Source organism: Cupressus sempervirens, chromosome 1 (genome assembly GCF_028749045.1).
Source record: "Cupressus sempervirens isolate cs-2001-9-10 chromosome 1, ASM2874904v1, whole genome shotgun sequence".
Lineage (NCBI taxonomy): Eukaryota > Viridiplantae > Streptophyta > Pinopsida > Cupressales > Cupressaceae > Cupressus > Cupressus sempervirens.
In genome coordinates, this window is record NC_143118.1 from 125,498,286 (window position 1) to 125,570,374 (window position 72,089).

The window sequence follows — 72,089 nt, forward strand, 5'->3', positions numbered from 1 at the left end:
TTACTCAAATTAAATCTGTGAACTCCCTTTAATTTGGAAATCTCCCTTTATGACTGAACTTCACCTTTAATCCTAACCGCTGATTGAAATTGATCTCAACCATTGATGAGTTATAGGAAAGTCTATTTAAGTGACCCTCATCTCTTCATTTTGAAAGGTTGAATGAGAATTTGCATCGAATTGTTGCTGGAATGCATACTCACATTTTCTCATATTCACATACGCATAGATCAAGTTTGATCAAAAGTGGACCAGATTTAACCTCAGTTGACTTGAGTTGACTAGTCTTGAAAGGAATTTTGAAATAATTAAACAAAATTATTTAATTAAATGGAGTACTTACTTCTAATTAATTAAAGAAATTTAACTCAATTTAACCATGGTTAAATCTGGTCAACTTTTGGTCAAACTTGATCTTTACGTATGTGAATATGAGAAAATATGAGTATGAATTCCACCAACAATTCGATGCAAATTCTCATTCAACCTTTCAAAATGAAGAGATGAGGGTCTCTTCAATAGAATTTCTTCGAATTCATCAACGGTTGAGATCGATTTCAATGAACGATCTAGATTAAAGGTGAAGTTCATTCATAAAGGGAGGTTTCCAAATTAAAGGGAGTTAACATATTTAATTTGAGTAAAATAAGGAGTTAACTGATTCAATTTGAGTAGAAAAAGGAGTTAACTGATTTAACTCACTTTTGATCAATAGTGAACTAAAAATTTCTCTTTTTCGACTGAAGAGATATTTTGTTGAGATATTTAATTTAATAAAATGAGATATGGTCACATAATTACTTTTTCTATTTAATTAAGTAATCTTTAATTAATTAGAGACATTTTTCTTATTTAATTAAATAACTTCATTTAATTAATTAGGAATGGCTTCTCATTTAATTAAATAACTTTGTTTAACTAATTAGAAGTAAGTACTCCATTTAATTAAATAATCTCATCTAATTATTTCAAAATTCTTGTCGAAACTAGTCAACTCAAGTTAACCGTGGTTAGATCTAGTCAAATTTTGGTCAAACTTGATCTTTGCGTATGTGAATATGAGCAAATGTGAGTATGAATTCTAACAACAATTCGATGCAAATTCTCATTCAACCTTTCAAAATGAAGAGATGAGGGTCCCTTAAATAGACTTTCCTTTAATTCATCAACGGTTGAGATCGATTTCAATTAGCGATCAGGATTAAAGGTGAAGTTTAGTCATAAAGGGAGATTTTCAAATTAAAAAGAGTTAACAGATTTAATTTGAGTAAAATAAGGAGTTAACTGATTCAATTTGAGTAGAAAAAGGAGTTAACTGATTTAACTCATTTTTTATCAAGTGAACTGGAAATTTTCCTTTTTGAACTGAAGAGAGATTTTTTTGAGATATTTAATTTAATAAAATGAGGTTTGCTCTCATAATTACTTTTTCTATTTAATTAAGTAATCTTTAATTAATTAGAGACACTTTTCTTATTTAATTAAATAACTTAATTTAATTAATTAGAAATGGCTTCTTAGTTAATTAAATAACTTTGTTTAATTAATTAGAAGTAAGTACTCCATTTAATTAAATAATTTTGTTTAATTATTTAAAAATTCATTTTTGAAACTAGTAAACTCAATTCAACCATGGTTAAATCTGGTCAACTTTTACTCAAACTTGATCTTTGCGTATGTGAATATGAGCAAATGTGAGTATGAATTCCAACAACAATTCAATGCAAATTCTCATTCAACCTTTCAAAATGAAGAGATGAGGGTCTCTGAAATAGACTTTTCCGAAATTCATCAACGGTTGAGATCTATTTCAATCAGCGGTCAGGATTAAAGGTGAAGTTCAGTCATAAATGGAGATTTCCAAATTAAAATGAGTTAACAGATTTAATTTGAGTAAAATAAGCAGTTAACTGATTCAATTTCAGTAGAAAAAGGAGTTAACTGATTTAACTCATTTTTGATCAATAGTGAACTGGAAATTTCCCTTTTTGAACTGAAGAGAAATTTTTTTGAGATATTTAATTTAATAAAATGAGATATGCTCTCATAATTATTTTTTCTATTTAATTAAGTAATCTTTAATTAATTAGAGACACTTTTCATATTTAATTAAATAACTTCATTTAATTAATTAAGAATGGCTTCTCATTTAATTAAATAACTTTGTTTAATTAATTAGAAGTAAGTACTCCATTTAATTAAATAATTTCGTTTAATTATTTCAAAATTCTTTTCGAAACTAGTCAACTCAAGTCAACCGTGGTTAAATCTGATCAATTTTTGGTCAAACTTGATCTTTGCGTATGTGAATATGAACAAATGTGAGTATGAATTCCAACAACAATTCGATGCAAATTCAAATTCAACCTTTCAAAATGAAGAGATGAGGGTCTCTTAAATAGAGTTTCCTTGAATTCATCAACGGTTGAGATCGATTTCAATCAACGGCCAGGATTAAAGGTGAAGTTCAATCATAAAGGGATATTTCCAAATTAAAGGGAGTTAACAGTTTTAATGTGAGTAAAATAAAGAGTTAACTGATTCAATTTGAGTAGAAAAAAGAGTTAACTCATTTAACTCATTTTTGATCAATTGTGAACAGGAAATTTCCCTTTTTGAACTGAAGAGTGATTTTGTTCAGATATTTAATTTAATAAAATGAGATATGCTCTCATAATTACCTTTTCTCTATTTAATTAAGTAATATTTAATTAATTAGAGACACTTTTCTTATTTAATTAAATAACTTCATTTAATTAATTAGGAATTACTTCTCATTTAATTAAATAACTTTGTTTAATTAATTAGAAGTAAGTACTCCATTTAATTAAGTAATTTCGTTTAATTATTTTAAGTTTTTTTTTGAAACTAGTCAACTCAAGTCAACCGTGATTAAATCTGGTTAAATTTTGGTCAAACTTGTTCTTTTCATATGTGAATACAAGCAAATGTGAGTATGAATTCTAGCAACAATTCGATGCAAATTCTCATTCAACTTTTCAAAATGAAGAGATGAGGGTCTCTTAAATAGACTTTCTTGTAAATCATCAGCGGTTTAGATTGATTTCAATCAGCGGTCAGGTTTAAAGGTGAAGTTTAGTCATGAAATGGAGATTTCAAAATTAAAGGGAGTTAACATATTTAATTGGAGTAAAATAAGGAGTTAAGTAATTCAATTTGAGTAGAAAAAAGAGTTAACTGATTTAACTTAATTTTTATCAATAGTGAACTGGAAATTTACTTTTTTGAACTGAAGAGAGATTTTATTGAGATATTTAATTTAATAAAATGATATATGCTCTCATAATTACTTTTTCTATTTAATTAAGTAATCTTTAATTAACTAAAGACACTTTTCTTATTTATTTAAATAACTTCATTTAATTAATTAGGAATGGCTTCTCATTTAATTAAATAACTTTGTTTAATTAATTAGAAGGAAGTACTCCATTTAATTCAATAATTTTGTTTAATTATTTCAAAATTCTTTTCGAAAGTAGTTAGCTCAAGTCAACATTCGATGCAAATTCTCATTCAACCTTTCAAAATGAAGAGATGAGGGTCTCTTAAATAGACTTTCCTAGAATTCATCAATGGTTGAGATCGATTTCAATCAACGGTCAGGATTAAAGGTGAAGTTCAGTCATAAAGAGAAATTTTCAAATTAAAGGGAGTTAACTTATTTAATTTGAGTAAAATAAGGAGTTAATTGATTCAATTTCAGTAGAAAAAGGAGTTAACTGATTTAACTCATTTTTGATCAATAGTGAACTGTAAATTTCCCTTTTTGAACTGAAGAGAGATTTTGTTGAGATATTTAATTTAATAAAATGAGATATGCTCTCATAATTACTTTTTCTACTTAATTAAATAATCTTTAATTAATTAGAGACACTTTTCTTATTTAATTAAATAACTTCATTTAATTAATTAGGAATGGCTTCTCATTTAATTAAATAAATTTTATTAATTAATTAGAAGTTAGTACTCCATTTAATTAAATAATTTCCTTTAATTATTTCAAAATTATTTTTAAAACTAGTCAACTCAAGTCAACCATTGTTAAATCTAGTCAACTTTTGGTCAAACTTGATCTTTGCACATGTGAATATGAGCAAATGTGAGTTTGAATTCCAAAAACAATTCGATGCAAATTCTCATTCAACCTTTCAAAATGAAGTTATGAGGGTCTCTTAAATAGACTTTCTTGAAATTCATCAACGATTCAGATCGATTTCCATCAACGGTCAAGATTAAAGGTGAAGTTCAGTCTTAAAGAGAGATTTCCAAATTAAATGGAGTTAAAAGATTTAATTTGAGTAAAATAAGGAGTTAACTGATTCAATTTGAGTAGAAAAAGGAGTTAACTAATTTAACTCATTTTTTATCAATACTAAACTAGAAATTTTCCTTTTTGAACTGAAGAGAGATTTTGTTGAGATATTTAATTTAACAAAATGAGATATGCTCTCATAATTACTTTTTCTATTTAATTAAATAATCTTTAATTAATTAGAGACACTTGTCTTATTTAATTAAATAACTTTATTTAATTAATTAGGAATGGCTTCTTATTTAATTAAATAAGTTTGTTTGATTAATTAGAAGTAAGTACTCCATTTAATTAAATAACTTTATTTAATTATTTCAAAATTATTTTTGAAACTAGTCAACTCTAGTCAACCGTGGTTAAATTTGGTCAACTTTTGGTCAAACTTGATCTTTACGTATGTGAATATGAGCAAATGTGAGTATGAATTCCAACAACAATTCGATGTAAATTCTCATTCAACCTTTCAAAATGAAGAGATGAGGGTCTCTTAAATAGACTTTCTTGGAATTCATCAACGGTTGAGATCGATTTAAATCAACGGTCAAGATTAAAGGTGAAGTTCAGTCAAAAAGCGAGATTTCCAAATTAAAGGGTGTTAACAGATTTAATTTGAGTAAAATAAGGAGTTAACTGATTCAATTCGAGTAGAAAAAGGAGTTAACTGATTTAACTCATTTTTGATTAATAATGAACTGGAAATTTCCCTTTTTGAACTAAAGAGAGATTTTGTTGAGATATTTAATTTAATAAAATGGGATATGCCCTCATAATTACTTTTTCTATTTAATTAAATAATCTTTCATTAATTAGAGACACTTTTCTTATTTAATTAAACAATTTCGTTTAATTATTTCAAAAAAATTTTGAAACTAGTCAACTCAAGTCAATCGTAGTTAAATCTAATCAACTTTTGGTCAAACTTGATCTTTGCGTATCTGAATATGAGAAAATGTGAGTATGAATCCCAGAAACAATTCGATGTAAATTCTCATTCAACCTTTCAAAATGAAGAGATGAGGGTCTCTTAAATAGACTTTCCTTGAATTCATTAACGGTTGAGATCGATTTCAATCAGCGATCAGGATTAAAGGTGAAGTTCAGTCATAAAGGGAGATTTCCAAATTAAATGGAGTTAACAGATTTAATTTGAGTAAAATAAGGAGTTAACTGATTCAATTTGAGTGGAAAAAAGAGTTAACAGATTTAACTCATTTTTTATGAATAGTGAACTGGAAATTTCCCTTTTTGAACTGAAGAGAGATTTTTTTGAGATATTTAATTTAATAAAATTAGATATGCTCTCATAATTATTTTTTCTATTTAATTAAGTAATCTTTAATTAATTAGAGACACTTTTCATATTTAATTAAATAACTTCATTTAATTAATTAAGAATGGCTTCTCATTTAATTAAATAACTTTATTTAATTAATTAGAAGTAAGTACTCCATTTAATTAAATAATTTCGTTTAATTATTTCAAAATTCTTTTCAAAAGTAGTAAACTCAGGTCAACCGTGGTTAAATCTGGTCAACTTTTGGTCACACTTGATCTTTGCGTATGTGAATATGAACAAATGTGAGTATGAATTTTAGCAACAATTCGATGGAAATTCTCACTCAACCTTTCAAAATGAAGAGATGAGAGTCTCCTAAATAGACTTTCCTAAAATTCATCAATGGTTGTGATCGATTTCAATTTACGGTCAGGATTAAAAGTGAAGTTCAGTCATAAAGGGAGATTTCTAAATTAAAGGGAGTTAACTGATTTAATTTGAGTAACATAAGGAGTTAACTGATATAATTTGAGCTGAAAAAAGAGTTAACTGATTTAACTCATTTTTTATCAATAGTGAACTGGAAATTTCCCTTTTTGAACTGAAAAGAGATTTTGTTGAGATATTTAATTTAATAAAATGAGATATGCGCTCATAATTACTTTTGCTATTTAATTAAATAATCTTTAATTAATTAGAGACACTTTTCTTATTTAATTAAATAACTTCATTGAATTAATTAGGAATGGCTTCTCATTTAATTAAATAACTTTGTTTCATTAATTAGAAGTAAGTACTCTATTTAATTAAATAATTTCGTTTAATTATTTTAAAATTTCTTTTGAAACTAGTCAACTCAAGTCATCAGTGGTTAAATCTGGTGAACTTTTGGTCAAACTTGATCTTTGCATATGTGAATATGAGCAAATGTGATTATGAATTTCAGCAACAGTTCGATCCAAATTTTCATTCAACCTTTCAAAATGAAGAGATGAGGGTCTCTTAAATATACTTTCTTTGAATTCATCAACGGTTGAGATCGATTTGAATTAGTGGTTAGGATTAAATGTAAAATTCAGTCATAAAGGAAGATTTCCAAATTAAAGAGAGTTAACAGATTTAATTTGAGTAAAATAAGGAGTTAACTGATCCAATTTGAGTAAAAAAAGGAGTTAACTGATTTAACTCATTTTTGATCAATAGTGAACTGGATATTTCCCTTTTTGAACTTAAGAGAGATTTTGTTGAGATATTTAATTTAATAAAACGAGATATGCTCTCATAATTAATTTTTCTATTTAATTAAATAATCTTTAATTAATTAGAGACACTTTTCTTATTTAATTAAATAACTTCATTTAATTAATTAGGAATGGCTTCTCATTTAATGGAATAACTTTATTTAATTAATTAGAAGTAAGTACTCCATTTAATTAAATAATTTCGTTTAATTATTTCAAAAAAAATTTTGAAACTAGTCAACTCAAATCAACCATGGTTAAATCTGGTCAACTTTTGGTCAAACTTGATCTTTGCGTATGTGATTATGAGCAAATGTGAGTATGAATTCCAGCAACAATTCGATGCAAATTCTCATTCAACCTTTCAACGTGAAGAGATGAGGGTCTCTTAAATAGACTTTCCTAGAATTCATCAATGGTTGAGATCAATTTCAATCAACGGTCAGGATTAAAGGTGAAGTTCAGTCATAAAGGCAGATTTCCAAATTAAATGGAGTTAACATATTTAATTTCAGTAAAATAAGGAGTTACCTGATTCAATTTGAGTAGGAAAAGGAGTTAACTGATTTAACTCATTTTTGATCAATAGTGAACTGCAAATTTTCCTTTTTGAACTGAAGAGATATTTTGTTGAGATATTTAAAATAATAAAATGAGATATGCTCTCATAATTACTTATTCTATTTAATTAAATAATCTTTAATTAATTAGAAATTTTTTTCTTATTTAATTAAATAACTTCATTTAATTAATTAGGAATGGCTTCTCATTTAATTAAATAACTTTGTTTAATTAATTAAAAGTAAGTACTTAATTTAATTAAATAATTTTGTTTAATTATTTCAAAATTCTTTTCCAAACTAGTCAGCCATGGTTAAATTTGGTCAGCTTTTGGTCAAACTTGATCTTTGCGTATGTGAATATGAGCAAATGTGAGTATGAATTTCAGCAACAATTCGATGCAAATTCTCATTCAACCATTCAAAATGAAGAGATGAGGGTCTCTTAAATAGACTTTTCTGGAATTCATCAACGGTTGAGATCGATTTCAATCAACGGTCAAGATTAAAGGTGAAGTTCAGTCATAAAGGGAGATTTCCAAATTAAAGGAAGTTAATAGATTTAATTTGTGTAAAATAAGGAGTTAACTGATATAATTTGAGTAGAAAAAGGAGTTAACTTATTTAACTCATTTTTTATCAATAGTGAACTGGAAATTTCCCTTTTTGAACTGAAGAGAGATTTTGTTGAGATATTTAATTTAATAAAATGAGATATGCTCTCATAATTACTTTTTCTATTTAATTAAATAATCTTTAATTAATTAGAGACACTTTTCTTATTTAATTAAATAACATCATTTAAATAATTAGGAACGACTTCTCATTTTATTAAATAACTTTGTTTAATTAATTAGAAGTAAGTACTCTATTTAATTAAATAATTTTGTTTAATTATTTTAAATTTTTTTTCAAAATTAGTCAACTCAAGTCAACCGTGGTTAAATCTGGTCAACTTTTTGTTAAACTTTATCTTTGCGTATATGAACATGAGCAAACGTGAGTATGAATTCCAGCAACAATTCAATGCAAATTCTCATTCAACCTTTCAAAATAAAGAGATGAGGGTCTCTTAAATAGACTTTCCTGGAATTCATCAACGATTGAGATCGATTTCAATCAACGGTCAGGATTAAAGGTGAAGTTCAGTCATAAAGGGAGATTTCCAAATTAAAGGGAGTTAACAGATTTAATTTGAGTAAAATAAGGAGTTAACTGATTCAATTTGAGTAGAAAAAGGTGTTAACTAATTTAACTCATTTTTGATGAATAGTGAATTGGAAATTTCCCTTTTTGAACTGAAGAGAGATTTTGTTGAGATATTTAATTTAATAAAATGATATATGCTCTCATAATTACTTTTTCTATTTAATTAAATAATCTTTAATTAATTAGAGACACTTTTCTTATTTAATTAAATAACTTCACTTAATTAATTAGGAATGGCTTCTCATTTAATTAAATAACTTTGTTTAATTAATTAAAAGTAAGTACTCCATTTAATTAAATAATTTTTTTAAATTAATTCAAAATTCTTTTCGAAACTAGTCAACCGTGCTTAAATCTGGTCAACTTTTGGTCAAACTTGATCTTTGCGTATGTGAATATGAGCAAATGTGAGTATGAATTCCAGCAACAATTCGATGCAAATTCTCATTCAACTTTTCAAAATGAAGAGATGAGGGTCTCTTAAATAGACTTTCCTGGAATTCATCAACGGTTGAGATCGATTTCAATCAACGGTCAAGATTAAAGGTGAAGTTCAGTCATAAAGGGAGATTTCCAAATTAAAGGGAGTTAACAGATTTAATTTGAGTAAAATAAGGAGTTAACTGATTCAATTTGAGTAGAAAAAGGAGTTAACTGATTTGCCACCTCTCGCCCTACGACCTCTGCCTCGTGGGTTGCTTCGAGTAACAGGAGGCATCCTACACAATTTAATGTTTAATTTTAAGTTTCAAAATCGTAAGGGTTTAAGGTTCCTAGTGTTGAAACACGAGCTCTGATACCAAAATGTCATGCCCAAACTATGATGGCAAAAACACACAAATCTTTTTTGAATAATGATTAAATTACTCTAAGTTTGAAAATGATTGTGATTTTAGTTTAAGTCAGTTTCTCTACATTACGTCTTAAGATTGTAAACATGAGGATGATTACATCATTAAAATTTTGAAACTTTTCTTATAAGATTGATATCGATCATAGTCATGTTATTATGTTAACTTCACAACAACATTCTAAAATTATTTAAATAACAATCTAAATCGCTTTAACAAGAATCTAATTTTAACAATTACTAACCAATTCCCGATTTAGGCTAACAAAATTACATTTAATTAAATAGTTAGAACACTAACCAAAACATAAACTATCTTTACAAAACAAAAAAGAAAATTTAAAACAACTTTAATAAAATTCTTGCTAACCAATAATACTCGAAAAGATCAACTAAATCTAATTAAATTTAAACTTAATTAAATGACAAATAACTAAATCTAATACCCACTAACTAAAATAAATCAATAATACATTTAGACTAGTTTAAAATCATATTAGTATAGAGCTAAAGTTATACTAATTTAATTGATGATAGAACTTATAAATTTATATTTATTTAACAGCGTACTTAATTCATAACAAAATTAAATGTATCATTTTTAAAAAAAAATTCTAGTTTAATCACAAATCAAATACCACATTCAATTAACACTAATCTAAAGCTATAATTGCAACTAAATTATATTGTGATATATATAGCAAAAAAGGAAATTACTAACTAATTTAAAATCTAAACTATATAACCTTTAATATTAAACTAACTTAATTTATAACTAACTTTAACTTAGGAATAACTTAGAACAACTACTAAGCAAAAATTAATCAACTAATTCAATTAAATTTAATTCATAAATTGAAACAAGTTAAACTTAATTACATTCTACAAATTATCAACTAACAACCATTTTAATAAACTTAAATTAATATAAAATCTAACTAACATGCTAAAACAAAAACTAATACTACTAAATATACATTATCGTTTAAAAACAACTAACTATAAACAACATAATGAAAACTATCTTAAAATTTAATAAATTGAACTAATTACTAAAAAAAAAGCTAACCTAGCCATTACTACTCTATCCCACTTGACAAGTGGGTCTCCTTTCCTACCTATAAAATCCACCCATCCCCTAAAACTTCCTCCTAAGAAAGTCTGGGCGGATTCCAAACCTGCCCCCACATGGCCCAATGTCTGCAACAGTCCCGTCAGACTGGGTCAAGGTATGTGGGCAGTCCCAAGCCAAGCCCAAGAAAAGAAATCAGCGCCTCCAAGCAAGGAAGAAGGTAAAAGAGAAGCCAAAAAAAAAAACATAAAACAAAGTGAAACAAACCACTTGGCCAACACATGCCTCGTCCAGCGTGAGGGATAGGACAGAATGACATCATCACCTCATGAAGACAACTTGTCCATCAATGCCTAGGAAGGAGGGGGGGAGTCATAAGGTTTAAGAAGTTAATAGTTTGTTTGCATTGATGAATAAAGTTTTATAAGTAAGATAAAATATATTTAAGATATTTAATATAACTATGATATTATATTTACTTAATGTTTATTTTATTATAAAGTTTAAAAGAAAAGGATAAATAATGGAATATTCTCTGTCTCAACAAGAGGATAAATAATTTCTCTCATACAATTTCCAGCATCCTGTAGGTGGGTGATTTTTTTTTGGAAATTTTCTTGTTCACTCTTTTTTTTTTTTTGCATATGAATTATCTCTTAGGGATGGTATGTAAAGTTCATTTAATCTTCTTTAAGTAGGATCAAAATTAGAAAAGCTAACATATTGCTTAACATTATCCCAAAGTTTTAATTCCTAAGGTTTCTTATGGCTTACAAAACTAATAGTGCATCTCTTAAATCTATTAGATGATTAAGGTAGGATTCAATACAATTTTCTATCACATCTAAAATAGATAATACCAAGGACTAAATTCGTCACTCCATTCACACCTGAACTCATGTAGGAGCATACACAGATCATACTTTGAGCAATATCCTTCCATAATTTATACAAGGGAATAGAATTGAATGGATTTAAACATGAAGCTAATAATCGTGTCACAACAATGCATGATTAAATTGGTTTCTTAAACAAACTTGAATTAAATTATATCAACCATTCACATTATTTTCTTTCCTTAACATAATTATCATTTTGAACATATAAGGAATATATAAGGAACTTGAAAATTTTCCCAATTAAACCATCATCAAATCATCTTATTCCTGATGTGCATCCATCTAATTTGAAATTACGATTAAATCACAAGACAAGCAATGATACTTAAACACTAATTTTATTGGCAAACCTGATTCAAAGGCTCAGTCGGGAAAGAATTAGGAAGGAAACCTGGCTTCGTTGCCAATCCAACAAGGTTTTGAGATACAAATTACATAGGATTTCAATCTTGAATTACAACATTTAAATGAAATTTCCTTCATGATTCTCAACAAGGGTTCCATATCCAATTCAGCAACACATTTCTACAAATCGTGGAGGAAACAAATATCTGATCGGGTGACAACAAGCATGATCAAGAGATAATCAAGCAAGCATAATCATACGTGGTTTACACAATAGGATTCACAATGAATCAAAACTAGGGAAAGGTGGATTCTTCCAACCAGGAGAAGTCAAGCACAACACCAACAGATGCCCAATTGGGGCTATATACCAAGAACTTATGTTTTTGCATTTCAACATACCAGAACCATACAAGGTTTGTGCTGATAGGTAGGGGCCCATAACACCTTACCCTTTCTCCCTCTTCTCATCCTGAGAAGAGACTCTACACTGGATGGAGTCCGACTAAACATACCTTTCCCCAAAATTTGTCACTTCTACTCTCTCCAAGGATGAGTAATACCAAAACACCCATGCAAGAAAAACTCAAACTTTGCAACATAACATGAAAGGAAATCAACCAAAAATAACATGGTTTCCAAAGCTTCCCAACATACCCACAAACATACAAACCTTGAAACAACATTAAGGTAACATGAACATGAAACAAACATAAAAACTGAATAAGGGAGATGAGAATTTCCTACCTTCACAAAGAGGTAATGGCAATGAACAAGTTTGACTAGAGTATCCTTTTTCCTTCCTTCAACCTTCAAGAATTCCTCTCTAAATGTATGTTGGATACAATTAAGTAATTGTATATTGTCTTTGATGTTACACAAATGCCATATCAGTTATCAGACAGAGTCTACCGAGTTTTGTTGGTCAGGAAAATAGTTTACAGAGTCTACCGAGCTCAGTCGGTCAGTAAAGCCTTTTGTAGTGTATACCGAGCGTTCCTGTATGTCACACGGTGAGTTAGTGTTAACCGAGTTCGCACGGTAAGCTAAGGAAAGTTTAGTTCTTACCGAGATCACTCAAGTATCAAAGGATTTTGTAGCGGATGGTTAGTGTTAACCGAGTTCGCACGGTAAGCTAAGGAAAGCTTAGTTTTCACCGAGCTCACTCGGTAGTCAAAGATAGCTTTTACCGAGTCTAGTCGATTTCCAAAGGAAGTGGCAGGTTTATCAAATTCTTCGGTAATTGTAGTTTTTACCGAGTTCTGCCGGTTAACACAAGAAGCATTTTTATTTTTTTTGTTCTGTATTGACCAAGCAGCGTCGGCCAGTGAAGAATTTTGTTTTGATTGTTAGTTCAAGCCGACTTTGGAATATGTTTTGTCAAGTTGGTTGGGCCGACCTGGTATTATGTATAGTATATAAAGAGGTGCTCAAGATGCGGAAAAGTGTGGAATAGAGAGTGTATACGGATAGTGCAAGGAAGTGCAAGGAAGAGACTTGTGTGTGCCTAAGCAGAGTTGAGCAGAGGGAAATCTTGGAGCTACAAAGATATATTTAATCAGTAAGGATCTTGTGGAGCTAAACTGAGATCTGTATTCAGCAAGATAAGTTGCATGTATTTTTAGACCATTCATTGTTTCTTTCTAACCATTGTAACAGTGATTCCAAAATCTCCTAACAGAGTTGGTTTAATAACCATTCCATAAATCCTTTAACAGGGTGGCAATTAAGTTGAATTGTTCTAAAGACCTCTTACAAGGACACTCCTAACAGGGTGATTAAATCCTCTAACAGGGTCACACCTAACAGTGTGTTTTGTAACCTTTAACAGGGTTGGCTCCTAACAGGGCTCACTTCAGAAGAGTGAAAATTGGTGACTAGTTGCTGGTGGTTTTTCCCATATTGGGTTTCCACGTAAATCTGGTGTCTACTGTGCTCATGATTACTTTCTTTTGCATGGTCGCTTATTTCAGTAAATGCTTAATAAATTAACTAAACATCTATCAAGTTTTAAGCAGTAATTTATGTGTTTACCGAGTAGCAGCAGCAACTAAGTTTAAGGCATCTTTAGGACTGTTGAATTTGTTTTTGTGGTAACTGATTCACCCCTCCCCTTTCAGTTACCCCATCTTCATTTTCCAACAATGTAGATATTGGGTAACCACCCCCACTAGACCAAGAAAGGGCCTCTAAATAAGCTTCAAACTCAACCACCAAAAGGATCAATAACTACCCCCACCCACTTACAATTCTCGAAACTCCTAACTCAACCTACACTATGGTTAGGCACTAAAAGGAGGTGGGGTAAGACAACTCATGGAACCATGGTTAATTTTTGCACAAAGGCAAAAAGAGACTTTTTGAGTGACATCAAAAGTCAACAAAAGGGGCTTAGGGGTTGGAAAAGACCCCTAACCCATACCCATACCCCTTGAGTAAAATTACTTCACGATTTGAAGCATTAGGAATAGGTTTAGAGCCAAACTAAGGCTAGGAAATAATTAAGACCAACTAACAACTCTAATATTCAAATTAAGCACTAATCTGGATTAGGGTGACTAAACTCGATTAAGAACCTAAATTAGCAACTGACACTAACTTAAACCAACTAAGGTCCAAAGGTTACACAACTAACCCTAATCAGCACACAGAAGAACATAACAATTTATGAGTGTCAAGTGACACTAAAAGAGCATAGTTATGAACACTAACATTCACTGAACACAGAAAGATACATACATATATCTCACAGTACAAAACGTGAATTACGAACAACAAGGTTTCCAAAAAATAGCACATAGAGATCAGTTACGTTCCTCCATCAATTTTCTCGGCTAAAGTATCTGCACACTCATTGCACACATTAGTAGTCCCAAAAATCACATGTACATAGATACATATCCGAAATTCAAATAAATTGAAACATTCATCAATTAGGGTTTCTTGCATCCTACCTATATCCTTAACCATAAAGATTCCAAAATCAATGTGTTAATCCTACATTTACTGATTCATCAACATACATATACATAAAGCATTAAATGACGGACATCAACTATCTGAAAATAAGATCACACAACATGTAATAATATGATATGTTCGAGTATCTGATAATGTCTCGACATCTCGAGTCGTGAGTATCAAAATAATAAAGTAACATCTAAGGCTACGAAGGGTCGGGGCGAGGCCTCACACTTTTCTTATTAAATTAAATAACTTCATTTAATTAATTAGGAATGGTTTCTCATTTAATTAAATAACTTTTTTTAATTAATTAGAAGTAAGTACTCCATTTAATTAAACAATTTCGTTTAATTATTTCAAAATTCTTTTTAAAACTAGTCAACTCAAGTCAACCGTGGTTAAATCTGGTCAACTTTTGGTCAAACTTGATCTTTGCGTATGTGAATATGAGCAAATGTGAGTATGAATTTCATCAACAATTCGATCCAAATTCTCATTCAACCTTTCAAAATGAAGAGATGAGGGTCTCTTAAATAGACTTTCCTGAAATTCATCAACGGTTGAGATCGATTTCAATCAACGGTCAGGATTAAAGGTGAAGTTCAAACAAAAGGGAGATTTTCAAAGTAAAGGGAGTTAACAGATTTAATTTGAGTAAAATAAGGAGTTAACTGATTCAATTTGAGTAGAAAAAGGAGTTAACTGATTTAACTCATTTTTGATCAATAGTGAACTAAAAATTTCCCTCTTTGAACTGAAGAGATATTTTGTTGAGATATTTAATTTAATAAAATGAGATATGCTCTCATAATTACTTTTTCTATTTAATTAAGTAATCTTTAATTAATTAGAGACACTTTTCTTATTTAATTAAATAACTTCATTTAATTAATTAGGAATGGCTTCTCATTTAATTTAATAACTTTGTTTAATTAATTAGAAGTAAGTACTCCATTTAATTAAATAATTTCATTTAATTATTTCAAAATTCTTTTAGAAACTAGTCAACTCAAGTCAACCGTGGTTAAATCTAGTTAACTTTTGGTCAAACTTGATCTTTGTGTATGTGAATATGAGCAAATGTGAGTATGAATTCCAGCAACAATTCGATGCAAATTATCATTCAACCTTTCAAAATGAAGAGATGAGGATCTCTTAAATAGACTTTCCTGGAATTCATCAATAGTTGAGATCGATTTCAATCAATGGTCAAGATTAAAGGTGAAGTTCAGTCATAAAGGGAGATTTCCAAATTAAAGGGAGTTAACAGATTTAATTTGAGTAAAATAAAGAGTTAACTAATTCAATTTGAGTAGAAAAAGGAGTTAACTGATTTAACTCATTTTTGATCAATAGTGAACAGGAAATTTCCCTTTCTGAACTGAAGAGAGATTTTGTTGAGATATTTAATTTAACAAAATGAGATATGCTCTCATAATTACTTTTTCTATTTAATTAAGTAAACTTTAATTAATTACAGACACTTTTCTTATTTAATTAAATAATTTTATTTAATTAATTAGGAATGGCTTCTCATTTAATTAAATAATTTAAAAATTCTTTTCGAAAATAGTCAACTCAAGTCAACCATGGTTAAATTTGGTCAAACTTGATCTTCGCGTATGTGAATATGAGCAAATGTGAATATGAATTCTAGCAACAATTTGATGCAAATTCACATTCAACCTTTCAAAATGAAGAGATGAGGGTCTCTTAAATAGACTTTCTTGGAATTCATCAATGGTTGAGATCAATTTCAATTAGCGATCAAGATTAAAAATGAAGTTCGGTCATAAATGGAGATTTCCAAATTAAAGGGAGTTAACAGATTTAATTTGAGTAAAATAAGGAGTTAACTGATTCAATTTGAATAGAAAAAGGAGGTAACTGATTTAACTCATTTTTTATCAATAGTGAACTGGAAATTTCCTTTTTTGAACGAAAGAGAGATTTTGTTGAGATATTTAATTTAATAAAATGAGATATGCTCTCATAAATACTTTTTCTATTTAATTAAGTAATCTTTAATTAATTAGAGACACTTTTCTTATTTAATTAAAAAACTTCATTTAATTAATTAAGAATGGCTTCTCATTTAATTAAATAACTTTGTTTAATTAATTAGAAGTAAGTACTCCATTTAATTAAATAATTTCGTTTAATTATTTCAAAATTCTTTTCGAACCTAGTCAACCGTGGTTAAATTTGGTCATCGTTTGGTCAAACTTGATCTTTGTGTATGTGAATGTGAGCAAATGTGAGTATGAATTCCAGCAACAATTTGATGCAAATTCTTATTCAACCTTTCAAAATGAAGAGATGAGGGTCTCTTAAATAGACTTTCTTAGAATTCATCAACGGTTGAGATCGATTTCAATCAGTGATCAAGATTAAAGGTGAAGTTCAGTCATAAAGGGAGATTTCCAAATTAGATAGAGTTAACAGATTTAATTTGAGTAAAATAAGGAGTTAACTGATTCAATTTTAGTAGAAAAAGGAGTTAACTAATTTAACTCATCTTTGATCAATAGTGAACTGAAAATTTCCCTTTTTGAACTGAAGAGAGATTTTTTTGAGATATTTAATTTAATAAAATGAGATATGCTCTCATAATTATTATTTTTATTTAATTAAGTAATCTTTAATTAATTAGAGACACTTTTCTTATTTAATTAAATAATTTCATTTAATTAATTAGGAATGGCTTCTCATTTAATGAAATAACTTTGTTTAATTAATTAGAAGTGAGTACTCCATTTAATTAAATAATTTCATTTAATTATTTCAAAATTCTTCTCGAAACTTGTCAACTCAAGTCAACTGTGGTTAAATCTGGTCAACTTTTCGTCAAACTTGATCTTTGTGTATGTGAATATGAGCAAATGTGAGTATGAATTTCAGCAACAATTCGATGCAAATTCTCATTCAACCTTTCAAAATGAGGAGATGAGGGTCAATTAAATAGACTTTCCTAGAATTCATTAACAGTTGAGATCGATTTCAATCAGCGGTGAGGATTAAAGGTGAAGTTCAGTCATAAAGGGAGATGTCCAAATTAAAGGGAGTTAATAGATTTAATTTGAGTAGAATAAGGAGTTAATTGATTCAATTTGAGTAAAAAAAGGAGTTAACTAATTAACTCATTTTTTATCAATAGTAAACTAAAAATTTCCCTTTTTGAACTGAAGAGAGATTTTGTTGAGATATTTAATTTAATAAAATGAGATATGCTCTCATAATTACTTTTTCTATTTAATTAAGTAATCTTTGGTTAACTAGAGACACTTTGGCTTCTCATTTAATTAAATAACTTTGTTTAATTAATTAGAATTAAGTACTCCATTTAATTAAATAATTTTGTTTAATTATTTCAAAATTCTTTTTGAAACTAGTCAACCGTGGTTAAATCTGGTCAACTTTTGGTCAAACTTGATCTTTGCATATGTGAATATGAGAAAATGTGAGTATGAATTCTAGCAAGAATTCGATGCAAATTCTCATTCAACCTTTCCAAATATAGAGATGAGGGTCTCTTAAATAAACTTTCTTGGAACTCATCAACGGTTGAGATCGATTTCAATCAGCAGTAAGTATTAAAGGTGAAGTTCAGTCATAAAGAGAGATTTCCAAATTAAAGGGAGTTAAGAGATTTAATTTGAGTAAAATAACGAGTTAACTGATTCAATTTGAGTAGAAAAAGGAGTTAACTGATTTAACTCATTTTTGATCAATAGTGAACTGGAAATTTCCCTTTTTGAACTGAAGAGAGATTTTATTGAGATATTTAATTTAATAAAATGAGATATGCTCTCATAATTACTTTTTCTATTTAATTAAGTAATCTTTAATTAATTAGAGACACTTTTCTTATTTAATTAAATAACTTCATTTAAGTAATTAGGAATGGCTTGTCATTTAATTAAATAAATTTTTTAATTAATTAGAAGTAAGTACTCCATTAATTAAATAAATTTTTAAAATTATTTCAAAATTCTTTTCGAAACTAGTCAACTCAAGTCAACCGTGGTTAAATCTGGTCAACTTTTGGTCAAACTTGATATTTGCATATGTGAATATGAGCAAATGTGAGTATGAATTCCAGCAACAATTCGATGCAAATTGTCATTAAACCTTTCAAAATGAAGAGATGAGGGTCTCTTAAATAGACTTTCCTGGAATTCATCAACGGTTGAGATTGATTTCAATTAGCAGTCAGGATTAAAGTTGAAGTTCTGTCGTAAATGGAGATTTCTAAATTAAAGGGATTTAACAAATTTAATTTGAGTAAAATAAGGAGTTAACTGATTCAATTTGAGTAGAAAAATGAGTTAACCGATTTAACTCATTTTTGATCAATAGTAAACTGGAAATTTCCCTTTTTGAACTAAAGAGAGATTTTGTTAAGATATTTAATTTAATAAAATGAGATATGCTCACATAATTACTTTTTCTATTTATTCATGCCCAAAACTACGAGGGCAAATACACAAAATTTTATTTTTTATTTTTAAATTCATAATTAAAAAGCTCTAAGTTTGAAAAGGTTGTGATCACAACTAAAATAAAGGTACTCTACATTTCATCTTAAGTTTTTAAACTTGAGGAGGAATACATGGCTAAGATTTGAGCTTACGTTTTTTTTTTAAAATGTTATCGACGGTAATCACGTTATTTTGTTAACTACACAACAAGATATGAAAGTTAATTAAATAACAATCTAAAATAATTCGGGTTTAGATTAATCTGAAAATATCTAATCAAAGAAAGTCTACATTTAAGCCCGAGGGCACACATTGCAAAGCCGCCCCCCTCCCTTAAAACCTGCGGCCCAAGAACAAAAAGGGCAAGCCAAAAGTTGCAATAGCAACTTAATAAAACTTATTGCAACTTAATAAAACTAAGCACCATTTTTCATATGGAGGTGGGGAATGGGACATGGGGTGATGTCATCCCATGTGATGACCTGCCCCAAATTTTAAACATTAATATTTCTCCCCCCAAAATAGATGTCTATCAAACATTGATTGCATAAAGTTTTATAGATAGCATAGATGGATATTTGCAAAATTTATTGCATAAAGTTTAGTTGATAGGAATAGGATATATTTATTTTTTTCCAATTACTTTTAATATTTTGAACAATATTATCTATATTTCCTTAATAATTTGTTTTATTTTGAATTTTTAAAAAGAAGAATATTTTGAAAAATATTCTCTGTTGCAAGGAGACATTTAAATTTTCTCCCATACAAAAGGCAGAGAGTTTTACTCTCTTGCAACACACATTTTTTTTGTAAATTTTTTTCTAAGTATAGAAATTACAAGGCAAGCAAAATATATATATATAATTTTTTTGAAGGTGTATTTTTTTCTTTAGAATAGATTTAAAAAATTCACAACAAAAACATTAGATCTCCTATAAATTTTAAATTGGAATAATGCAACCTTTGTCAAAAGTTTCTTTTAAATGAAGATCCATAAAACCTATTTACACCCTTAACATACCAAGAATATAAATTATCCATCTTATTTAATAATGCAATAATTTATCATTTGGATCTAACAATCATAAAAATTTAATTTGCATGCATGATCATAATTTTTCGTTTTCAACATATATGAAAGCTTGGAATTTTGTCAAATTTATCATCATCAATTCCATCCTATTTTTAATGTGCAACCATATTAAATTTAATACACAATTAAATCACATGATGATCAATTATGCTCAAAACATCAATTTTATTGGCAAACATGATTCAAAGGCTCAGCCGAAAAAGAATCAGGAAGAAAACTCCGCTTCGTTTTGAATTACAACAAGGTTTAAAATACAATTTACAATAGGATCTCAATCCCAAATTTTCAACAATTTAATCAAATTTTCTTCATGACCCTAATCAAGGGATTTATAATATTTTCTGCAACTCATTTCTAGAACCATGGAGGAAACAGAATCTAATCAGGTGACCAAAAGCATGAATAAAAACAATTCAAAACATGCATATTTATACAAGGTTTTCACAACAAGATCTACAATAAATCAACACTAGGGAAAGGGGGATTCTTCCAACTAGGAGAAGTCGAGCACAACACCAAATCAGATGCCCAATTGAGGCTAATTATCAAGAACTTCCGTTCTTCCATTTTGAAATGCCATACTCATACGAGGTTTGTGCTGATGGGTAGGGTCCCACAACACCCTACCCTTTCTCCCTCTTCTCATCCTGAGAAGAGACTCTACACTGGTTGGAGTCCAACTAAATAGACCTTTTCCAAAATTGGTCACTTCTGCCCTCTCCAAGGGTGAGTAATACCAAAACACCCATGCAAGAAAAATTTCAAAATTGCAAACATAAACAAGAAAGGAAAATAACCAAAATAACATGGTTTCCAAATCTTTCCAACATACCCACAACCATACAAACATTGAAAAAACAACAAAGTAGCATGAGCATGAAACAAAACATAAAAACTGAATAAGGGAGATGAGAATTTCCTACCTTCACAAAGAGGCAATGGCAAAGAACAAGTTTGAGTAGAGTTTCCACTTCCTTCCTTCAATCTTCAAAACTCCTCTCTAAATGTAGAGATTGGGTAACAACCTCCACAAGTACAAGAAGGGCCTCTAAATAGGCCTTCAACTCAACCACCCAAGGGCTCAATAACTACCCCCATCTACTTGCAATTTTAGAAACTCCTAACTCAACCTACACGATGATTAAACCCTAAGTGAAGATGAGGTGAAGTAACTCAAGATAACCATGGTCAATTTTCGCACAAAGGCAAAAAGAGACTTTTTGAGTGACCTCAAAAGTCAATAAAGGGGGCTTAGGGGTTGGAAAAGACCCCTAACCCATACATATACCCTTTGGGTATAATAATTTCATGTTTTAAACCTTAGAAAAGAGGTTTAGAGCCAAATAAAATCTAGGAATAAAATAGGACCATTTAACTACTCAAACTTGCAGATTAAACATTAATTCAGATTAAGGGATGACTAACCTCGATTAAGAACCCAATTAGCAAACTGACACCAACTAAACCAACTTGGGTCCAAAGGTTAAACAACTAACCCTAAACAGCACATTGAAGCACATAAACACTTTACGAGTGTCAAGCAACACTAAAAGAACATAATTATGAACATTAACATTCACTAAATAAAAAAGATGCATACACATATCTCACAAGACAATACATGAATTAAAAACAACAAGGTTTCCAAAATTAGCACAAGGAGATCAGTTATGTTCCTCCGTAGGGTTTCTTGGCTAAATATCTGCACACTCATTGCACACATCAGTAGTCCCGTAAAATCAATTGTACATAAATGTATATGTATCAGAAATTCACATAAATTAAAACATACATCAATAAGGGTTTCTTCATCCTGCTTAATTCTTAATCACTTAAAATCTCTCAAATCAAAGTCTCAAGCCTACATTTACTGATTTCATCGACATACATATACATGAAACATTAAATGACAATCATCAAATATATTTGAAAGTAACGTCACACAACATGAAATAATAAAGTATGTTCTAAGCATCAGATAATGTCTCGACATCTCGAGTCGTGAATATCAAAATAATAGTAATGTATCACTATGCTACGATGGGTTGGGGCGAGGTCTCGCAATTTAATTAAGTAATCTTTAATTAATTAGACATACTTTTCTTATTTCATTAAATAACTTCATTTAATTCATTAGGAATGGCTTCTCATTTAATTAAATAACTTTATTTAATTAATTAGAAGTAAGTACTCCATTTAATTAAATAATTTTGTTTAATTATTTCAAATTTTTTTTCAAAACTAGTCAACTTCGGTTAAATCTGGTCAACTTTTGGTCAAACTTGATCTTTGGGTATGTGAATATGAGCAAATGTGAGTATGAATTTTAGCAACAATTCGATGCAAACTCTCATTCAACCTTTCAAAATGAAGAGATGAGGGTCTCTTAAATAGACTTTCCAAGAATTTTTCAATGGTTGAGATCGATTTTAATCAGCAGCCAGGATTAAAGGTGAAGTTCAGTCATAAAGGGAGATTTCAAAATTAAAAGAAGTTAACAGATTTAATTTAAGTAAAATAAGAAGTTAACTGATTCAATTTGAGTAGAAAAAGGAGTTAACTGATTTCACTCATTTTTGATCAATAGTGAACTGGAAATTTCCCTTTTTGAACTGAAGAGAGATTTTGTTTAGATATTTAATTTAATAAAATGAGATATGCTCTCATAATTACTTTTTTTATTTAATTAAATAATCTTTACTTAATTAGAGACACTTTTCTTATTTAATTAAATAACTTCATTTAATTAATTAGGAATGGCTTCTCATTTAATTAAATAACTTTCTTTAATTAATTAGAAGTAAGTACTCCATTTAATTAAATAATTTTGTTTAATTATTTTAAAATTCTTTTCGAAACTAGTCAACTCAAGTCAACCATGGTTAAATCTGGTCAACTTCTAGTCAAACTTGATCTTTGCGTATGTGAATATGAAAAAATGTGAGTATGAATTCCAGTCACAATTCGATGCAAATTCACATTCAACCTTTCAAAATGAAGAGATGAGGGTCTCTTAAATAGACTTTCCTGAAATTCATCAACAGTATAGATCGATTTCAATCAGCGGTCAAGATTAAAGGTGAAGTTCAGTCATAAAGGGAAATTTCCAAATTAAAGGAAGTTAACAGATTTAATTTGTGTAAAATAAGAAGTTAACTGATTCAATTTGAGTAGAAAAAGGAGTTAACTGATTTAACTCATTTTTTATCAATAGTGAACTGAAAATTTCACTTTTTGAAGTGAAGAGAGATTTTGTTGAGATATTTAATTTAATAAAATGAGATATGCTCTAATAATTACTTTTTCTATTTAATTAAATAATCTTTAATCAATTAGAGACAGCTTCCTTATTTAATTAAATAATTTCATTTAATTAATTAGGAATGACTTCTCATTTAATTAAATAACTTTGTGTAATTAATTAGAAGTAAGTACTCCACTTAATTAAATAATTTCATTTAATTATTTCAATTTTTTTTTTTAAATAGTCAACTCAAGTCAACCGTGGTTAAATCTGGTCAACTTTTGGTCAAACTTGATCTTTGCGTATGTGAATATGAGCAAATCTGAGTATAAATTAAAGCAAAAATTCGATGCAAATTCTAATTCAACCTTTCAAAATGAAGAGATGAGGGTCTCTTAAATAGACTTTACTAGAATTCATCAACGGTTGAGATCGATTTCAGTCAACGATCAGGATTAAAGGTGCAGTTCAGTCATAAAGGGAGATTTTCAAATTAAAGAGAGTTAACAGATTTAATTTGAGTAAAATAAGGAGTTAACTGATTCAATTTGAGTAGAAAAAGGAGTTAACTGATTTAACTCATTTTTGATCAATAGTGAACTGGAAATTTCCCATTTTGAATTCAAGAGTGATTTTGTTGAAATATTTAATTTAATAAAATGAGATATGCTCTCATAATTACTTTTTCTATTTAATTAAGTAATCTTTAATTAATTAGAGACACTTTTCTTATTTAATTAAATAACTTCATTTAATTAATTAGGAATGGCTTCTCGTTTAATTAAATAACTTTGTTTAATTAATTAGAAGTAAGTAATTCATTTAATTAAATAATTTTCTTTAATTATTTTAAATTTTTTTCGAAACTAATCAACTCAAGTCAACTGTGGTTAAATCTGATCAACTTTTGGTCAAACTTGATCTTTGCGTATGTCAATATGAGCAAATGTGAGTATGAATTCTAGCAACAATTCGATGCAAATTCTCATTCAACCTTTCAAAATGAAGAGATGAGGGTCTCTTAAATAGACTTTCTTTAAATTCATCAACGGTCGAGATCAATTTCAATCAACAGTCAGGATTAAAGGTGAAGTTCAGTACTAAAAGGAGATTTTCAAATTAAAGGGAGTTAACAGATTTAATTTGAGTAAAATAAGGAGTTAACTGATTCAATTTGAATAGAAAAAGGAGTTAACTGATTTCACTCATTTTTTATCAATAGTCAACTGAAAATTTTCCTTTTTGAACTGAAGATAGATTTTGTTGAGATATTTAATTTAATAAAATGAGATTTGCTCTCATAATTACTTTTTCTATTTAATTAAATAATATTTAATTAATTAGAAGCACTTTTCTTATTTAATTAAATAACTTCATTCAATTAATTAGGAATGGCTTCTAATTTAATTATATAACTTTGTTTAATTAATTACAAGTAAGTACTCCATTTAATTAAATAATTTTGTTTAATTATTTCAAATTTCTTTTCGAAACTAGTCAAATCAAGTCAACCGTGGTAAAATCTTGTCAACTTTTGGTCAAATTTGATCTTTGCGTATGTGAATATGAGCAAATGTGAGTATGAATTCCAGCAACAATTCGATGCAAATTTTCATTCAACCTTTCAGAATGAAGACATGAGGGTAATTTAAATAGACTTTTCTAGAAGTCATCAATGGTTGAGATCAATTTCAATCAACGGTCATGAATAAAGGTGAAGTTTAGTCATAAAGGGAGATTTTCAAATTAAAGGGAGTTAATAGAATTAATTGTAGTAAAATAAGGAGTTAGCTGATTGAATTTGAGTAGAAAAAGGAGTCAATTGATTTAACTCATTTTTGATCAATAGTGAACTGAAAATTTCCCTTTTTGAACTGAAGAGAGATTTTGTTGAGAAATTTAATTTAATAAAATGAGATATGCTCTCATAATTACTTTTTCTATTTAATTAAATAAATTTTAATTAATTAAAGACACTTTTCTTGTTTAATTAAATAACTACATTTAATTAATTAGGAATGTCTTCTCATTTCATTAAATAACTTTGCTTAATTAATTAGAAGTAAGTAGTCCATTTAATTAAATAATTTCGTTTAATTATTTCAAATTTTTTTTCCAAATTACTCAACTCAAGTCAACCGTGGTTAAATCTTGTCAAATTTTGATCAAACTTGATCTTTGCGTATGTGAATATGAGCAAATGTGAGTATGAATTCTAGCAACAATTCGATGCAAATTCTCATTCAAACTTTCAAAATGAAGAGATGAGGGTTCCTTAAATAGACATTCCTTGAATTCATCAATGGTTGAGTTTGATTTCAATCAACGGTCAGGATTAAAGATGAAGTTCAGTCATAAAGGGAGATTTCCAAATTAAAGGGAGTTAACAGATTTAATTTGAGTAAAATAAGGAGTTAACTGATTCAATTTGAGTAGAAAAAGGAGTACACTGATTTAACTCATTTTTGATCAATAGTGAACTGGAAATTTACCTTTTTGAACTGAAGAGGGATTTTGTTGAGATATTTAATTTAATAAAATGAGATATGCTCTCATAATAACTTTTTCTATTTTATTAAATAATCTTTAATTAATTAGAGACACTTTTCTTATTTAATTAAATAACTTCATTTAATTAATTAGGGATGGCTTCTCATATAATTAAATAACTTTGTTTAATTAATTAGATGTAAGTACTCCATTTAATTAAATAATTTCATTTAATTACTTGAAATTTTTTTCGAAACTAGTCAACTCAAGTCAACCATGGTTAAATCTGGTTAACTTTTGGTCAAACTTGATCTTTCCATATGTGAATATAGGCAAAAGTGAGTATGAATTCCAGCAACAATTCGATGCAAATTCTCATTCAACATTTGAAAATGAAGGGATGAGGGTCTCGTAAATAGACATTCCTAGAATTCATCAATGGTTGAGATCAATTTCAATCAACGGTTAGGATTAAATGTGAAGTTCAGTCATAAAGGGTGATTTCCAAATTAAAGGGAGTTAACAGATTTAATTTGAGTAAAATAAGGAATTAACTGATTCAATTTGAGTAGAAAATGGAGTTAACTCATTTAACTAATTTTTTATCAATAGTGAACTGAAAATTTTCCTTTTTCAACTGAAGAGAGATTTTGTTGAGATATTTAATTTAATAAAATGAGATATGCTCTAATAATTAATTTTTCTATTTAATTAAATAATCTTTAATTAATTAGAGACACTATTCTTATTTAATTAAATAACTTCATTTAATTAATTAAGAATGGCTTCTCATTTAATTAAATAACTTTGTTTAATTAATTAGAAGTAAGCACTCCATTTAATTAAATAATTTCATTTAATTATTTCAAAATTCTTTTCGAAACTAATCAACTCAAGTCAACCGTGGTTAAATCTGATCAACTTTTGGTCAAACTTGATTTTTGCGTATGTAAATATGAGCAAATGTGAGTATGAATTCCAGCAACAATTTGATGCAAATTCTCATTCAACCTTTCAAAGTGAAGAGATGAGCGTCTCTTAAATAGACTTTCTTGGAATTCATCAACGATTGAGATCGATTTCAATCACTAGTCAGGATTAAAGATGAAGTTAAGTCATAAAAGAAGATTTTCAAATTAAAGAGAGTTAATCGATTTTATTTGAGTAAAATAAGGAGTTAACTAATTCAATTTGAGTAGAAAAAGGAGTTAACTGATTTAACACATTTTTTATCAATAGTGAACTAGAAATTTCATTTTTTGAAATTTAACTTCATTTAATTAATTAGGAATGGCTTCTCGTTTAATTAAATAACTTTGTTTAATTAATTAGAAGTAAGTACTCCATTTAATTAAATAATTTTGTTTAATTATTTTAAAATTCTTTTTGAAACTAGTCAACTCAAGTCAACCGTGGTTAAATCTAGTCAACTTTTGGTCAAACTTGATCTTTGCATATGTGAATATGGGCAAATGTGAGTATGAATTCCAGCAACAATTCGATGCAAATTCTCATTCAACCTTTCTAAATGAAGAGATGAGGGTCTCTTAAATAGACTTTCCTAGAATTCATCATTGGTTGAGATCGATTTCAATCAATGGTCAGGATTAAAGGTGAAGTTCAATCATAAAGGGAGATTTCCAAATTAAAGGGAGTTAACAGATTTAATTTGAGTAAAATAAGGAGTTAACTGATTCAATTTGAGTAGAAAAAGAAGTTAACTGATTTAACTCATTTTTCATCAATAGTGAACTGGAAATTTCACCTTTCTAAGTGAAGAGAGATTTTGGTGAGATATTTAATTTAATAAAATGTGATATGCTCTCATAATTACTTTTTCTATTTAATTAAACAATTTTTAATTAATTAGAGACACTTTTCATATTTAATTAAATAACTTCATTTATTAAATTAGCAATGGCTTTTCATTTAATATATAACTATGTTTAATTAATTAGAAGTAAGTTCTCCTTTTAATTAAATAATATTGTTTAATTATTTCAAAATTCTTTTCGAAACTAATCAACCGTGGTTAAATATGGTCAACTTTTGGTCAAACTTGATTTTTGTGTATGTGAATATGAGCAAATGTGAGTATGAATCCCAACAACAATTCGATGCAAATTCTCATTCAACCTTTCAAAATGAAGAGATGAGGGTCTCTTAAATAGACTTTCTTAGAATTCATCAACGGTTGAGATCGATTTCAATCAACGGTCAGGATTAAAGGTGAAGTTCAGTCATAAAGGGAGATTTCCATATTAAAGGAAGTTAACAGATTTAATTAGAGTAAAATAAGGAGTTAACTGATTATATTTGAGTAAAAAAATGAGTTAACTGATTCAACTCATTTTTTATCAATAGCGAATTTGAAATTTCCCTTTTTGAACTAAAGAGAGATTTTTTTGAGATATTTAATTTAATAAAATGAGATATGCTCTCATAATTACTTTTTCTATTTAATTAAATAATTTTTAATTAATTAGAGACACTTTTCTTATTTAATTAAATAACTTCATTTAATTAATTAGGAATGGCTTCTCATTTAATTAAATAACTTTGTTTAATTAATTAGAAGTAAGTACTCCATTTAATTAAATAATTATGTTTAATTATTTCAAAAAAAAAATTGAATCTACTCAACTCAAGTCAACCGTGGTTAAATCTGGTCAACTTTTGGTCAAACTTGATCTTTGCATATGTGAATATCAGCAAATGTGAGTATGAATTCCAGCAACAATTCGATGCAAATTCTCATTCAACTTTTCAAAATGAAGAGATGAGGGTCTCTTAAATAGACATTTTTAGAGTTCATCAACGGTTGAGATTGATTTCAATCAACGGTCAGGATTAAAGGTGAAATTCAATCATAAAGGGAGATTTTCAAATTAAAAGGAGTTAACAGATTTAATTTGAGTAAAATAAGGAATTAACTGATTCAATTTGAGTAGAAAATGGAGTTAACTCATTTAACTAATTTTTTATCAATAGTGAACTGAAAATTTTCCTTTTTCAACTGAAGAGAGATTTTGTTGAGATATTTAATTTAATAAAATGAGATATGCTCTAATAATTAATTTTTCTATTTAATTAAATAATCTTTAATTAATTAGAGACACTATTCTTATTTAATTAAATAACTTCATTTAATTAATTAAGAATGGCTTCTCATTTAATTAAATAACTTTGTTTAATTAATTAGAAGTAAGCACTCCATTTAATTAAATAATTTCATTTAATTATTTCAAAATTCTTTTCGAAACTAATCAACTCAAGTCAACCGTGGTTAAATCTGATCAACTTTTGGTCAAACTTGATTTTTGCGTATGTAAATATGAGCAAATGTGAGTATGAATTCCAGCAACAATTTGATGCAAATTCTCATTCAACCTTTCAAAGTGAAGAGATGAGCGTCTCTTAAATAGACTTTCTTGGAATTCATCAACAATTGAGATCGATTTCAATCACTAGTCAGGATTAAAGATGAAGTTAAGTCATAAAAGAAGATTTTCAAATTAAAGAGAGTTAATCGATTTTATTTGAGTAAAATAAGGAGTTAACTAATTCAATTTGAGTAGAAAAAGGAGTTAACTGATTTAACACATTTTTTATCAATAGTGAACTAGAAATTTCATTTTTTGAAATTTAACTTCATTTAATTAATTAGGAATGGCTTCTCGTTTAATTAAATAACTTTGTTTAATTAATTAGAAGTAAGTACTCCATTTAATTAAATAATTTTGTTTAATTATTTTAAAATTCTTTTTGAAACTAGTCAACTCAAGTCAACCGTGGTTAAATCTAGTCAACTTTTGGTCAAACTTGATCTTTGCATATGTGAATATGGGCAAATGTGAGTATGAATTCCAGCAACAATTCGATGCAAATTCTCATTCAACCTTTCTAAATGAAGAGATGAGGGTCTCTTAAATAGACTTTCCTAGAATTCATCATTGGTTGAGATCGATTTCAATCAATGGTCAGGATTAAAGGTGAAGTTCAATCATAAAGGGAGATTTCCAAATTAAAGGGAGTTAACAGATTTAATTTGAGTAAAATAAGGAGTTAACTGATTCAATTTGAGTAGAAAAAGAAGTTAACTGATTTAACTCGTTTTTCATCAATAGTGAACTTGAAATTTCACCTTTCTAAGTGAAGAGAGATTTTGGTGAGATATTTAATTTAATAAAATGTGATATGCTCTCATAATTACTTTTTCTATTTAATTAAACAATTTTTAATTAATTAGAGACACTTTTCATATTTAATTAAATAACTTCATTTATTAAATTAGCAATGGCTTTTCATTTAATATATAACTATGTTTAATTAATTAGAAGTAAGTTCTCCTTTTAATTAAATAATATTGTTTAATTATTTCAAAATTCTTTTCGAAACTAATCAACCGTGGTTAAATATGGTCAACTTTTGGTCAAACTTGATTTTTGTGTATGTGAATATGAGCAAATGTGAGTATGAATCCCAACAACAATTCGATGCAAATTCTCATTCAACCTTTCAAAATGAAGAGATGAGGGTCTCTTAAATAGACTTTCTTAGAATTCATCAACGGTTGAGATCGATTTCAATCAACGGTCAGGATTAAAGGTGAAGTTCAGTCATAAAGGGAGATTTCCATATTAAAGGAAGTTAACAGATTTAATTAGAGTAAAATAAGGAGTTAACTGATTATATTTGAGTAAAAAAATGAGTTAACTGATTCAACTCATTTTTTATCAATAGCGAATTTGAAATTTCCCTTTTTGAACTAAAGAGAGATTTTTTTGAGATATTTAATTTAATAAAATGAGATATGCTCTCATAATTACTTTTTCTATTTAATTAAATAATTTTTAATTAATTAGAGACACTTTTCTTATTTAATTAAATAACTTCATTTAATTAATTAGGAATGGCTTCTCATTTAATTAAATAACTTTGTTTAATTAATTAGAAGTAAGTACTCCATTTAATTAAATAATTATGTTTAATTATTTCAAAAAAAAATTTGAATCTACTCAACTCAAGTCAACCGTGGTTACATCTGGTCAACTTTTGGTCAAACTTGATCTTTGCATATGTGAATATCAGCAAATGTGAGTATGAATTCTAGCAACAATTCGATGCAAATTCTCATTCAACTTTTCAAAATGAAGAGATGAGGGTCTCTTAAATAGACATTTTTAGAGTTCATCAACGGTTGAGATTGATTTCAATCAACGGTCAGGATTAAAGGTGAAATTCAATCATAAAGGGAGATTTTCAAATTAAAAGGAGTTAACAGATTTAATTTGAGTAAAATAAGGAGGTAACTGATTCAATTTGAGTAGAGAAAGGAGTTAACTGATTTAACTCATTTTTTATCAATAGTGAACTGAAAATTTTCCTTTTTGAATTGAAGAGAAATTTTGTTGAGATATTTAATTTAATAAAATGAGATATGCTCTCATAATTACTTTTTCTATTTAATTAAATAATATTTAATTAATTACAAACACATTTCTTATTTAATTAAATAAGTTTATTTAATTAATTAGGAATGGATTCTCAATTAATTAAATAACTTTGTTTAATTAGTTAGATTTAAGTACTCCATTTAATTAAGTAATTTCATTTAATTATTTCAAAATTCTTTTCACAACTAGTCAACTCAAGTCAACCATGGTTAAATCTGGTCAACTTTTGGTCAAACTTGATCTTTGCGTATATGAATATGAGCAAATGTGAGTATGAATTCCAGCAACAATTCGATGCAAATTCTCATTAAACCTTTCAAAATGAACAGATGAGAGTCTCTTAAATAGACTTTCCTGGAATTCATCAATGGTTGAGATCAATTTCAATGAACGGTCAGGATTAAAGGTAAAGTTCAGTCATAAAGGGAGATTTCCAAATTAAAGGGTGTTAACAGATTTAATTTGAGTAAACTAAGGAGTTAAGTGATTCAATTTGAGTAGTAAAAGGTGTTAACTGATTTAACTTATTTTTGATCAAATGTGAATTGGAAATTTCCCTTTTTGAACTGAAGAGAGATTTTGTTAAGATATTTAATTTAATAAAATGAGATATGCTCTCATAATTACTTTTTCTATTTAATTAAATAATCTTTAACTAATTAGAGACATATTTCTTTTTTAATTAAATAACTTCATTTAATTAATTAGGAATGGCTTCTCATTTAATTAAATAACTTTGTTTAATTACTTAGAAGTAAGTACTCCATTTAATTAAATAATTTCGTTTAATTATTTCAAAATTCTTTTTGAACCTAGTCAACCGTGGTTAAATTTGGTCATCGTTTGGTCAAACTTGATCTTTGTGTATGTGAATGTGAGCAAATGTGAGTATGAATTCCAGCAACAATTTGATGCAAATTCTTATTCAACCTTTCAAAATGAAGAGATGAGGGTCTCTTAAATAGACTTTCTTAGAATTCATCAATGGTTGAGATCGATTTCAATCCGTGATCAAGATTAAAGGTGAAGTTCAGTCATAAAGGGAGATTTCCAAATTAGATAGAGTTAACAGATTTAATTTGAGTAAAATAAGGAGTTAACTGATTCAATTTTAATAGAAAAAAGAGTTAACTAATTTAACTCATCTTTGATCAATAGTGAACTGGAAATTTCCATTTTTGAATTGAAGAGAGATTTTATTGAGATATTTAATTTAATAAAATGAGATATGCTCTCATAATTACTTTTTCTATTTAATTAAATAATCTTTAATTAGTTAGAGACACTTTTCTTATTTAATTAAATAACTTCATTTAATTAATTAGGAATGACTTCTCATTTAATTAAATAACTTTGTTTAATTAATTAGAAGTAAGTACTTCATTTAATTAAATAATTTTGTTTAATTATTTCAAAATTCTTTTCGAAACAAGTCAACTCAAGTCAACTGTGGTTAAATCTTGTCAACTTTTTGTCAAATTTTATCTTTGCATATATGAATATGAGCAAATGTGAGTATGAATTTCAGCAATAATTCGATGCAAATTCTCATTCAACCTTTCAAAATGAAGAGATGAGGGTCTCTTAAATAGACTTTCCTAGAATTCTGTGAGGCCCCGCCTCGACCCATCCTAGCCTCGATGATACTATATATTATTTTTTTTATGGCTCGATATGTCAGAGCATTATTTGTGGCACTGAACATTATTTTGCTAATTATGATGTATGATGCTTTATTTCAGATATTTGATTTCTGTAGTTTAATGTTTTATAACGTATATGCTGATAAAATGAATGAATGCAAACTAACACTTTGAATCTCCAATTTTAATGAGTAGAATGAGATGAATGAATAGATTATGGAAGAATGGATGTTTTAAATTTCATGAAATTGTTGATGCGTATTTTTATATATATATATACATGTGCTTCTCGAATTACTGACGTGTGCAATGAGTGTGCAGGAAATTTAGCCGGGAAATCCAATGGGAAGACAAAAGCTGAACCCCATGTTTATTTTGTGCTATATTCTTTTTTTACCTAGTCCATCTTTAAGGTGTATTTCTTTTGGTAGTTTGTTTCCCCTAGTTTTATTGTCCTTATTAAATCCTTAAGTCTTAAAACTTCAAAATTAATTACCCTAAGGGTAAGGGTTTGGGTTGGGAGTGTTTTCCACTCCCCAAGTCTCCTTGGTTGACCTTTATGGTCACTCAAACACTCCATCTTTGCTTGAATTCGAAATTGGTTGTCACTTCATAGGTTGGTGACCTTGACTCCACCAAGGGGTTACCCTAAGCCTAGTTAAGTAGATTCTTATTTAGAGGCACTTGGGAAGTAGTGAAGGGGGTTACCCAATCTCTAGTTTTTAGGGAGCAAGCTTGAAGATTGAAGGTTGAAGCTTGAACATCATCATCCCGGTGGGCTCCTTCAGCCTCATGAGATTCCAGAGTGGAAGTGGGATGTTATATCGATGGACTTTATTGTTGGTCTTCCTTTGTCTTCTCGTCGTCATGATGCCATTATGGTGACAGTTGACACATTGACCAAGGTTGCTCACTTCTCACCTGTGCGTACTACATACACAGCCCGAGACATAGCTCAGGTGTTTTTGCGAGACACTGTCAGACTTCATGGCATTCCCCGTAAGATTATCTCTGATAGGGACTCACTATTCACCTCATCTTTTTGGAGAGAGTTGCAGTCAGCTTTGGGCACTAGGCTCAATTTCAGTACAGCGTACCACCCTCAGACTGATGGGCAGACTGAGCGTGTGAATCAAGTGTTGGAGGACATGTTGCGTATGTACGTGATGGATCATCAGGTCAAGTGGGAGGAATACCTCCACCTAGTTGAGTTTGCCTATAACAATGGGCACCATTCCTCCATAGGTATGCCGCCTTATGAGGCCCTGTATGGGAGACCTTGCAGGACGCCTTTGAGTTGGGACAGGATCGAGGATCGAGTTTCCATTGGACCTCAGTTAGTTAGAGATATGGAGCAGCAGGTGATTCTGATTAGGCAGCGCCTGAAAGAGGCACAGGATCGACAGAAGAAGTATGCTGATGCAAATAGGATGGATCGAGAGTATCAGGTTGGGGATAGAGTTTTCTTGAGGGTGCGACCACACAAGAGTCCGATTCGATTCGGAAAGGGCTCTAAGTTGGCACCCCGTTTCGTTGGGCCATTCGAGATCCTAGAGAGGATAGGACCAGTTGCCTACCGTCTAGCTTTGCCACCTAGCCTGTCACGCATCCACGATGTGTTTCACATTTCAGTACTTAGAAGATATATCTATGATGAGTCTCATATTATAGATTGGGATGCTTTGCAGGTGGAGTCGGACGGCCAGTTAGCGCTGGAGCCCATCCGTATTATTGCCCGACGGACCCTCGCACTTCGAGGTCGAGAGCTGGACCAGGTTAGGGTCCAGTGGGATTGCTACGATGAGATCACGGCCACATGGGAGGATACGACGCAGATGCGATCTCAGTACCCATACCTTTTTGATGAACTCCAGGAGGAAGTTCATGCCTAGTGGGGGAGGATGTGAGGCCCCGCCTCGACCCATCCTAGCCTCGATGATACTATATATTATTTTTTTATGGCTCGATATGTCATAGCATTATTTGTGGCACTGAACATTATTTTGCTAATTATGATGTATGATGCTTTATTTCAGATATTTGATTTCTATAGTTTAATGTTTTATAACGTATATGCTGATAAAATGAATGAATGCAAACTAACACTTTGAATCTCTAATTTTAATGAGTAGAATGAGATGAATGAATAGATTATGGAAGAATGGATGTTTTAAATTTCATGAAATTTTTGATGCGTATTTTTATATATATATATATACATGTGCTTCTCGAATTACTGACGTGTGCAATGAGTGTGCAGGAAATTTAGCCGAGAAATCCAATGGGAAGACAAAAGCTGAACCCCATGTTTATTTTGTGCTATATTCTTTTTTTACCTAGTCCATCTTTAAGGTGTATTTCTTTTGGTAGTTTGTTTCCCCTAGTTTTATTGTCCTTATTAAATCCTTAAGTCTTAAAACTTCAAAATTAATTACCCTAAGGGTAAGGGTTTGGGTTGGGAGTGTTTTCCACTCCCCAAGTCTCCTTGGTTGACCTTTATGGTCACTCAAACACTCCATCTTTGCTTGAATTCGAAATTGGTTGTCACTTCATAGGTTGGTGACCTTGACTCCACCAAGGGGTTACCCTAAGCCTAGTTAAGTAGATTCTTATTTAGAGGCACTTGGGAAGTAGTGAAGGGGGTTACCCAATCTCTAGTTTTTAGGGAGCAAGCTTGAAGATTGAAGGAAGGAGAAAGGAAAGAAGCTCTTCTCAAAAACTTCCATTGTTGCCATAACACTTGTGGAGGTAGGAATTTCTCTCTCATGGGCTTAGCTTTCCTTTTTGTTGATCATGTGTGAATCTTGTTATAGTATTGTGAAGGTTCTTGTCCTTTTATGTTGTGTGTATTGGGAGGATATTGGAGGGAATTTTACCTTGTTTTGGATTTCATTTCTTGCTTTGTTGAGACCTTGTTCTTTGAGTTTTCATGGGGATTGTGATGGCATCACTCACCCTTGGATAGGGAAGAAGTGGCCATGTATGGGGGTAGGGCTTTAGTTGGACCTCATTGGTGAGAGTCTCCTTTCATGGTGAGAGGAAGGAAAAAAGGGTAGGGTGTATGGGCCCCTACTTGTCATCACCTTCCTTATTGATGTTGTGAAATCATGTGTATGAAGAGAAAATGAGTATCCTTGTGATTGGAGCCCCGAAAGGGCCTTATATAGAATGAAAATTCTTAAAATTCAAGCCCCGAAAGGGCCATGTAATGGAATGGTGATTGACTTCTCCCATTGGGAAAATCCACCTCCCCCCTTGTTTTGATTCCATGTATAGATCTATTGTGCAAACCGGGTTGGAGTGTATGTTTGATTTGATGTTGTTGTGATTATCCACCTTGTTTTAGTTTTGTCTTCCCCATTATCCTTTATTGTAATTTTGAAGTTATTTGGAAGATAGCACATGTTGGAAGTTTGTAGAGATTTATGTGAGTTGTAAAATGATGCAAAATGGATTGGAAACTTGGAAGTATTGGGCAATGACCTCGGGTTTTCTTACTGGTTCTTTCCCGAGTGGAGCCTTTGAACCAGGATGAATAATACAAAAAAAAAGAGATTATGAGAATTTCCTTGCATTGCTCCCATGTTCTTTGGAAAATTTGCGTAATGTATGTTAAATGGTCTTCTCATTTTGTGAAACTTGTTATAGCCAATTCAACCACCTTTTTGTTCATGCATATTATTGTGATGGATGTATAACAAAAAAAAATGGATATGTAAGGGAGAATTGTTGGTTGTGTGAAACTATATTAATTACTCTCAAACCTTGGGATGTATTGAAGAAAGAAAGGAAAGAGGTATTGAGTTATCTTATATCTTGTATGATGGATTGAGAATGTTGAATGTTAATCTTGTATATGAAGGAATTATGTTAGGAAAGGCTGAGTTCAAATAGACATTAGAATGGTATGGAGAAAATATATGCATATGAATTTATAGAAAATTTAAACATCCTTTGTGATCTTTCTATTTTCCATTCTCATAGAGTAATTTGTTGCATTAGGTATAAACTTGAATTCATATACAGTTGTTGCATTTGTATGTAAAACAAAAAAAAATAAAATTGAGAATTGATTTGATCCATCCACCAAGAAGAGAACTAAAATAAGTATATAAAAAAAAAATTGTTATAAGCAAATCATTTGATTAATGTATGGTTGTGTTCATGATGTAATATGCAATGTATAGATTCACCAATCTATTGACACCCATGTCTCAAGATCAATGGAGAAATTTGATAAAGACTTAATCTCCAAAAAAAAAAAAATAGAGGCCTGTAGGTGCTCAAACTTGCTGGAAAATGTATGGGCAAAAAAAGGGGAGACCCCTCTATTACAGTCAATAAATTATAGTAAATCACCCTCCTATTATAAGGCTTCAAAGGGTGGGCGACCTACCTTATTTAATACAACCCATCAAAAAAAAAAAAAATTTAAAAAAAACAAAAAAAAAATTCGAATTTCGGGCAGAGCCTGCGGCTCGTACCCGGCGGCCAGTCCCCGTACGCGTGGAAGACCCCACGCATACCCATGCGTGAGGACCACGCATTTAAATGCATGGGATCCCCACGCATGTGTATGCGTGAGGCCCACGCATATATTGCATGGGATCCCCCACGCATATATATGCGTGGGGCGGCATTTTAAATTTTTTTTTATTATTTTTTTAAAATTTTTTTTTATAGTTTAGTTAAAATTAAATTTTCATTTATAAAGTTTAGTTTAAATTAAATTTTCGTTTATATAGATTAGTTAAAAATAGTTGTTAGTAGTTTTTATTTTTATTTTATTTAATTATTAGTTTAAATTATAATGTGTATTAATGAAGTTCATTAACAACTTATAAATTTAATAATTTTAGCTTAGCGAATTTAATAATTAATGAATATTATTAATTAAAGAATCGTTCTAAAATAGTTTTATCTGTTTATTTATTAATTGTTAATTTGTAACGTTAATTATTAAATTCTGTGAATGCAATATAGTTATTATTTAATGTAGTTAAGGATAACTTAATTAAGTTTAATTAGTCGATTAGCAGTTCTTAATGGGAAGTTTTATTTTCGGGATTAGTAAAATGTGGTTTAAATTTATAAGTCTTAAACATTAGAATTTTATAGTTTAAAATTGACCTATGTCTATTGGAGGGTCATGCAATCCAGATTAACTCATAAAATGAATGATAATTTTAGTTTTACTCCTTGTCGAAGTTGACGACAAATTCATATGTAAAATTGAAATAAAATTGTATTTAAGAAATTTACTAATGTTCTTAGAGTGTAAATCTTTTAAAGGGATTTATTAAATCTATCAATTAATTGGGTCTTCTAATTAAATAAGAGTGGTTGTTAACTGAATCAATTGATTGTTAAGAGTTCGTGTAACCGCCTTCTTGGCATCCTTGTTTCATGTGAACTTACTGTATCAACTTAGTGCACTTAAGTTTAAATAAATACATTTAAATATATTAAAAAAATAATAATAAAAAAAAAATAAAAAATTGGTGTGTTTTTTTGGCCATAATTTTTGGGCATGACATTTTGGTATCAGAGCCTAGTTTCAACACTAGGAACCTTAACCACTATGCTTCTGAAATTAATTAAAAACTTTCATTGTGTAGGATGCCTCCTGTTACACGGAACAACCGCCGAGGTAGAGGTCGTAGGGCGAGAGGTAGTGGAGTTAGACAGGAGGATGGACCACCACCTCCACCACCACCACCACCACCTCAGAACCCGAATCAGGACATTTTGGATGCCCTTCAGACACTGATTGGTGTAGTTCAGCAGAGACTACCCCCACCTGTAGCAGAGCCAGTTCAGCAGGTTCCCGAAAGGGAAGCACAGGATCCTGGTGGTAGAGAGAGGAGTAGGAGTCCCCCACCGAGGCAGGATGAGGGACAAGGTGAGCACGAGGGGGAATCCATTCATTAGAGAGAACCACCACCCGAGAGACCTCCTAGACACATAGGAGATGACATCAGAGAGCTGATATGTCTTGGACCCCCACTTTTTGCCGGTTCCACAGAAGGGACAGTGGCAGAGGCTTGGTTGCAGAGCCTCCAGCGGTGTTTTGGATTATGTTCCTATGGGAGTAATCTGAAGGCACGTGTTGCAGTCCATCAGTTGAGAGGAGATGCCTCCAATTGGTGGCATCAGGAGGAGACGATCGGAGGGATGAGCATGGATACCCTCACGTGGGAGACCTTTTTGGAGAGATTCAGAGAGAGATTCCTGTCTAAGCATTTCAGGCAGAAGCAGATAGAGGAGTTTCATTCTCTTCATCAGAGAGGTCTCACTGTAGCTCAGTATGAGAGCAGGTTTCTCGAGCTCCTTCCATATGTCGAGTACATGAAGGACGAGAAACAGCGTGTGCATAGATTTATCATGGGCCTAAATTTCTCTCTTCAGGGTCCAGTGCGTATGGCTTTTCCTACTACTTTCAGACAGGTAGTTGAGATGGCCTTGGTTGCAGAGGATACTCGGAGTAGACAGGAGTCACGAGATCGATCTCAGAACCGAAACTCTACCCAGCAGAAACCCCCTTGGAAGGGGAATCAGAACTACTCAGCAGGGTCCTCTAAGGGCCAACAGTCTCAGCAACAGAAACCTCAGCAGCACCAGCACCAGAAACCCTCACAGGGTTATCAGGGCTCCAAGCCCAAGCAGTGGTACTCACAGGGACCGAGGCAGGATCAGAAAGTACAGGCTCCACAGTCTCAGCCAGCGAAGTCTCAGCAGTCTTCTAGGGGTGGTTTCGGTGGGTCTAGCAGGTCAGGAGGGCCATAGCAGACTAGTTCACAGGGTGCACGGCCTTATGCACGGGGACCATGCTACACTTGTGGTGGCATGGGTCACATAGCTAGAGAGTGTCCACAGGGACAACCCTCCAATGGTCAGGGAGGGGCTTTTTCAGAGCCGACAGTTGGTGATGTAGGCAGATCACACAGAGTATTCGCAGCGGTTGACAACCGCCAGGCCGAGCATCAGGCTACAGTCATTGAGGCTACAGGTATCATTCAGGGTAGCATGGTTACAATTTTATTTGATTCAGGAGCTACTGACTCCTTTATATCTCCTTTTGCTGTGGAGCGTTGCGGGCTGGTGGCAGTTAGACAAGATGTCGGTTGGGAGGTAGAGTTAGCCTCAGGAGCTAGAGTGTCAGTTAGTTCCATGGTGCATAGTTGCCCGATTCAGATGGGAGCCACATTCACGGTGTCTGATCTACGCATTACCCCACTAGGTTCTTATGATGTTGTTCTTGGCATAGATTGGCTTTATTCCCACAGCGCCAAGATGGATTGTCGACAGAAGACAGTGGAATGTGTGGATGATGATGGTATCGGTAGAGTGATTCTTGGGGTTAAGAGACCCATATCCCTTCGTATGATATCCGCTATGTAGCTTAGGCGGTGCATGCGAAAGGGGTGTTAGCTATTTGCAATCACCATTAGTGACAGAGAGGAAGGCTCAGAAGGGGAACCATCCCTTGATGACTTTCCTATATTGCAGGAGTTTGCAGATGTTTTTCCTTCAGAGCTCCCTGGTAGACCCCCACCTAGGGCAGTAGACTTTCATATTGATCTTGTGCTAGGCGCGGAACCAGTATCGAGAGCACCATACAGGATGACTACACATGAGCTTAGTGAACTAAAGGTTCAGTTGGAGGAACTCCTAGAGAAGGGGCATATTCGACCTAGTGTGTCACCTTGGGGTGCACCAGTGATCTTCGTTAAGAAGAAGGATGGATCACTTAGGTTATGCATTGATTATCGGCAATTGAACAAAGTAACCATCAAGAACCGATATCCCCTTCCCAGAATTGATGACCTATTTGATCAGTTGCAGGGTGCTCGTGTATTTTCAAAAATTGATCTTAAGTCAGGTTACCACCAGTTGAGGATTGTGGGGAGTGATATCCCTAAGACCGCTTTTCGTACTAGGTATGGACACTATGAGTTCACAGTGGTGCCATTCGGTCTCACAAATGCTCCAGCTGTATTCATGAGCCTCATGAACGGAGTATTTCGTACTTTCTTGGATAAGTTCGTAGTTGTGTTCCTGGATGACATCCTGATATATTCCCATGATGAGGAAGAGCACGAAGAACACCTGAGGCAGGTGTTGCAGAAGCTGAGAGAGAATCAGTTGTTTGGTAGCTTATCGAAGTGTGCATTCTTCCGATCAGAGATCCATTATTTGGGCCATATCATATCAGGTGAGGGTATCTCAGTAGACCCATCGAAGATTAGAGCCATCATGGATTGGCCTGCACCTACTAGTGTCACTGAGGTGAGGAGCTTTATGGGATTAGCAGGCTATTATCGACGCTTCATTGCAGGATTTTCTAGATTGGCACACCCCATTACATCGCTGCAGAGGAAAGGAAAGAAGTTTGAATGGACAGAGAAGTGCGAGAGAGCTTTTCTAGAGCTCAAGAGAGCCCTCACGAGTGCACCTATTCTTGCAGTACCAGACCCATTAGCAGACTTTGTGGTGTGCACTGATGCATCTTTGGATGGCATTGGGGCAGTGCTTATGCAGGATGGTCGGCCTATTTCCTTCGAGTCTAGGAAGTTGAAGACTCATGAACTCAACTACCTTACTCATGACCTAGAGCTTGCAGCTGTGGTTCATGCATTAGTGAAGTGGCGACACTTCCTACTAGGTCACAGATTTGAACTTCATTCCGACCATCAGAGCTTGCAGTACCTATTCACGCAGCCAAACCTGAATGCTAGACAGAGAAGGTGGATGGAGTTCCTTTGCGAGTATGATTTTGATGTACATTACATCAAGGGAAAGGAGAATGTAGTTGCAGATGCCTTAAGTAGAAGGCGCCATGAGCTCTCATCTATGACTACGAGCACCGATTTGAGAGAGCAGATTTTACAGCACTTGCCAGCAGATGAGCTTTTTACAGAGGTTAGTCAGGTTGTGCATTCTCAGAGACCCTTGGAGGGGAAGTATTCAGAGTATTCCTTGGAGTCCGATGGACTCTTGCGTCATAGAGGACGTGTGTATGTACCTTCCATCAAGGGTTTGCGCGAGCTCATCATACTTGAGGCTCACAGAGCACCTTATGCGGCACACCCTGGTGTTAAGAAGTTGCATGCAGATTTGAGGCAGTTGTACCATTGGCCAGGCATGAGAGTGCAGATGGCCGACATAGTGGCGAGATGCCTCGAGTGTCAGAGGGTGAAGGCAGAACATCGTCATCCCGGTGGGCTCCTTCAGCCTCATGAGATTCCAAAGTGGAAGTGGGATGTTATATCGATGGACTTTATTGTTGGTCTTCCTTTGTCTTCTCGTCGTCATGATGCCATTATGGTGACAGTTGACACATTGACCAAGGTTGCTCACTTCTCACCTGTGCGTACTACGTACATAGCCCGAGACATAGCTCAGGTGTTTTTGCGAGACACTGTCAGACTTCATGGCATTCCCCGTAAGATTATCTCTGATAGGGACTCACTATTCACCTCATCTTTTTGGAGAGAGTTGCAGTCAGCTTTGGGCACTAGGCTCAATTTTAGTACAGCGTACCACCCTCAGACTGATGGGCAGACTGAGCGTGTGAATCAAGTGTTGGAGGACATGTTGCGTATGTACGTGATGGATCATCAGGTCAAGTGGGAGGAATACCTCCACCTAGTTGAGTTTGCCTATAACAATGGGCACCATTCCTCCATAGGTATGCCACCTTATGAGGCCCTGTATGGGAGACCTTGCAGGACGCCTTTGAGTTGGGACAGGATCGAGGATCGAGTTTCCATTGGACCTCAGTTAGTTAGAGATATGGAGCAGTAGGTGATTCTGATTAGGCAGCGCCTGAAAGAGGCACAGGATCGACAGAAGAAGTATGCTGATGCAAATAGGATGGATCGAGAGTATCAGGTTGGGGATAGAGTTTTCTTGAGGGTGCGGCCACACAAGAGTCTGATTCGATTCGAAAAGGGCTCTAAGTTGGCACCCCGTTTCGTTGGGCCATTCGAGATCCTAGAGAGGATAGGACCAGTTGCCTACCGTCTAGCTTTGCCACCTAGCCTGTCACGCATCCACGATGTGTTTCACATTTCAGTACTTAGAAGATATATCTATGATGAGTCTCATATTATAGATTGGGATGCTTTGCAGGTGGAGTCGGACGGCCAGTTAGCGCTGGAGCCCATCCGTATTATTGCCCGACGGACCCTCGCACTTCGAGGTCGAGAGCTGGACCAGGTTAGGGTCCAGTGGGATTGCTACGATGAGATCACGGCCACATGGGAGGATACGACGCAGATGCGATCTCAGTACCCATACCTTTTTGATGAACTCCAGGAGGAAGTTCATGCCTAGTGGGGGAGGATGTGAGGCCCCGCCTCGACCCATCCTAGCCTCGATGATACTATATATTATTTTTTTTATGGCTCGATATGTCAGAGCATTATTTGTGGCGCTGAACATTATTTTGCTAATTATGATGTATGATGCTTTATTTCAGATATTTGATTTCTGTAGTTTAATGTTTTATAACGTATATGCTGATAAAATGAATGAATGCAAACTAACACTTTGAATCTCCAATTTTAATGAGTAGAATGAGATGAATGAATAGATTATGGAAGAATGGATGTTTTAAATTTCATGAAATTGTTGATGCGTATTTATATATATATATATATACATGTGCTTCTCGAATTACTGACGTGTGTAATGAGTGTGCAAGAAATTTAGCCGGGAAATCCAATGGGAAGACAAAAGCTGAACCCCATGTTTATTTTGTGCTATATTCTTTTTTTACCTAGTCCATCTTTAAGGTGTATTTCTTTTGGTAGTTTGTTTCCCCTAGTTTTATTGTCCTTATTAAATCCTTAAGTCTTAAAACTTCAAAATTAATTACCCTAAGGGTAAGGGTTTGGGTTGGGAGTGTTTTCCACTCCCCAAGTCTCCTTGGTTGACCTTTATGGTCACTCAAACACTCCATCTTTGCTTGAATTCGAAATTGGTTGTCACTTCATAGGTTGGTGACCTTGACTCCACCAAGGGGTTACCCTAAGCCTAGTTAAGTAGATTCTTATTTAGAGGCACTTGGGAAGTAGTGAAGGGGGTTACCCAATCTCTAGTTTTTAGGGAGCAAGCTTGAAGATTGAAGGAAGGAGAAAGGAAAGAAGCTCTTCTCAAAAACTTCCATTGTTGCCATAACACTTGTGGAGGTAGGAATTTATCTCTCATGGGCTTAGCTTTCCTTTTTGTTGATCATGTGTGAATCTTGTTATAGTATTGTGAAGGTTCTTGTCCTTTTATGTTGTGTGTATTGGGAGGATATTGGAGGGAATTTTACCTTGTTTTGGATTTCATTTCTTGCTTTGTTGAGACCTTGTTCTTTGAGTTTTCATGGGGATTGTGATGGCATCACTCACCCTTGGATAGGGAAGAAGTGGCCATGTATGGGGGTAGGGCTTTAGTTGGACCTCATTGGTGAGAGTCTCCTTTCATGGTGAGAGGAAGGAAAAAAGGGTAGGGTGTATGGGCCCCTACTTGTCATCACCTTCCTTATTGATGTTGTGAAATCATGTGTATGAAGAGAAAATGAGTATCCTTGTGATTGGAGCCCCGAAAGGGCCTTATATAGAATGAAAATTCTTAAAATTCAAGCCCCGAAAGGGCCATGTAATGGAATGGTGATTGACTTCTCCCATTGGGAAAATCCACCTCCCCCCTTGTTTTGATTCCATGTATAGATCTATTGTGCAAACCGGGTTGGAGTGTATGTTTGATTTGATGTTGTTGTGATTATCCACCTTGTTTTAGTTTTGTCTTCCCCATTATCCTTTATTGTAATTTTGAAGTTATTTGGAAGATAGCACATGTTGGAAGTTTGTAGAGATTTATGTGAGTTGTAAAATGATGCAAAATGGATTGGAAACTTGGAAGTATTGGGCAATGACCTCGGGTTTTCTTACTGGTTCTTTCCCGAGTGGAGCCTTTGAACCAGGATGAATAATACAAAAAAAAAGAGATTATGAGAATTTCCTTGCATTGCTCCCATGTTCTTTGGAAAATTTGCGTAATGTATGTTAAATGGTCTTCTCATTTTGTGAAACTTGTTATAGCCAATTCAACCACCTTTTTGTTCATGCATATTATTGTGATGGATGTATAACAAAAAAAAATGGATATGTAAGGGAGAATTGTTGGTTGTGTGAAACTATATTAATTACTCTCAAACCTTGGGATGTATTGAAGAAAGAAAGGAAAGAGGTATTGAGTTATCTTATATCTTGTATGATGGATTGAGAATGTTGAATGTTAATCTTGTATATGAAGGAATTATGTTAGGAAAGGCTGAGTTCAAATAGACATTAGAATGGTATGGAGAAAATATATGCATATGAATTTATAGAAAATTTAAACATCCTTTGTGATCTTTCTATTTTCCATTCTCATAGAGTAATTTGTTGCATTAGGTATAAACTTGAATTCATATACAGTTGTTGCATTTGTATGTAAAACAAAAAAAAAAAAAATTGAGAATTGTATTGATCCATCCACCAAGAAGAGAACTAAAATAAGTATATAAAAAAAAAATTGTTATAAGCAAATCATTTGATTAATGTATGGTTGTGTTCATGATGTAATATGCAATGTATAGATTCACCAATCTATTGACACCCATGTCTCAAGATCAATGGAGAAATTTGATAAAGACTTAATCTCCAAAAAAAAAAAAATAGAGGCCTGTAGGTGCTCAAACTTGCTGGAAAATGTATGGGCAAAAAAAGGGGAGACCCCTCTATTACAGTCAATAAATTATAGTAAATCACCCTCCTATTATAAGGCTTCAAAGGGTGGGCGACCTACCTTATTTAATACAACCCATCAAAAAAAAAAAATTTTAAAAAAAAAACAAAAAAAAAATTCGAATTTCGGGCAGAGCCTGCGGCTCGTACCCGGCGGCCAGTCCCCGTACGCGTGGAAGACCCCACGCATACCCATGCGTGAGGACCACGCATTTAAATGCGTGGGATCCCCACGCATGTGTATGCGTGAGGCCCACGCATATATTGCGTGGGATCCCCCACGCATATATATGCGTGGGGCGACGTTTTAAATTTTTTTTTATTATTTTTTTTAAATTTTTTTTATAGTTTAGTTAAAATTAAATTTTCATTTATAAAGTTTAGTTTAAATTAAATTTTCGTTTATATAGATTAGTTAAAAATAGTTGTTAGTAGTTTTTATTTTTATTTTATTTAATTATTAGTTTAAATTATAATGTGTATTAATGAAGTTCATTAACAACTTATAAATTTAATAATTTTAGCTTAGCGAATTTAATAATTAATGAATATTATTAATTAAAGAATCGTTCTAAAATAGTTTTATCTGTTTATTTATTAATTGTTAATTTGTAACGTTAATTATTAAATTCTGTGAATGCAATATAGTTATTATTTAATGTAGTTAAGGATAACTTAATTAAGTTTAATTAGTCGATTAGCAGTTCTTAATGGGAAGTTTTATTTTCGGGATTAGTAAAATGTGGTTTAAATTTATAAGTCTTAAACATTAGAATTTTATAGTTTAAAATTGACCTATGTCTATTGGAGGGTCATGCAATCCAGATTAACTCATAAAATGAATGATAATTTTAGTTTTACTCCTTGTCGAAGTTGACGACAAATTCATATGTAAAATTGAAATAAAATTGTATTTAAGAAATTTACTAATGTTCTTAGAGTGTAAATCTTTTAAAGGGATTTATTAAATCTATCAATTAATTGGGTCTTCTAATTAAATAAGAGTGGTTGTTAACAGATTTAATTTGAGTAAAATAAAGAGTTAACTGATTCAATCTGAGTAGAAAAAGGAGTTAACTGATTTAACTAATTTTTGATCAATAGTGAACTGGAAATTTCCCTTTTTGAACTGAAGAGATATTTTGTTGAGATATTTAATTTAATAAAATAAGATATGCTCTCATAATTACTTTTTCTGTTGAATTAAATAATCTTTAATGAATTATAGAAACTTTTATTTTTTAATTAAATAACTTCATTTAATTAATTAGGAATGGCTTCTCATTTAATTAAATAACTTTGTTTAATTAATTAGAAGTAAGTACTCCATTTAATTAAATAATTTCATTTAATTATTTCAAAATTCTTTTTGAAACTAGTCAACTCAAGTCAAACGTGGTTAAATCTGGTCAAATTTTGGTCAAATTTGATCTTTGCGAATGTGAGTATGAATTCCAACAACAATTCAATGCAAATTCTCATTCAACCTTTAAAAATGAAGAAATGAGGGTCTCTTAAGTAGACTTTCTTGGAATTCATCACCGGTTGAGATCGATTTCAATCAACGGTCAGGATTAAAGGTGAAGTTCAGTCATAAAAGGAGATTTCCAAATTAAAGGGAGTTAACAGATTTAATTTAAGTAAAATATGGAGTTAACTGAGTCAATTTGAGTAGAAAAAGGAGTTAACTGATTTAACTCATTTTTTATCAATAGTGAACTGGAAATTTCCCTTTTTGAACTGAAGAGAGATTTTGTTGAGATATTTAATTTAATAAAATGAGATATGCTCTCATAATTACTTTTTCTATTTAATTAAATAATCTTTAATTAACTAGAAAAAATTTTCTTATTTAATTAAATAACTTCATTTAATTAATTAGGAATGGCTTCTCATTTAATTAAATAACTTTTTTAAATTAATTAGAAGTAAGTACTCTATTTAATTAAATAATTTCATTTAATTATTTCAAAATTATTTTCAAAACTAGTCAACTCAAGTCAACTTTGGTTAAATTTGGTCAACTTTTGGTCAAACTTGATCTTTGCGAATGTGAATATAAGCAAATGTGAGTATGAATTCTAACAACAATTCGATGCAAATTCTCATTCAACCTTTCAAAATGAAGAGATGAGGGTCTCTTAAAAAGACTTTCCTTGAATTCATCAACGGTTGAGACATATTTCAATCAACGGTCAGGATTAAAGGTGAAGTTCAGTCATAAAGGGAGTTTTCCAAATTAAAGGGAGTTAACAGACTTAAATTTGAGTAAAATAAGGAGTTAACTAATTCAATTTGAGTAGAAAAAGGAGTTATCTGATTTAACTCATTTTTGATAAATAGTGAACTGGAACTTTTCCTTTTTGAACTGAAGAGAGATTTTGTTCAGATATTTAATTTAATAAAATGAGATATGCTCTCATAATTAATTTTTCTATTTAATTAAATAATCTTTAATTAATTAGAGACACTTTTCTTATTTAATTAAATAACTTCATTTAATTAATTAGGAATGGCTTCTCATTTAATTAAATAACATTGTTTAATTAATTAGAAGTAAGTGCTCCATTTAATTAAATAATTTTGTTTAATTATTTCAAAATTCTTTTTGAAACTAGTCAACTCAAGTCAACCGTAGTTAAATCTGGTCAACTTTTAATCAAACTTGATCTTTGCGTATGTGAATATGAGCAAATGTGAGTATGAATTCCAGCAACAATTCGATGCAAATTCTCATTCAACCTTTCAAAATAAATAGATGAGGGTCTCTTAAATAGACTTTCCTAGAATTCATCAACAGTTGAGATCGATTTCAATAAACGGTCAGGATTAAAGGTGAAGTTCTGTGATAAAGGGAGATTTTCAAATTAAAGGGAGTTAACAGATTTTAGTTTGAGTAAAATAAGGAGTTAACTGATTCAATTTGAGTAGAAAAAGGAGTTAACTGGTTTAACTCATTTTTGATCAATAGTGAACTGAAAATTTCCCTTTTTGAACTGAAGAGAGATTTTTTTAGATATTTTATTTAATAAAATGAGATATGCTCTCATAATTACTTTTTCTATTTAATTAAATAATCTTTAATTAATTAGAGGCACTTTTTTTATTTAATTAAATAACTTCATTTAATTAATTAAGAATGGTTTCTCATTTAACTAAATAACTTTGTTTAATTAATTAGAAGTAAGTACTCCATTTAATTAAATAATTTTTTTTAATTATTTCAAAATTCTTTTCAAAACTAGTTAACTCAAGTCAACCAAACTTGATCTTTGTGTATGTGAATATGAGCAAATGTGAGTATGAATTCCAGCAACAATTCGAAGCAAATTTTCATTCAAACTTTCAAAATGAAGAGATGAGGGTCTCTTAAATAGACTTTCCTAAAATTCATCAACGGTTGAGATCGATTTCAATAAACAGTCAGGATTAAAGGTGAAGTTCAGTCATAAAGGGAGATTTCCAAACAAAAGGGAGTTAACAGATTTAATTTGAGTAAAATAAAGAGTTAACTGATTCAATCTGAGTAGAAAAAGGAGTTAACTGATTTAACTAATTTTTGATCAATAGTGAACTGGAAATTTCCCTTTTTGAACTGAAGAGATATTTTGTTGAGATATTTAATTTAATAAAATAAGATATGCTCTCATAATTACTTTTTCTGTTGAATTAAATAATCTTTAATGAATTATAGAAACTTTTATTTTTTAATTAAATAACTTCATTTAATTAATTAGGAATGGCTTCTCATTTAATTAAATAACTTTGTTTAATTAATTAGAAGTAAGTACTCCATTTAATTAAATAATTTCATTTAATTATTTCAAAATTCTTTTTGAAACTAGTCAACTCAAGTCAAACGTGGTTAAATCTGGTCAAATTTTGGTCAAATTTGATCTTTGCGAATGTGAGTATGAGCAAATGTGAGTATGAATTCCAACAACAATTCAATGCAAATTCTCATTCAACCTTTAAAAATGAAGAAATGAGGGTCTCTTAAGTAGACTTTCTTGGAATTCATCAACGGTTGAGATCGATTTCAATCAACGGTCAGGATTAAAGGTGAAGTTCAGTCATAAAGGGAGATTTCCAAATTAAAGGGAGTTAACAGATTTAATTTAAGTAAAATGTGGAGTTAACTGAGTCGATTTGAGTAGAAAAAGGAGTTAACTGATTTAACTCATTTTTTATCAATAGTGAACTCAAAATTTCCCTTTTTGAACTGAAGAGAGATTTTGTTGAGATATTTAATTTAATAAAATGAGATATGCTCTCATAATTACTTTTTCTATTTAATTAAATAATCTTTAATTAACTAGAAAAAATTTTCTTATTTAATTAAATAACTTCATTTAATTAATTAGGAATGGCTTCTCATTTAATTAAATAATTTTTTTTAATTAATTAGAAGTAAGTACTCTATTTAATTAAATAATTTCGTTTAATTATTTCAAAATTATTTTCGAAACTAGTCAACTCAAGTCAACTTTGGTTAAATCTGGTCAACTTTTGGTCAAACTTGATCTTTGCGAATGTGAATATAAGCAAATGTGAGTATGAATTCTAACAACAATTCGATGCAAATTCTCATTCAACCTTTCAAAATGAAGAGATGAGGGTCTCTTAAATAGACTTTCACAGTATTCATCAACGATTGAGATCGAGTTCAATCAAAGGTTAGGATTATAGGTGAAGATCAGTCATAAAGGAAGATTTCCAAATTAAAGGGAGTTAACAGATTTAAGTTGAGTAAAATAAGGAGTTAACTGATTCAATTTGAGTAGAAAAAGGAGTTAACTGATTTAACTCATTTTTTATCAATAGGCAACTGAAAATTTTTGTTTTTGAACTGAAGAGAGATTTTGTTGAGATATTTAATTTAATAAAATGAGATATGCTCTCATAATTACTTTTTCTATTTAGTTAAATAATCTTTAATTAATTAGAGACACTTTTCTTATTTAATTAAATAACTTCATTTAATTAATTAGGAATGGCTTGTCATTTAATTAAATAACTTTGTTTAATTAATTAGAAGTAAGTACTCCATTTAATTAAATAATTTCGTTTAATTATTTTAAAATTCTTTTCGAAACTAGTCAACTCAAGTCAACCGTGGTTAAATCTGGTCAACTTTTTGTCAAACTTGATCTTTGTATATGTGAATATGAGCAAATGTGAGTATGAATTCTAGCAACAATTCGATGCTAATTCTCATTCAACCTTTCAAAATGAAGAGATGAGGGTCTCTTAAATAGACTTTCCTGGAATTCATCAACGATTGAGATCGATTTCAAACAACAGTCAAGATTAAAGGTGAAGTTCAGTCATAAAGGGAGATTTCCAAATTAAAGGGAGTTAACAAATTTAATTTGAGTAAAATAAGGAGTTAACTGATTCAATTTGAGTAGAATAAAGATCTAACTGATTTAACTCATTTTTTTATCAATATTGAACTGGAAATTGCCCTTTTTGAACTAAAGAGAGATTTTGTTGAGATATTTAATTTAATAAAATGAGATATGCCCTCATAACTACTTTCTCTATTTAATTAAATAATCTTTAATTAATTAGAGACACTTTTCTTATTTAATTATGTCATGCCCTAAATTTACCCTAAATGTACATTAAGCACAAATTTTTTTATAAAAATTATTATTATTATTATTATTATTCTTAATTAATTAATTTCATAAGGCTAAATAACCTCCAAAAGACATATGTGTGTTACAACTATATCATCATTGAGTTGGATATCCCTCTGACATTTACTAACCCAGGGTTTTGAAAGAGAATACTCATACCTACTACTTCAATCTATACTCCACATTTCAATGTCATCTTTACTAATTTGTCATATGAGTTAACATTTCTTCAATGCATGTAACCCTCTATTAACCATCCATTAGAACTATCATCAACTTTGATGCCAACTATGCTACTCTAGGCAATTGATTCAAATAACAATATATACATAATTAACACTTTTCTAGAGTATTTAAAATGTTTGCAAAATCAATGGGTGTATATTTTTATTTTTTTCATATCCCAACTTACATCTTTCATTGATAGAGTTATTAATATTGAATTATCTATTTATTATTCATATTATATCTCTAATGCAAGCGACATCACATTTTAATATTAAGGTCAATACCTACTACAATTGAAATTGTAGTGAAAAGAATGATCAATTCATCTATATAAACATATATCATAAAAGAATGATTTTAAAAGATAATCTATCCTTACTAATACTAAGGTAACAAAATGAATGCATATGAACATATTAACTATCCATCTATCTAAAATACCCTATTAGTCATAGTCCATTAACTTGACCCCACTCACATTTCTTTTAAGAAGATGAAATACTTTTTCTCTAGCAAAGTTCCAAATCACCCTACTACCCACGTGCTACTACCCCATAATCTTCTTCACTTACCCATTGACCAAGCAAATTCCTTGGGTTTCTCTCCATGGTGGACTCACTTACCAAAGTTTTGGCCAAGACAAGCATAGGCGCCTTTTCCATGAGTCAAATCCTATTAATTTTGAGCTAGATTATATGCATTTCGAATTCCCATGTTAAATCGACTTGCTACTTGTTCCCATATTGTTGGTATTGTGAAGTTTATCCTAGTATTAATTAGGTGGGTGAAGAAAGACATATAAAATTCCATAACTTCTTCCAAGGCAAATCAAGGCGTTAAGGACAAGATGGAAGCAATTCCCTCTTGTCAGAATTATGTCATAAACTTGCACGGTATTCCAATATAATATTTGAAGGCACAAAGTGCCTAGGGAATAGGTGGATGAAATAAGTCTTGGTCATGTCAAAGAAATTAAATACCTTGGTCTCCATAGCATATTAAATTGTTTTCTCATTCACCAACCCATGCTAGCCTAGGGTAGATAATATAGTAGGTTGTTTGTCACGCTATGTCTTGTTCAAAATATTACTTTGTGCTAGTTTAGGTTTGTTTAACATGAGCATTGTATATATATTTTTTTAAAAGTTTCTTTTGATTTGATAGGGTGTTGACTCGAGTTATGTGTCTCATATGAGGTCCCTTCTAATGCAATTAATATGATGGTTAGTTTATTATGTTAAAATATGCTTTATAGGTTATAGGGTCCTAGGAGTCTAAGGAATACTCTTGAATATTTTAATGTCTGTATTAAGAGAAGAGATTTATTTTACTTTCTAATACATTTTCCAGAGGATAAAATGTGCACCTACAGCAAGCTTATGTCTTACGTCTTGTATATTTTATATCATCACTTGATTTTATTCTTCTGTAATCTAGGATATTCAAGGTAAGTTATTGCAAGGATAATTAGGAGATAATTATAAACTAAGTATAGTTTTAAAATTGTGATTCATTTAGCATTCAAAACATTAACTTAATCTAATAACTCAACATTTCATGACAAGACTTTATATGAAGTTATCTGGATTATCCCTATCTATGAATTATGAAATTTAGAAACCATTTTCTCAACATTATCTTCTTATGCAGATCTAGATTTGAATGTACATTCACATTTGGTAAACAATGGAACTAAAATGATAATAGCAATCCACCAGGATAATCCTTCCTATGAATATTATCTCTTCTATGATATCAAATTTCTTTTGCATTCCACTCAAGCGCATCAAGTAATTTGGATCTCTGATTGGTGTTACCATCCAATAAAACAACAATATTATTACAATGAATTATCTTCAGTGATACCCTCATGATACACAAAAAGGTGGTGAAGTCAACATATCATTATTTACACAATGAAAAATACTTTTACTACACATGAGCACTCACAACCTTTCCATTGACAATCAAACAAGAACAGTAGCTTTTTCTTACAATACATTTAGGCTCACATAACAAAATGGAGTTTTTCTCTCTATCTCATCTCAATGCAATATTGTCTTCTCCTCCTATGTACATGGAAGATAACAAGGATTCCAAGTTTCCAAGATTTTTCTCTAAGAACTTGCAAATGCATCACAACAAAACAACAAGGACCATGGGTGCTTTCCACCCAACCATAGGCCTCAAAGAGACCACCCCCGCGCTAGGGGAACAAGGCTCAAACAAAATCCACATACACACTTGTAAGAAACATATACACAACATAACAAAACTACAACAAATCCCATCCCAAGGATATTTCACAAAGGCTCACCATTGGAACCTTGAACATAGGGTGAAGGTGGAAACACAAGGAGGTTTACCATTTCATATCATATTTTCCATAAAACTCATGCCCTTTTGGGGCTAAATCAACAAAATACAAGGCCCTTTCGGGGCTTCATAATATCATGCCCTTTCAGGGCTTTATAAACGTCTTCCACCACACACACTACCAACACAACATCCTCCACCACACACAACCAACAACTTTAGCTTCCTACAAACCCATACTTCAGTTACTTCCTTCCTCACCATTTTTTTTTTTTTTTCTTATCCTCCCCCAAGGCAAAATATGAATATGACAATGGCATACAATGGAGCCCATACTCCAAGGTCCTCAACTATGCAATTCAACTAATGCCCATTCACCCTGGACTTATCTTCCCTTCCCACAAGGGTGAGTGTAAGTCCCACACCCATAAGAACACTCAAGCACAACAAGAAAACAAAACCAAGTAGCAATAAAACAACAAATTTTCAAGAGCACATCACATTATCACAACACAATATCAACACCCATAATGCAACAAGGAAATAGAGAAAATCCAAACCTCATACTCACAATACTCCACACAATACAACAAGATGCACAATGGTGTCACACTAATCTACATGGAATGAACACCATTCAAACACTCACATGAATGCTACTCCACAATGCAATGCAATGCATACTCCATTGATAAACTCCACACTTGCAGATTGGCTTAACCATGCTAAAAGAAAGAAAAAGGAAAGGAAGCAAGCTTGAGATACCAACCTTGGTCAAAGCTAGGGTAAGGATAGTTGCAGTAGAGCTCCCCTCCTCTCCCTCCAAAACCTAACTATCTCTAAAATTAGAGAGTGGCCAAGTGGTTTCTCATTTAGCCATACCTCTATATATATATCCTTCTTATTTTCGGATTCCATAAAGAATGCCATTTTCATGGGGTCTCCTAGGTCCACTAGACACACTAGAGGTCATTAATAGCTCCATAGCCTATAGTACTAACATGGGTGGGGTTATTTTTTATCCCAACTTACCTTAAAGTTACTTTATGACCCTCTCAAAGCTAGATGATTCAAATTTCAAATTCCCCAAGGTGATGACCTTGTCCTTTAACTGACTAAGGCAATAATCAAATTCCTCAATTGAGGCATTTATCACGGAATAAGGTGGCCACATGATCCATTGACCAATAACATGTCATATCACATAAAAAGCACAAGTGTCAAGGGACACACACAAAATATCACATTATATTAAAAAAATGACTTGTTTTACAATAATACATGAACTAGGCTACTACACACACATACAATTCACATATATGAAATAAAACACATTACAATTAGGTTTGAATCTTTTCGACTAATTCAACCTTGGTTATGTCTTGTTTGTAGTAGTTTGAGCCTTAATTCCCCTTTAACCCATGGTCAAATTCTTGCACACTAAACTCGAGCGTCAGTAGTCCAAGAAAATCATATAAGCATATGTAAAATAAATCATTATCTCATTCAACATTAGACTTGAATATATTTCATCATCTCAAATTAACTTTCCCTTTCTTAATCATTTCAAATATAACCTTCAAAATATTAAAATATCAAAACTTACATATCACATTCGACATTTGAGTTCCATACTTCATTCCTTATAATTACATTACTTCTTCTAACAATTTCCATGTAAAATGTTCAAAATACTATAAAACTAAACTTTACTTATCAACATAACATGGCCAATTTAACATTCTGAATAACTTCATATTCTATCACAAGATGTTGAATCCATAACTATTGAATCCCTAGGTATGCGGGTTAGGTCTCAATGCATAACAAAATTTATCTTTTAACTCTAATTTTCACTTCAACATTACCTTCTTATATTACAAGCATTTCTACCATTCAATTTCTATCAAAGCAATGTCAATAGCTTACAACATGAAATAGAATCATTAAATGCATCAATTAGGTCATAATATGCAGAGGTAATTGTAGATCATCAAAATGCAGATATTAAAATGACATAACCCTACAGTCTAAAAAGTGTATCAAACAAAGGATTAAAATCACCGTAATGCAATTATCTCATTGGTACTATGACGAATTGGGTGAGGCCTCACAAATTAAATAACTTCATTTAATTAATTAGGAATGGCTTCTCATTTAATTAAATAACTTTGTTTAATTAAAAAGAAGTAAGTACTCCATTTAATTAAATAATTTCGTTTAATTATTTCAAAATTCTTATCGAAACTAGTCAACTCAAGTCAACCATGGTTAAATCTACTCAACTTTTGGTCAAACTTAATCTTTGCGTATGTGAATATGAGCAAATGTGAGTACGAATTCCAGTAACAATTTGGTGCAAATTTTCATTCAACCTTTCAAAATGAAGAGATGAGGGTCTCTTAAATAGACTTTCCCGGAATTCATCAATGGTTGAGATTGATTTCAATCAACGGTCAGGATTAAAGGTGAAGTTCAGTCATAAAGGGAGATTTCCAAATTAAAGAGAGTTAACAAATTTAATTTGAGCAAAATAAGGAGTTAACTGATTCAATTTGAGTAGAAAAAGGAGTTAACTTATTTAACTCATTTCTGATCAATAGTGAACTGGAAATTTCTCTTTTTGAACTAAAGAGAGATTTTGTTGAGATATTTAATTTAATAAAATGAGATATGCTCTCATAATTAATTTTTCTATTTAATTAAGTAATCTTAAATTAATTAGACACACTTTTCTTATTTAATTAAATAACTTCACTTAATTAATTAGGAATGGCTTCTCATTTAATTAAATAACTATGTTTAATTAATTAGAAGTAAGTACTCCATTTAATTAAATAATTTCATTTAATTATTTCAAAATTATTTTCGAAATTAGTCAACTCAAGTCAAACGTGGTTAAATCTAGTCAACTTTTGGTCAAAATTGATTTTTGCATATGTGAATATGAGCAAATGTGAGTATTAATTCCAGCAACAATTCGATGCAAATTCTCATTCAACCTTTCAAAATGAAGAGATGAGGGTCTCTTAAATAGACTCTCCTAGAATTCATCAACGGTTGAGATCAATTTCAATCAGCGGTTAGGATTAAAGGTGAAGTTCAATTATAAAGGGAGATTTCTAAATTAAAGGGAGTTAACAGACTTAATTTGAGTAAAATAAGGAGTTAACTGATTCAATTTGAGTAGAAAAAGGTATTAACTGATTTAACTCATTTTGATCAATAGTGAACAGGAAATTTCCATTTTCGAACTGAACAGAGATTTTGATGAGATATTTAATTTAATAAAATGATATATGCTCTCATAATTGCTTTTTTTATTTAATTAAATAATCTTTAATTAATTAGAGACACTCTTCTTATTTAATTAAATAACTTCATTTAATTAATTAGGAATGGCTTCTCATTTAAATAAATAACTTTGTTTAATTAATTAGAAGTAAGTACTTCATTTAAATAAATAATTTCATTTAATTATTTCAAAATTCTTTTCGAAACTAGTCAACTCAAGTCAACAGTGGTTAAATCTGGTCAACTTTTGGTCAAACTTGACATTTGCATATGTGAATATGAGCAAATGTGAGTATGAATTTCAGCAACAATTAGATTCAAATTCTCATTCAACTTTTGAAAATGAAGAGATGAGAGTCTCTTAAATAGACTTTCCTAGAATTCATCAATGGTTGAGATCGATTTCAATCAACGGTCAGCATATAAGGTGAAGTTCAGTCATAAAGGGAGATTTTCAAATTAAAGAGAGTTAACAGATTTAATTTGGGTAAAATAAAGAGTTAACTGATTCAATTGGAGTAGAAAAATGGGTTAACTAATTTAACTCATTTTTGATCAATAGTGAATTGTAAATTTCCCTTTTTGAACTAAAGAGAGATTTTGTTGAGATATTTAATTTAATAAAATGAGATATGCTCTCATAATTGCGTTTTCTATTTAATTAAATAATCTTTAATTAATTAGACACACTCTTCTTATTTAATTAAATAACTTCATTTAATTAATTATGAATGGCTTGTCATTTAATTAAATAACTTTGTTTAATTAATTAGAAGTAATTACTTCATTCAATTAAATAATTTCGTTTAATTATTTCAAAATTCTTTTCGAAACTAGTGAACTCAAGTCAACCGTGGTTAAATTTGGTCAACTTTTGGTCAAACTTGATCTTTGCATATGTGAATATGAGCAAATGTGAGTATTAATTCCAGCAACAATTCGATGCAAATTCTCATTCAACCTTTCAAAATAGAAAGATGAGGATCTCTTAAATAGACTTTCCTGGAATTCATCAACGGTTGAGATCGATTTCAATCAACGGTCAGTATTAAAGGTGAAGTTCAGTCATAAAGGAAGATTTTCAAATTAAAGGGAGTTAACAGATTTAATTTGAGTAAAATAAGGAGTTAACTGATTCAATTGGAGTAGAAAAAGGGGTTAACTGATTTAACTCATTTTTGATCAAAAGTGAACTGGAAATTTTGCTTTTTGAACTAAAGAGAGATTTTCTTGTGATATTTAATTTAATAAAATGAGATATGCTCTCATAATTGCTTTTTCCATTTAATTAAATAATGTTTAATTAATTAGAGAAACTCTTCATATTTAATTAAATAACTTCATTTAATTAATTAGGAATGGTTTCTCATTTAATTAAATAAATTTGTTTAATTAATTAGAAGTATGTACTCCATTCAATTAAATAATTTCGTTTAATTATTTCAAAATTCTTTTCGAAACTAGTCAACTCAAGTCAATCATAGTTAAATTTGGTCAACCTTTGGTCAAACTTGATCTTTGCATATGTGAATATATGCAAATGTGAGTATTAATTCCAGCAAGAATTCAATACAAATTCTCATTCAACCTTTCAAAATAAAGAGATGAGGGTCTCTTAAATAGACTTTACTAGAATTCATCAAAGGTTGAGATCGATTTCAATCAACGGTCAGGATTAAAGGTGAAGTTCAGTCATAAAGGGAGATTTTCAAATTAAAGGAAATTAACAGATTTAATTTGAATAAAATAAAGAGTAAAGTGATTCAATTTGAGTAGAAAAAAGAGTTCACTGATTTAACTCATTTTTTATCAATAGTGAACTGAAAATTTCCCTTTTTGAACTGAAGAGAGATTTTTTTGAGATATTTAATTTAATAAAATGAGATATGCTCTCATAATTGCTATTTATATTTAATTAAATAATTTTTAATTAATTAGAAACACTCTTCTTATTTAATTAAATAACTTCATTTAATTAATTAGGAATGGCTTCTCATTTAATTAAATAACTTTGTTTAATTAATTAGAAGTAAGTACTCCATTTAATTAAATAATTTCGTTTAATTATTTCAAAAAAAAATTTGAAACTAGTAAACTCAAGTCAACCGTGGTTAAATCTGGTCAACTTTTTGTCAAATTTGATGTTTGTGTATGTCAATATGAGGAAATGTGAGTATGAATTACAGCAACAATTCCATGCAAATTCTCATTCAACCTTTCAAAATGAAGAGAAGAGGGTCTCTTAAATAGACTTTCTTGGAATTCATCAACGCTTGAGATCAATTTCAATCAACGGTCAGGATTAAAAGTGAAGTTCAGTCATAAAGGAAGATTTCTAAATTAAAGTGAGTTAACAGATTTAATTTGAGTAAAATAAAGAGTTAACTAATTCAATTTGAGTAGAAAAAGGAGTTAACCGATTTAACTCATTTTTTATCAATAGTGAATTGGAAATTTCTCTTTTTGAACTGAAGAGAGATTTTGTTGAGATATTTAATTTAATAAAATAAGATATGCTCTCATAATTGCTATTTTTATTTAATTAAATAATCTTTAATTAATTAGAGACACTCTTCTTATTTAATTAAATAACTTCATTTAATTAATTAGGAATGACTTCTCATTTAATTAAATAAATTTGTTTAATTAATTATAAGTAAGTACTCCATTTAATTAAATAATTTATTTTAATTATTTCAAAATTCTTTTCGAAACTAGTCAACTCAAGTCAGTCGTGCTTAAATCTGTTCAACTTTTTGTCAAACTTGATATTTGCATGTGTGAATATGAGCAAATGTGAGTATGAATTTCAGCAACAATTCGATGCAAATTCTCATTCAACCTTTCAAAATGAAGAGATGAGGGTCTCTTAAATAGACTTTCCTGAAATTTATCAACGATTGAGATCGATTTCAATCAATAGTCCGAATTAAAGGTGAAGTTCAGTCGTAAAGGGAGATTTCCAAATTAAAGGGAGTTAACAGGTTTAATTTGAGTAAAATAAAGAGTTAACTAATTCAATTTGATTAGAAAAATGAGTTAACTGATTTAACTCTTTTTTGAGCAATAGTGAACTTGAAATTTCCCTTTTTGAACTGAAGAGAGATTTAGTTGAGATATTTAATTTAATAAAATGAGATATGCTCTCATAATTGCTTTTTCTATTTAATTAAATAATCTTTAATTAATTAGAGACTCTTTTCTTATTTAATTAAATAACTTCATTTAATTAATTAGGAATGGCTTCTCATTTAAGTAAATAACTTTGTTTAATTAATTAGAAGTAAGTACTTCATTTAATTAAATAATTTCTTTTAATTATTTCAAAAAAAAGTTTGAAACTACTCAACTGAAGTCAACCGTGGTTAATTCTGGTCAACTTTTGGTCAAAGTTGATATTTGACTATGTGAATATGAGCAAATGTGACAATAAAATTTAGCAACAATTCGATGCAAATTATCATTCAACCTTTCAAAATAAAGAGATGAGAGTCTCTTAAATAGACTTTCTTGAAGTTCATCAACGGTTGGGATCGATTTCAATGAATGATCAGGATTAAAGGTGAAGTTCAGTCATAAAGGGAGATTTCCAAATTAAAGGGAGTTAACAGATTTAATTTGAGTAAAATAAGGAGCTAACTGATTCAATTTGAGTAGAAAAAGGAGTTAACTGATTTACCTCATTTTTTATCAATAGTGAATTAGAAATTTCCCTTTTTGAACTGAAGAGAGATTTTGTTGAGATATTTAATTTAATAAAGTGAGATATGCTCTCATAATTTCTATTTTTATTTAATTAAATAATCTTTAATTAATTAGAGACACTCTTCTTATTTAATTAAATAACTTCATTTAATTAATTAGAAATGTCTTCTCATTTAATTCAATAAATTTGTTTAATTAATTATAAGTACTCCATTTAATTAAATAATTTCATTTAATTATTTGAAAATTGTTTTCGAAACTAGTCAACTCAAGTCAATGGTGGTTAAATCTGGTCAACTTTTAGTCAAACTTGATATTTGCATATGAGAATATGAGCAAATGTGAATATGAATTCCAACAACAATTTGATCCAAATTCTCATTCAACCTTTCAAAATGAAGAGATAAGGGTCTCTTAAATAAAATTTCCTGAAAGTCATCAACGGCTGAGATCGATTTCAATCAACAGTCCGGATTAAAGGTGAAGTTAGTCATAAAGGGAGATTTCCAAATTAAAGCGAGTTAACAGATTTAATTTGAGTAAAATAAGGAGTTAACTGATTCAATTTGAGTAGAAAAATGAGTTAACTGATTTAACTCATTTTTGAGCAATATTGAACAGAAAATTTTCCTTCTTGAACTAAAGAGAGATTTTGTTGAGATATTTAATTTAATAAAATGAGATATGCTCTCATAATTACTTTTTATATTTAATTAAATAATCTTTAATTAATTAGAGACACTTTCCTTGTTTAATTAAATAACTTCATTTAATTAATTAGGAATGGCTTCTCATTTAATTAAATAACTTTGTTTAATTAATTAAAATTAAGTACTCCATTTAATTATATAATTTCGTTTAATTATTTCAAATTTTTTTTGAAACTAGTCAACTCAAGTCAACCATGATTAAATCTAGTCAACTTTTAGTCAAACTTGATCTTTGCGTATGTGAATATAAGCAAATGTGAGTATGAATTTCAGCAACAATTTGATGCAAATTCTCATTCAACCTTTCAAAATGAAGAGATGAGGGTCTCTTAAATAGACTTTCCTTGAACGCATCAAAAATTGAGATCGATTTCAATCAGCGGTCAGGATTAAAGGTGAGGTTCAGTAATAAAGAGAGATTTTCAAATTAAAGGGAGTTAACTGATTTAATTTGAGTAAAATAAGGAGTTAACTGATTCAATTTGAGTAGAAAAAGGAGTTAACTGATTTAACTCATTTTTGATCAATAGTGAACTGAAAATTTCCGTTTTTGAACTGAAGAGAGATTTTGTTCAGATATTTAATTTAATAAAATGAGATATGCTCTCATAATTACTTTTTCTATTTAATTAAATAATCTTTAATTAATTAGAGACACTCTTCTTATTTAATTAAATAACTTTATTTAATTAATTAGGAATGGCTTGTCATTTAATTAAATAAACTTGTTTAATTAATTAGAAGTAAGTACTCCATTCAATTAAATAATTTTGTTTAATTATTTCAAAATTCTTTTCGAAACTAGTCAACTCAAGTCAACCATAGTTAAATTTGGTCAAATTTTGGTCAAACTTGATCTTTGCATATGTGAATATGAGAAAATGTGAGTGTTAATTCAAGCAAGAATTCGAAGCAAATTCTCATTCAACCTTTCAAAACGAAGAGAGAACTGAAAATTTCCCTTTTTGAACTGAAGAGAGATTTTGTTGAGATATTTAATTTAATAAAATGAGATATGCTCTCATAAATACTTTTTCTATTTAATTAAATAATCTTTAATTAATTAGATACACTTTTCTTATTTAATTAAATAACTTCATTTAATTAATTAGGAATGGATTCTCCTTTAATTAAATAACATTGTTTAATTAATAAGAAGTAAGTACTCCATTTAATTAAATAATTTTGTTTAATTATTTCAAAAAAAATTTGAAACTAGTAAACTCAAGTCAACCATGGTCAAATTTGGTCAACTTTTGGTCAAACTTGATCTTTGCGTATTTTAATATGAGCAAATGTGAGTAGGAATTCCAGCAACAATTCGATGCAAATTCTCATTCCACCCTTCAAAATGATGAGATGAGGATCTCTTAAATAGACTTTCCTAGAATTTATCAATGGTTGAGATCGATTTCAATCAACGGTCAGGATTAAAGGTGAAGTTCAGTCATAAAGGGAGATTTCCAAATTAAAGGGAGTTAACAGATTTTATTTGACTAAAATAAGGAGTTAACTGATTCAATTTGAGTAAAAAAAGGAGTTAACTGATTTAACTCATTTTTTATCAATAGTGAACTGAAAATTTCCCTTTTTGAACTGAAGAGAGATTTTGTTGAGATATTTAATTTAATAAAATGAGATATGCTCTCATAATTGCTTTTTCTATTTCATTAAATAATTTTTAATTAATTAGACACACTCTTCTTATTTAATTAAATAACTTCATTTAATTAATTAGGAATGAATTCTCATTTGATTAAATAACTTTGTTTAATTAAATAGAAGTAAGTACTCCATTTAATTAAATAATTTTGTTTAATTATTTTAAAATTCTTTTCGAGACTAGTCAACTCAAGTCAACCGTGGTTAAATCTGGTCAACTGTTGGACAAACTTGATCTTTGCCTATGTGAATATGAGCAAATGTGAGTGTGAATTCCAGCAACAATTCGATGAAAATTCTCATTCAACCTTTCAAAATGAAGAGATGAGGGTCTCTTAAATAGACTTTACTAGAATTCATCAACGGTTGAGATCGATTTCAATCAACGGTCAAGATTAAAGGTGAAGTTCAGTCATAAAGGGAGATTTCCAAATTAAAGGGAGTTAATGGATTTAATTTGAGTAAAATAACGAGTTAACTGATTCAATTTGAGTAAAAAAAAGAGTTAACTGATTTAACTCATTTTTGATCAATAGTGAATTGAAAATTTCCCTTTTTGAACTGAAGAGAGATTTTGTTGAGATATTTAATTTAATAAAATGAGATATGCTCTCATAATTACTTTTTCTATTTATTTAAATAATCTCTAATTAATTAGAGACACTTTTCTTATTTAATTAAATAACTTCATTTAATTAGTTAAGAATGGCTTCTCATTTAATTAAATAACTATGTTTAATTAATTAGAAGTAAGTACTCCATTTAATTAAATAATTTCATTCAATTATTTCAAAATTCTTTTCGAAACTAGTCAAATCAAGTCAATCGTGGCTAAATCTGGTCAACTTTTGGCCAAAATTGATCTTTGCATATGTGAATATGAGCAAATGTGAGTATCAATTCTAGCAACAATTCGATGCAAATTCTCATTCAACCTTTCAAAATGAAGAGTTGAGGATCTCTGAAATAGACTTTTGTGGAATTCATCAACGGTTGAGATCGATTTCAATCAACAATCAGGATTCAAGGTGAAGTTCGGTCATAAAGGGAGATTTTCAAATTAAAGGGAGTTAAAAGATATAATTTCAGTAAAATAAGGAGTTAACTGATTCAATTTGAATAGAAAAAGGAGTTAACTCATTTAACTCATTTTTTATCAATAGTGAACTAAAAATTTCCCTTTTTGAACTGAAGAGAGATTTTGTTGAGATATTTAACTTAATAAAATGAGATATGCTCTCATAATTACTTTTTCTATTTAATTAAATAATCTTTTATTAATTAGGCGCACTTTTCTTATTTAATTAAATAACTTCATTTAATTAATTAGGAATGGCTTCTCATTTAATTAAATAACTTTGTTTAATTAATTAGAAGTAAGTACTCCATTTAATTAAATAATTTTGTTTAATTATTTTGAAATTCTTTTCGAAACTAGTCAACTCAAGTCAATCGTGGTTAAATCTGGTCAACTTTTGTTCAAACTTGATCTTTCCGTATGAGAATATGAGCAAATGTGAGTATGAATTCGAGCAACAATTCGATGCAAATTCTCATTCAACTTTTCAAAATGAAGAGATGAGGGTCTCTTAAATAGACTTTTCTGGAATTCATTAATGGTTGAGATCGATTTCAATCAACGGTTAGGATTAAAGATCAAGTTCAGTCATAAAGTGAGATTTCAAATCTAAAAGGAGTTAACAGATTTAATTTGAGTAAAATAAGGAGTTAACTGATTCAATTTGAGTAGAAAGAGGAGTTAATTGATTTAACTCATTTTTTATCAATAGTGAACTGGAATTTTCTCTTTTTGAACTGAACAGAGATTTTGTTGAGATATTTAATTTAATAAAATGAGATATGCTCTCATAATTACTTTTTCTATTTAATTAAATAATTTTTAATTAATTAGAAGTAAGTACTCTATCTAATTAAATAATTTTGTTTATTTACTTCAAAATTATTTTCAAAAGTAGTTAACTCAAGTCAACCCTGGTTAAATCTGGTCAACTTTTGGTCAAACTTGATCTTTGCGTATGTGAAAATGAGCAAATGTGAGTATGAATTCCAGCAATAATTCGATGCAAATTTTCATTCAACTTTTCAAAGTGAAGAGATGAGGGTATCTTAAATAGACTTTCCTAGAATTCATCAACGGTAGAGATCGATTTTAATCAACGGTAAATATTAAAGTTGAAGTTCAGTCATAAAGGGAGATTTTTAAATTAAAGGGAGTTAACAGATTTAATGTGGGTAAAGTAAGGAGTGAACTAATTCAATTTGAGTAGAAAAATGAGTTAACTAATTTAACTCATTTTTGATCAATAATGAACTGGAAATTTCTCTTTTTGAACTGAAGAGAGATTTTGTTAAGATATTTAATTGAATAAAATGAGATATGCCCTCATAATTACTCTTTCTATTTAATTAAATAATCTTTAATTAATTAGAGACACTTTTCTTATTAAATTAAATTACTTCATTTAATTAATTAAAAATGGCTTCTCATTTAATTAAATAACTTTGTTTAATTAATTAGAAGTAAGTACTCCATTTAATTAAATAATTTAGTTTAATTATTTCAAAATTATTTTTGAAACTAGTCAACTCAAGTTAACTATGGTTAAATCTGATCAACTTTTGGTCAAACTTGATCTTTGCGTATCTGAATATGAGCAAATGTGAGTATGAATTCTAGCAACAATTCAATAAAAATTCTCATTCAATCTTTCAAAATGAAGAGATGAGGGTCTCTTAAATAGACTATCCTGGAATTCATCAACGGTTGAGATCAATTTCAATCAGCGGTTAGGATTAAAGGTGAAGTTTAGTAATAAAGACAGATTTTCAAATTAAAGGGAGTTAACAGATTTAATTTGAGTAAAATAAAGAGTTAACTGATTCAATTTGAGTAGAAAAAAGAGTTAATTGACTTAACTCATTTTTGATAAATAGTGAACTGAAAATTTTCCTTTTTGAACTGAAGAGAGATTTTGTTCAGATATTTAATTTAATCAAATGAGATATGCTCTCATAATTACTTTTTCTATTTAATTAAATAATCTTTAATTAATAAGAGACACTTTTCTTATTTAATTAAATAACTTCATTTAATTAATAAGGAATGGCTTCTTATTTAATTAAATAACTTTGTTTAATTAATGAGAACTAAGTACTCCATTTAATTAAATAATTTCATTTAAGTATTTCAAAATTGTTTTTTGAAACTAGTCAACTCAAGTCAACCGTGGTTAAATCTGGTCAACTTTTGGTCAAATTTGATCATTGCGTATGTGAATGTGAGCAAATGTGAGTATGAATTCCAGTGACAATTCGATGCAAATTCTCATTCAACCTTTCAAAATGAAGAGATGAGGGTCTCTTAAATAGACTTTCCTGGAATTCATCAACGATTTAGATCGATTTCAATAAGCGGTGAAGATTAAAGGTGAAGTTCAGTCATAAAGAGAGATTTCCAAATTAAAGGGCGTTAACAGATTTAATTTGAGTAAAATAAGGAGTTAACTAATTCCATTTGAGTAGAAAAAGGAGTTAACGGATTTAAATCATTTTTGATCAACAGTGAACTGAAAATTTCCCTTTTTGAACTGAAGAGCGATTTTTTTTTGATATTTAATTTGATAAAATGAAATATGATCTCATAATTACTTTTTCTATTTAATTAAATACTCTTTAATTAATTGGAGACACTTTTCTTATTTAATTAAATAACTTCATTTAATTAATTAGGAATGGCTTCTTATTTAATTAAATAACTTTGTTTAATTAATTAGAAGTAAGTAATCCATTTAATTAAATAATTTCGTTTAATTATTTCAAAAAAAAATTTAAAACTAGTCAACTGAAGTCAACCATTGTTAAATCTGGTCAACTTTTGGTCAAACTTGATCTTTGCATATGTGAATATGAGCAAATGTGAGTATGAATTCCAACAACAATTTGATGCAAATTCTCATTCAATCTTTCAAAATGAAGAGATCAGGGGCTCTTAAATAGGCTTTCCTAGAATTCACCAACGGTTGAGATTGATTTCAATCAATGGCCAGGAGTAAAGGTGAAGTTCAGTCATAAAGGGAAATTTTCAAATTAAAGGGAGTTAACGGATTTAATTTCAGTAAAATAAAGAGTTAACTGATTCACTTTGAGTAGAAAAAGGAGTTAACCAATTTAACTCATTTTTTATCAATAGTGAACTTAAAATTTCGCTTTTTGAACTGAAGAGAGATTTTGTTGAGCTATTTGATTTAATAAAATAAGATATGCTCTCATAATTACTTTTTCTATTTAATTAAATAATCTTTAATTAATTAGAAACACTTTTCTTATTTAATTAAATAATTTCATTTAATTAATTAGGAATGGTTTCTCATTTAATTAAAAAGCTTTGTTTAATTAATTAGAAGTACGTACTCCATTTAATTAAATAATTTCATTTAATTATTTTAAAATTCTTTTCAAAATTAGTCAAGTCAAGTCAACCGTTGTTAAATCTGGTCATCTTTTGGTCAAACATGATCTTTGCGTATGTCAATATGAGCAAATGTGAGTATGAATTCCAGCAACAATTCGATGCAAATTCTCATTCAACCTTTCAAAAAGGAGAGATGAGGGTCTCTTAAATAGATTTTTATGGAATTCATCAACGTTTGAGATCGATTTCAATCAACGGTTAGGATTAAAAGTGAATCTGAGTCATAAAGGGAGATTTCCAAATTAAAGGGAGTTAACGGATTTAATTTGAGTAAAATAAGGAGTTAACTGATTCAATTTGAGTAGAAAAAGGAGTTAACTGATTTTACTCATTTTTTATCAACAGTGAACTAAAAATTTCCCTTTTTGAACTGAAGAGAGATTTTGTTGAGATATTTAATTTAGTAAAATGAAATATGCTCTCATAATTACTTTTTTCTATTTAATTTAATAATCTTTAATTAATTAGAGACACTTTTCTTATTTAATTAAATAACTTCATTCAATTAATTAGGAATGGCTTCTCATTTAATTAAATAACTTTGTTTAATTAATTAGAAGTAAGTACTCCATTTAATTAAATAATTTTTTTAAATTATTTTGAAATTCTTTTCGAAACTAGTCAACTCAAGTCAATCGTGGTTGAATCTGGTCAACTTTTGGTCAAACTTGATCTTTCCATATGTGAATATTAGCAAATGTGTGTATGAATTTTAGTAACAATTCGATGCAAATTCTCATTCAACCTTTCAAAATGAAGAGATGAGGGTCTCTTAAATAGACTTTCCTGGAATTCATCAATGGTTGAGATCGATTTCAATCAATGGTCAGGATTAAAGTTGAAGTTCAGTCAAAAAGGGAGATTTCAAAATTAAAGAGAGTTAACGGATTTAATTTTCGTAAAATAAGGAATTAACAGATTCAATTTGAGTAGAAAAAAGAGTTAACTCATTTAACTCATTTTTTATCAATAGTGAACTGGAAATTTCCCTTTTTGAACTGAAGAGAGATTTTGTTGAGATATTTAATTTAATAAAATGAGATATGCTCTCATAATTACTTTTTCTATTTAACTTAATAATCTTTAATTAATTAGAGACACTTTTCTTATTTAATTAAATAACTTCATTTAATTAATTAGCAATGGCTTCTCATTTAATTAATTAACTTTGTATAATTAATTAGAAGTAAGTACTCCATATAATTAAATAATTTTGTTTAATTATTTTAAATTTTTTTTGAAACTAGTCAACTCATGTCAACTGTGGTCAAATCTGGTCAACTTTAGGTCAAACTTGATCTTTGCATATGTGAATATGAGCAAATGTGAGTATGAATTTTAGCAACAATTCGATGCAAATTCTCATTCAACCTTTCAAAATGAAGAGATGAGGGTCTCTTAAATAGATTTTCCTAAAAATCATCAACGGTTGAGATCAATTTCAATCAACGGTCAGGATTAAAGGTGAAGTTCAATCATGAAGGGAAATTTCGAAATTAAAGGGAGTTAATAGATTTTACTTTATGTAAAATAAGGAGTTAACTGATTTACCTCATTTTTGATCAATAGTGAACTACAAATTTCCCTTTTTGAACTGAAGAGAGATTTTATTGAGATATTTAATTTAATAAAATGAGATATGCTCTCATAATTACTTTTTCTATTTAATTAAATAATCTTTAATTAATTAGAGACACTTTTCTTATTTAATTAAATAACTTCATTTAATTTATTAGGAATGGCTTCTCATTTAATTAAATAACTTTTTTTAGTTAATTAGAAGTAAGTACTCCATTTAATTAAATAATTTTGTTTAATTATTTCAAAATTCTTTTTGAAATTAGTCAACTCAAGTCAACCGTGGTTAAATCTGGTCAAGTTTTGGTCAAACTTGATCTTTGCGTATGTGAATATGGGCAAATCTAAGTATGAATTTCAGGAACAATTCGAAGCAAATTCTCATTCAACCTTTCAAAATGAAAAGATGAGGGTCTCTTAAATAGACTTTTTTAGAATTCATCAACGGTTGAGATCAATTTCAATCAACGGTCAAGATTAAAGGTGAAGTTCAGTTATAAAGGGAGATTTCCAAATTAAAGGGAGTTAATAGATTTAATTTGAGTAAAATAGGGAGTTAACTGATTCAATTTGAGTAGAGAAAGGAGTTAACTGATTTAACTCATTTTTTATCAATATTGAACTGGAAATTTCCTTTTTTGAACTGAAGAGAGATTTTTTTGAGATATTTAATTTAATAAAATGAGATACGCTCTGATAATTACTTTTTCTATTTAATTAAATAATCTTTAATTATTTGACAATTTGCTTTGACATTTTTTCATTCTTGCATTCTCTCATCCTAATGATGGACCATAGAGTGTGATCCGAAATGTTGATGCTAAAAAAATAGCAAACACAATCAAATCCAGAAGCAAATTGTCAAAAAAGTCTAATGGATTGTGGAAACCTATTCAGATTGAATCTTTAATTAATTAGAGACACTTTTCTTATTTAATTAAATAACTTCATTTAATTAATTAGGAATGGCTTCTCATTTAATTAAATAAGTTTGTTTAATTAAGTAGAAGTAAGTACTCCATTTAATTAAATAATTTCGTTTAATTATTTCAAATTATTTTTCGAAACTAGTCAACTGTGGTTAAATCTGGTCAAATTTTGGTCAAACTTGATCTTTGCGTATGTGAATATGAGCAAATGTGAGTATGAATTCCAACAATAATTCGATGCAAATTCTTATTCAACCTTTCAATATGAAGAGATGAGGGTCTCTTAAATAGACTTTCTTTGAATTCATCAACGGTTGAGATCGATTTCAATCAACGGTCAAGATTAAAGGTGAAGTTCAGTCATAAAATGAGATTTTCAAATTAAAGGGAGTTAACATATGTAATTTGAGTAAAATAAGGAGTTAACTGATTCAATTTGAGTAGAGAAAGGAGTTAACTAATTTAACTCAGTTTTGATCAATAGTGAACTGAAAATTTTCCTTTTTGAACTGAAGAGAGATTTTGTTGGGATATTTAATTTAATAAAATGTGATATGCTCTCATAATTACTTTTTCTATTTAATTAAATAATCTTTAATTAATTAGAGACACTTTTCTTATTTAATTAAATAAATTCATTTAATTAATTAGGAATGGCTTCTGATTTAATTAAATAACTTTGTTTAATTGATTAGAAGTAAGTACTCTATTTAATTAAATAATTTCATTTAATTATTTCAAATTTTTTTTCGAAACTAGTCAACTCAAGTCAACCGTTGTTAAATCTGGTCATCTTTTGGTCAAACAGGATCTTTGCGTATGTCAATATGAGCAAATGTGAGTATGAATTCCAGCAACAATTCGATGCAAATTCTCATTCAAACCTTTCAAAAAGGAGAGATGAGGGTCTCTTAAATAGATTTTTATGGAATTCATCAACGTTTGAGATCGATTTCAATCAACGGTCAGGATTAAAGGTGAATCTGAGTCATAAAGGGAGATTTCTAAATTAAAGGGAGTTAACGGATTTAATTTGAGTAAAATAAGGAGTTAACTAATTCAATTTGTGTAGAGAAAGGAGTTAACTCATTTAACTCATTTTTGATGAATAATGAACTGGAAATTTCCCTTTTTGAACTGAAGAGAGATTTTGTTGAGATATTTAATTTAATAAAATGAGATATGGTCTCGTAATTACTTTTTCTATTTAATTAAATAATCTTTAATTAATTAGAGACACTTTTCTTATTTAATTAAATAACTTTGGTTAATTAATTTGAAGTAAGTACTCCATTTAATTAAATAATTTCGTTTAATTATTTCAAAATTCTTTTTGAAACTAGTCAACTCAAGTCAACCATGGTTAAATCTGGTCAACTTTTGGTCAAGCTTGATGTAATGCCCTGCCAAGGGTTTCGAAGAATTAACCTAAAATTTCACTATGTTTAGTAGCATTTTTTTTTTTTGAAAATAAATACCATATATATAACTCATGCACAATAACGGAAGCAATAGCATTGTCCATCATAACATACATAACAGATCACATTCTTTAAGATCCATTAATGTTGAATTACATACATGAATCC